Source organism: Empidonax traillii, unplaced genomic scaffold (genome assembly GCF_003031625.1).
Source record: "Empidonax traillii isolate 1590-97213 ecotype Southwest subspecies unplaced genomic scaffold, ASM303162v1 scaffold275:size1536655, whole genome shotgun sequence".
In the NCBI taxonomy this organism is placed as follows: Eukaryota; Metazoa; Chordata; class Aves; order Passeriformes; family Tyrannidae; genus Empidonax; species Empidonax traillii.
In genome coordinates, this window is record NW_020955468.1 from 851,751 (window position 1) to 923,839 (window position 72,089).

The following is a 72,089-nucleotide window of genomic DNA, read 5'->3' on the forward strand; positions in this document are numbered from 1 at the left end:
ATCTCCACCCAGGGATTTAGGAACACGATGCAAGAAGGAATCTGGCCATGATGCCTGGCTCCTCAAAGCAGAAACACTCAAACTCTCAGGTTCTTCTGTCACCAGTGTTCTTGAAGAACCAGATTCATACAACTATTCAGTTACCACCCTGGAAAAAGCTTTTTAGCTGAAATATTTTCCTAAAGAAACCACAATTTCTTCAGTGCCTGGGAAAGACTAGCAAAAATGCCCTGTGATTTATTTTTTATTCAGCACATGGTTACTAGGTCTCTCCCTGGGTAGAGACTGGCTAAGGTCTCAAACCTCTGAGACAGTTCAGCCATCGAAGGACTTGATTTTTTTCATCTGGCTGATTACCACTTAACATCAGTGCTGGAGACTGTGGAGACTGTGTCATGCTTAGTTTGAAAAAAAAAAAAAAAAAAAAAAAAAAAGAGAGGTTGCTGTTTGAAGCTGTAATTTCAGCCTTTAAGGATGCCCTTTGGCATCCTTGCAGCACTGCAGGGATTCTAGTGTCTGAGGAAGAAATTCCACTCCCTCTGACCTGGCAGTTAATTAATCTTTGAATAAATCTACCCTCTTACACACTGAGGAAGAGCCAAGAGTTGATGAGAAGAAAGCTTTGAAACCAGTGTGTTGCTGCTGGGTGAAGAAGTGCAAATTATTCCCAGGTGACAGGTATAGGAACAAGGCACAATTTTTATATGATGCCTGAGTCAAGGTTGGACAAAATACAAACCATTTATCTCATTTATCATTTACCTTTAGAGAGGTGAAGATTTGTGCATCTTCAATTAAAAAAAATAAAATAAAACATAGTTTGATAAGAGTATGTGCAGCCCCACCACAGCAAGTCTTGCAGTCATTTTGTACATCGAAAAAAATATCAGCCTTTTATTAAGTCTATTACATTTCCTAATTTGTTTTAGACTGTGTTCACTTCCTTGTTATTGTTTTAAATTCACAAGGGATAATTTTAAACTAATCTTCTCATCTTTTGCAGCAAACCCTCATCAATAAGCACTGAAAGGATGATTAAAATATCACTCCATGTAGAACAAACTAAGTCAAAATTACTGTGGGGAGTAAATTACCCTAACAGAGATGTAATGTCAATGCCTTAATTTTATGAAAGATTTATTATTGGAAAGAAAAAAAAAAAAGAATATGTAATCCCAGTACTGTAAGCAGGTCTTTGTCAAAATAGCTTTTTTTAACAGATAAATGGCATGGTTTGGTTTAATACTTCTTTATCCAGAGTGAAAAAAAAAACTCAACAGAGAAAAATTATAATAGCCTTAACATCATACTAGGGATATACATTCAAGTATTTGTAATGCCTGAATTTGTCTCTCCAGCCTGCAGGGATGTGGTGGTACCAGCTCCCTTCATCCCTTTATCTCACATCAAGTGCTTCTCCATCTCTGGAGCTGATGTCTCTATCCAGCAGTGCTCCCGTCCTGCAATCAGCCAAGCTCCCCCAGGGTACTCAATCCCACCTCGTCTGGCAGGAGCTGAAGCATCCTGGGCACGTTACACTCACCATGGCTTCTGTCCCTGGCATGGGCCAGAACTGCTTCCTGTTCAGCCATGGAAAGAGAGGGTTGGCTTGCACATGAAATTTCTTACATTATTTTAACACTGGTAAAAAAAGAGAGAGTAATGTGGTCCTAAAATATTCTGGCAACAAGTCTTTAAAGCTGAATGATTCCTGGGCTCATCTTCCATTAACATTCTTGCACTGTGTTTTCACTCCAACTACAGGCAGAAGCCTGTAAGGCTTGGAATTTTTGTTTTCTGGTTTGGGGTTTTTTGGGGGTTTTTTGTTTTTTTTGTTGGGGGGGGGGGTGTGTTCTGGTTTTGGGGGTTATATTTGAGGATTTTTTTCTCTTTCTTTTTATTCCCTCCCAACAAATGTTCATTTATTCTCTTGAAACACTTCCAGGATTGCCTGCTTAGTTATTTACCTTTGATTTATACAGAATCATAGATACTCCATTTGTATGCTTGCCAAAATAATTTTTGGAACTTGCTATATTAAGCTATAAGCTTTAGGGATATTTTTATTTCTTTAATCTAGGTATGAATATTTGAACTCTGCAGCTATTACATCATACTGTTCTTAGCTAAATTCTTTAAGGATGCCTCATGTTTTCATGTTTCCTTCTATTTCCAACTACGTGGCAAAAAGGAGTATGACAACATTTAGCAGTTCTTGACTGGTACAAAATAGCACACCTTGAAGTTTAGGACTGCAGTCTCCTTGAGTTAAATTGTTATACCCAATCAGATCTGATTCATCCTTTTTTATTCTGCTGCACTTAAGGTGTATTCATAACAAGAAAAAGCCAAATGACCAACATATTACTGAATCCTGCCTGCCACTGCGTTCATAAACTGACCAAGTGCTAATTTAAGCCATCAAAACAATTCTCAGCAGACCTTTTGCCATTATACAGTCAAACAGATTCCCATGATGGACAGTAGATAAATATCTAGGGCTGGACTGACTTAAACACTGTCAAATATCTATGATAGGAAATTATTCTACAGGATAAAAGCAAAAAGTGTAGCTGCCAAAAATTAAACTATTTTCTTTTGTACACATTTCCTGCCTTTTTAGTTATTCTAGCAGTGCAGAAATTATATTTATCTGGTAGTCTCTTGGTGGTGATCAGCAGCTGCAGTCCTGTAGATACTCAGACAGGTCCTGCCTCTGACCAAACTCCTAGACAAAAAGAACAGACCTTGTCCCAGGAGACCACCAGTAACCTGGCTGAAACAGAGAAATATGCAGGCCAATTACATATCTCAGAGAAAATTCCCAGGAGAACCAGAAAAGGAGCCAAGGTCTCCAGCACTTGTATCTTAGTGGTGGGCTTACTCTTGTTCTTCCCCTCCTTGCTCCACATGGATGTCCCTTCCCTGTCCCAGGAACATTCTCATTTCTGATACACTGAATTTTTCCCATGCTCCTCTACGAAAACAGACACATAATTCATTTACTTATTCAACAACATCTACTGCTTCTGTTGCAAAATTACCCTTTCCATTTTGCAGAATCTCTGTTGCCTCATTCACTTCTTATTCTTTATCCACTTGAAGTCTCTCTTATTTATTTATTTATTTTTACCTCTTGTCAAATTTTCATTTTGCCTTCTGTCTTTCCTACCCTTATGCTTCCTTTAAAATCTTCTAGTTTATCCTGTAATTTTTTTCAGATCACCTTTGAGTTTGATCTGTCATAATTCACGTGTCCTTTGCTGCCCCTCTTCCCACTTGAAAGTCCTTGCTAGCTGCATTATTTTAGTTTAACAGCAAAGTCTTGCTCTCGTCCCAGTTCAATGGCAAAACTCCTTATTGATTTCAGTGGAAATGGGGCTCCTGGAGTATTTATGGCTTTGCACAATACACATAAGCCCTGGGCGGGGGGAGACAATGTAATTAAGCAATATGGCATGACAGACTGCACTGCACCACCGATTAATGGGTGCATGGTGTGTGTAATAAACGTGAGCCTCTGGCACACCTGAGGTGCACATTAATCAGCCCTACGGTACAACCTGCAAACTCTGATCATTATGAAATGGGTATTTAAAACATTAAAATGCCCTTTTTTAAGTGATAGAAATCATTAATCAGAGTAGAAATCTACTCTTGTGTCCATGACTCCAGCAGACTGCAGTGACTTCATCACTGTTCCTCTTTATGTTGCAGAAATAAAGGTAGAACCCGGTATTTATTTCAAAAAAGGATAATCTGCCTCTTTACCTCTATGCCTTTGTCACTGTGGTGGGGGTAACATGTCACAGTAGTGATCAGGTAACCATCATCTTTCTTGGTGATGAGTATCACAAGGGAAGTGAGGGCAGACATTCAAAGGAGCCTCTACAGCCAGTGTGCTGTAAGTTTTTGGAAGCCCCATGCAGCACAGCACCTGCCTGCAGGCCACCCTCCACCTGCCTGAAAATATAATGGGACCTTTCTCTTGCAGCTGTGCAATCAAGCAGGTCTGTGTGACTCTTATCAAAAGACAGTAACCACCCTGATGATTGCAGCACTGGGCAAATAAACCCAATTTGCTCTTGAGTTTTGCTTCTCCTGACAGCCTTAGCCATAGCTCCTCCACTTCTGGTGGCCATGGGAAAAAGCTGAAGTAGAAGCTGTTGCCCACCTCACCTGAGAAGGGTTCTGCCTAAACCTAAGGAGGGCTGATTTGTCCTGTTAGCATCCCTCTGAGACCTACAGGAGCTCCTGCCTTGTACCACCATTCAAAGCAAACATGGTCATGTCACACCTGTTAGCTGCTCTGGTCACAGTGGGGTCACTCAGAGAGGTGCATCAAGTGCAACCACATTGCAGCCCAGGCACTGCCTGCACTGTTGTTTGCACAGGAGAGAACTGATAGCTGCTTTCAGAGTCAATCACTGTGGGTCTTAAACTCATTAAGCTGGAAATCGCAACCCTGCTGAAACAGCACTGACTGTTTTTTGTACCTCATCCCATTAGCAAAACCCAGCACTGCATCTCTGCTGACATCCCACTCACTCTTTCCCCACACAGCTCTGGGCTCACATGTAGCCTCTGGTGCTTTTCTGACCAGATGCCTTCAGGCACACAATCTAATATAATTTTCCTGTAGCCTTAGCCTCCCAGGTGCCTTTTGATGGCCAGACCTCCTACTGCCTGTGTTCTCTCCTGCAGTGATCTGCAGAGGAGGTGAAGAGGAGGGAATCCAATAATGGGTAGTGGTGAGACTGCAGGTGTAGCTCCTGCCATAACAGTTCTCTGCTCCAGGCTGCACTCTGTAACACTTCAGGACAAGCCCTCTCCCAGCTTTCTTCCATCTCCCACCAGACAAGATGCACTCGAACAGTAAGGGAGGCTGAAACCCATGCCCGCTCATCTGTGGGTTGCACTGTTCTCACTGATGTCCCAGATTATTCCACTTTCAGTTACCAGAGCTCCTCCTGTGAATCAACTTTTGAGTACTGAACAAGATAAACAACAAATAAGAACAGTAACATCAGAAATTAGTCGAGAAGCATATCTCATTCAACAAAGACTGAAGTTCTCTGTTGTCCAGTGCTTTTCCACAACACAGAGAGTGATGCAAAAGACCCAGCCCTCCAAATTCCACACTTCACTAAATAGCTTCTTTCTCTCCATTCCAGTTGAGAAGGGTAGCTTGATGCTATGTTTGTTTTCCAATTTAAGGCCCATGCCAACATGTTCCAAAAGTGTTGGCATTTTTGTTTTGTTCAGCTTAATGGAGGGTGACTCAAACCTTAAGCTGTTTGATTTTGGAAAGCAAATCAAACATACAGTGCAGCAGAGGGTGAGGCATGCTGCGCCTCTATACCAGATACATATTCAAAAGCAAATTTCTATGTTTCCTTTACAGAACAACTTGCATCCCTGTTCAGCTGTGTTGTATCTCTCCATTTCCTCTGTGAAGGGACCTACCACAAGTTCCAGGCATCTAATAGCTTCACATGCCTGCTATTCCTTTCTTTTTTCCTCTTTTTTTTTTTGCTTTGCTGAATCACTGGTACTTTTTTCCCACTCCCTCAAAGCCAAACCAGCACGAATCTCAATACACTTTCTTCAACTGCCATGTAAGCACAGTCAGAATGGCCACAGAGCACAGTGAGAGGTCTAAGGCTCTCACACACCCTGAGCTGTTCCTCCTCAGTGGGTCAAAAGGAGCACAAAACATCACTTGACCCCTGAGACATTTTGCACATACAGCAGGTTGCCTACAAGCTAGGCACTGATGTATCCCACTCCTTCAGTTCCTTTGCTGCCGTGCTATAGGATGTGGGCGGCACAACCACAGGTGCTGGTGTAAGTCAGAGATAACACTAATGAAATCACTGCAACAAAATGAATGCAAATCATCAGAAGGCCATAATTTATATGGCAGCATGGAAGCAAATAAAGGCTAGCTAGAATTAGATCTGGGGGGATTACAGGAGAAGCCCTCCTGAACAAGACAATTTCTGAGTGTCTCTTTGTTCAGCCTTTACTCATCTAATCTGAAATACTCAAACCTATTTCAAAGTATTCAATTTTGGTGGGTTTTTTTTTAAAAAAACATAAATTAATCACTCTTTTGGCTGTGACTCTCCGCTCCCCAGCTAGTAAGAAAATTTCAGAAGTTTTTGTAGTAAATAGCTTCCAGCAGAGAATGATTAGCATGAAGATTGATTATGTGATTTGCCATAGTATATGGTAAATGTTTTCTGCAACTAAATAAGAAGAGCATGATCCTACTCTGTGGGAGAGCTGGTTTTAACTGCTCAGAACATCCCCGGGAAAAATAGGTGCTGTTAAGAAACTATAAAAAAACCTATATAATGGTGTTTTCTCTTTCCACTTCAGAAGGTCAGAATGACCTTGCACTGTTGTGGTAATATTTTTAACTTAGATGATGATAATTACAGGTACATTTCCACCTTTAATGCTGAGAGAAAATACCGAACTTGGTATTAATCACACCTTCAGTACCAAACAGTTGGGTGTAGCCACCAGAGTCTTTCAGCTCCCAACAGGACCGGCTGATGGGACCCAGTGTAACTTGTGGCAGTGGTGAAGACAACCCTTTTCCTGAGCTCTCAGCCTGGTACAGCTGGGTTGTGCTTCCACGTTCACCAGAGCTACAACAGGCTTGTATTATAAAAATGCAGATATTCTCAAATGCACAATAAACTCCTACTTTTGTTCCAGACCATATTCCTCATATCTTTTCACCCAAAATTATATTTGCCTCCTTCCTACCAAACACACAGCTAGACACTCCCATCACATTTCTGCTCAGCCTGTTTGCTTTAATAAAAAGAAGACATTCTAGAGAAAAAACTCTCATTATTGTCATTTCGAAGAAATAAGCAAAATTAACAGCGTATTTCAAGATCTCTGCAGACATGATTCCATTTTCTGTGATGGAAAGAGCTATTTTGGAAGAAAGCAAGGAAGGCACCTGCCTGGGGCTCCAGGAAAATGTTAAAACCCCCCAGTGTCCCTGAGGGAAGAAAAGGACCCATCTGTCTCAGGTCTCCAGTTCTCAAAGTGCACAGACAACTCAATTTCAGCCACTTCTGCAAGCAGCCTTGAATTACCGGAGCTGCTTTTCTCCATCACTCACACTGCAGCACTGCTGCAGAGAGAAGTGGGGCAAGGCAGAACCCTCTGTAACTGAGCACCTTCAGAGCAGGGGAAAAAGTCGGGACAAAGAGCCCTTGAATTTCTCTCCCGTCTCCCTCCCATGCAAAAGAGAAGGGGAGGGGGCTCCTCAGACCTGGGAGATAAGAGGAGATGGGATGTGTGAGGATGCTGGAATTTAAGACAACTGTTTGGCAGCAGGCAGATTTTCGTGAAATACTCCTTGATTCAGTCTCATCTGGGGCTTTGCAAGAAGAGCTCCAGCCAGCAATGTGCTGGTGATACTGTGACTTCTTTGCCTGTGGTGAAGGCATTGAGGAGTGGGAGAGAAGGTTTAAAGGGTCAAAGCATAGACAGAAAATAAAGCTCATGTACAGGAATCCCCACACATGGGAGGAAGGGCATGAAGTCAGTCTCATCACACATTTTTAGTTGGGATGGATGATCTCAGCAGCACATCTCTTTGGCTGGCCACACAAACTTCAGCCCACTTTGGTATGCTGTAACACAAGCAGCAGAAATCAGATTTTGGGAAAGCAGACAAGAAGATGGCAGTGCTTGCTGATAAAACAGCACACACACAAATTACTACGTGAAACTGTATATGTCTTTAAACACACTATTACATTGTCCTCACTGAGAGAGAGCTTTGCAGTAAGCTTGACATACTTAACTGTAGTGGGGTATTTGCTCAGAATGGGGTTATCTGAGCCAAATTCTCTGTCCCAGAGTCCATACACAAAAAAAAAAAGGGTACTAGTTACTTACTGCATAGGCAATCATTTACCTGGAGAGGTCATGAAAAGCTCTGAATTAATTAGCAAAACCCAGACTTGAAAGATTAGGCTCAACTTCAATCATTACTTCAGACTCACTGACTTTCAGACAGATTTTCTACATATGCTCAAAACTCCAACAAAAAAAATCATAATCAGTGCCACAGAGACCCTATGGGGAATACTGAGGATGATTTCCATGTCTGGTTTTTCATTTCACTTACCCTTCTATGGCTGGTGGTATCTACACACTAACATTATTCTCCTCTCTGCTTTAATTTGGGCTGAGAGCCTTCTTAACCTGATTTTATGCTTACTTAAGAAACTGTGTTACATCCAGCAAGAGATGGCTTTAACTGAGAGCATTTCCCCCAATGACTTTTTAATCTTCCTACCCTTGACCTTTCAGTTCAAAATATTAAACAAATCACAAGTTATTACTTGTATTTATTATGCCACTAAAAGCCAAACCCACCTTTTTCCAAAAGTTATGTAGGAAAAGGGGAGCCCAAAGAGAGATGGACTAGATAATTATTCTACTAAAGACCAAACATGTTCTTGTGAATTATTCTTGTGACATTTTCCATTCTTGTTACCATCTTTGTAATGAAAATGAGGTGTCAGGAACTTCATTCCTTATACCCAAATTTTATGTGATCTCAGCTACATGCTACGGTACTCTGAGGTTTTTCAGTATTTGGAAGTTGGGCCGGCTAGCCATTCCCCTAAATTTCTAATTATAGATTTAACAACCTACGGAAGGGGAATGCATTTTAAGACTCCAGTCCTCGAGCTTTATAAATGTGCAGATATAGAAAATATTACGCTATAGTTCTTCTGTGCACTGCACCCATTAAAAGGTATCACACAGAGAAATGCAGTGGGTTGAAGATCTGGAAAGAATTTTTAGAGAAAAAGAAATTCTCAGGGAAAAAAACCAAAACCATAAACAAACTTTCAGGAGCAGGAGGTTTAAGAACAGCACCACGGCTGCAATATTTCACAGTGTTGATGTATTTTAAATGAAGAAGCTATTAGAACACTTTATGGTGATAGATAACACAGTGGTTTCTTCTCCTTCTTCCAATGACTGTATTTCAGGAAAAAAAAAACAAAAACATTACTTTACTTTGCCATTATACTTTTATAAGTTCAAGTAGTCTATGGAGAACTAGAAAGGGCCTTGTGTACTATGAGAAATACTTCCACGTTCAATACTGCTGAGTAGCAGCATTTATTCACATGATTCTGCTCAGCCCAAATCCTGTATGAGGAGCTGAAGCACATTAACTTGAAAGGCTGAATTTTGAGATGCTTTCCAAAGAGGCAAAAGCTCATATCAGAGGAAGATGTTCAGCTGTAAGACAAACATAATAAAGTCCATGACTTACAAGCACAGAATCAAAATAAGGTGATAATAAAAAGTATATGTAAGATCTTTCCTAGTATTTTAATTTACAGTGGAAGAACCATAAACTTTCTCAGAGCTCCTGCAACCTCCCGAGGTGATGAAGAATGGATGCACAGGCAGTGCTTGGGTGTTTCAGCCTTCCCTGGCAGCGGAAGGTCAGCTGGTGTCGTGGTAAGGCTAATGATACAGCAAGAAAGTGAAATGCATGATTCTCAGCCCAAAGTTTTATGAGTTTTGCTTTTATTGCTTGGGTTATTACTGCCAGTATCTAGACAAATGTATTAAAAGACAAGGAAAGGGCTGCAATGCTCACAGGCAAGGAGCTTCCAAGCAACACTTTCACCCAACCCTTGACTGTCTGCAACCATTCTTCTTAGGAGACCTATTCACATTTAGAGTTTACCAAGTTTTACAGCCAATCGCCTGTAATAAGGTGAGAACAATGAACATTTTGCTTCTAAAGCAGCAAACTTGATGTTACTTCCACACCACTCAGTTAAGAACACATTAACAGTGTTATCTTGGTCTCTGTTAACAATCATAGAGCTATCAGACATTTCATAAGAATCAGGTTACAAAAATGTAGCTGAGAGACATACAAGGACACAAAAATTCCAATGAGATAAAAGCATCCCTGTTTACATAGCAATTCTGCTTCATTAGACTCAATGTTGTTTCATTATATTCAATGTCATTTAGTTTTGATGTTCATTTCAAGGCTGCTTATTTATACTGAGGCAGAAAGAGAGAAAGACAGCAAAAACTCTGTGCTGAATGCAGTGTTAGAATGGGTGTTAATATGCAATAAAATTTATATATCGTGTTCTAGTTAAGAAAGCATCACTGTTTGCTTACATATGTTACCATACAAACATATCCTAAAATCAAATTGGCCTTCACTAAATCCCACAAGCAGAGAAACTCTTGATTGAAACTGCTCAGAGACTATTCAGAATAAAGATATCTTTTTCACCTATTTATGCATGCTTTCTGCTAGTTTACATCCACTCCTATTCAGGGCTTTAAAGAAAGTGCTTTCTTGGGGATGAATTTCACTTATTAGTATTGATACATCCATCCATCTGGAGTCTTTCGCCAATGGCAAAAATCCAAGGGACATGGGCTGGTACCTTTGAGGCAGGACAGACTACTTGGTACACTGTTAAATTGCCTACTTTCTTAAAATGCTTTTTATCAAATTTCTTATATGCAGCAGCTCAAACCCACTGAGGGTTTAATTTTTCATTTTATTGTATGCTACTTTGCACATCTTGCTATAGGGTTTCCCTGGAAGTGCATAAACTCGTTTTAATTGTTCCCAGTGCTGACTCCCATTTAATTAAACAGCAGTACTATTGCAAGATTTACTACACAGAAACTGAGACTTTTTAAAAGCTGTAACGGAACATATAATAGATGTGTCACATTTTAAAAGCCTAATTAAATCTATTGTTTCTCTATGTCCTCAGCATGTCTCTCTCAAGTGTAAGATATTATTTTAAATGCCTGAGATGTTTATTTCCACAATCATATTAGCTGGATCCACATTTAGGGTGGTTGCTCCTGACAAAGTGAAGAGTGTTTGGTAAGAGCATGTGTGGTATGGGGCACTGAGTATAACTCAGATAAAGTCAAAGGAGTGAAAACAAGAGGGTATGTTTTACTCTTTGCGGTTTTTGTCTGATGTCCTTGGATGAGAAAGGGAGCTGAGTCAGGCTTAGGGAGGCAGGTGGAAATCCAATCTTATTCCTTCCAAATGTGCACAGCTTTCCGGGCTTTCCCCACCCCATACAGAGCCTGACCCCTGCAGAGATGAACAGGGGGGAGCTGAAGGACCAGAATGCCTTCCCACCTCTCCAAAGAGCCTTCACAATTCAAACTCTGAGCCCTCAGAATTCAGACAAACCCAATCACTAGGGTGCTGCAGGGACTGGGCTTTACCTGCCTCCAGACTGGGAGCAGAGGTGACTCTTAAATCAACAAGGAGGACGGCAAGGGGTGCAACAATGCCAGCACCAGCAGGGGAGCAGAGCAGACACAGGAATGCTTTCCTTCAGGGATGCCTCCCAGGACAGGCTGTTCTGAACTGCCCCTTCCTCGGGGATGTGCCTCATAAATAAAAGCCATTTGTCTGGAGCTGGCTGGGATAGCAGCTCTGCATGAGGTTCTCTCCCAGCTCAGGGGTTTTGGTATTTTGTTTCCTTAACCACCTCACGTGCTAGCTTTCAGATGCTAAGAGGAAAAAAATTACAGTGATTATTAGGACAGAGCCAGGTAGGATTTTTCCGAAGCGCCCAACATTAAGCAGACTCCGCTCCCAAAATGGAAGCTCCCAGCACTTGCAGGGATAATTAGGCTACAGCCTGCTTTTCTAAGAGAAATTCCCCCTTGTCTGTAATCTCGAAAGAGAAGAGATGTGCAACATTTCAGAGACAAGCTGAACTCCAGCCGAGAGGAAGGATTTCAGCCCATAAGGCCGAACTGTGCTGCCCCAGAGGTGTTTCAGCAACGGAGCAGAGCGCAGGGCTCAGCTCAGAGCTGTTGCTGCCGTGATCAGAATCATTGCGCTTCATCCCTTCTGCACAGTTAATACAATCACGGCTGATGTTAAGGGCAATCAAATACAGCAAGTCCCCAAAAATGAGAATAATAAGAGTCACCAAGGGAGGCAAATTCCCTTAGAGATCATAGGAGATTATCTTAGAGAAGAAAATTCAGTACAAGCTAGATATCGAATGTAATAACTCCTGCAAAATAACCTTTTATGGAGAATCAGAAGCACAGTAGTTATTTAGTCTTTGGCATCTATAACCTCTTATAGTGAAGAATACATTGTAATTATTTAGTCTTAAATAAGTAATCACTTTTTTCCTGCTTTAATATTCTGAAAATAATTATATTACTTGGGGTTCATTAACTGTTTCCAGCAGAATAACCAGCTTTATTTAATTAGCTGGATGAAGCTTTTTAGTTACTTTTTTTCTTTCCATCACTGATTAAACATTAGTTTCAGAAGATTAGCAGCTATTTTCTTCCAGTCAATATGTTCTCTAGTTTATAATCTTTTCACGGGAGAAAAAAAATTACAGTAAATCAAACTGAAATGCTGTGATTACTTAGAAAAGGCATCAATGAGAAATAAGGTTTGCTGAACTCTTTCATCCACTATCCTGTCCTTAGCAGTAGAAATGGTAAAATGCTCAAAAGAAAAGTGAGTACTGCTTGTAAGGGACCAGGTTCTCTTGCTACATTTTTGTTATTGAGCACAAACTGTGCTCTGGATATCCTCAAAGGAATACTGGCATGAAATAAGCACAAACCTGATGTAATATTTCACTCGTGTATTCCACTCACCGAGATTTGATGCCAAAGCACATCACCTTACAGATTGAAATATGAACTGTTACTCTCCCAATCCAATTCAAGCATGTGGAAATGACCATCCTATTCAAGGCAGTGAGTATTCAGGATTTATTCTTTTTCTTAAATCTGACTTTAGGCAATTCCTGCAGCACTCAAATCTACATATTTTCTGTACAAGTGGTAAGTCAACCTTGCCCCTGCATGCTTCAGCTGACCAAAAAGGACAAAATATGTGAGTCTGTTCGTATGAGACCCTTTTGGCAAAGTACAACTCCTTGGATGCTACCCTGGAAGAAAAGGGTAGTGAATAGGAAGGAAACAGTGAAAGTAATGCAGAAAGTAGTTTGGAAACAGATGCTCCCTGTGTGTTTACCAGAACCATCATCCAGGACACAAACAGCCCCGCCATCCTCCATCCTGCCAAGTGGAGAGAGAGGAGGGTTGCAGGCTGTGGTCCTTGGGCACGACCTGGGCCACTGTGAAGCCAACACAGGGAAGCACCTTGCTCGCTCATCAGGTGAGGAATATTTTTATCAACAATTTACATTCCTATCTGACCAGTCACTGCATCAGTCAGTAGCCACCTTCTCTTACTGAAACACATCCAACCTCCACAGTGCCAAAGATCTGGACTACCAAAAACAAACGATCATGGGATGATAACGTAACTTCTATCACATTAAGAAAATCAACAACTTTGTAAAAAAGATCCAACCACATCAGCTGACAACTACTGTCTTATCATTTTTAAATTTTAGCAAACAGAACCTCCACATCTGTGAAGCATACAAACACAAGCACGAAATTTTGTATGCCTTCTTTTAGTAAGGAAAGAAATAGTGTCTCAGCTTCTTTGCCAGTTAATTTTTGTGCCCTTCACAAATTGTGTTTGCCTGCAGCAGTAAAACCAGAACTTTCTCACTGTCCCTGCAGCACATTCCCTTGGAAGCAAGCACAGCCAAGCAAATGCATTTGCCTGCTGCAGACTTCAAAATGGTGCAGTGTTTTGATGCGCCGTGGGTTTCAGGTAAGAGGGTATTAGTAAGGTGTGGGGAGGGTCACGATTGGTATAGTGAGGGCATAAACCTATCTATTTCATTATGAATAATAAAAGTTGGAAATTAAAATCCTATTTGTTTTAACTGAAAATTGCATATTTCTATAGATTGGGATTTTAAATTATTAGTCATTGTTACCTTTTCTGTGCTCAAGGCCTTTTCTTGCACATATCATACAAACACAGACCTAAACTGTCAGTTACATCAAAGATCTCTTTACATTTGTCAACATAAAACAACTTTACTGCAAACTGCAACTCCAGGATGTCTTTTATGACTCAGGTATAAGGAGTCAAATTTAAGGTAGACCTCTTTCTGCCTGTCCCTGTTCTTACAACAATACACTTGCCTTGCCAGAAAGCTGCAGCTGTGCCAAACAGCCAAAAGCAAACCAAGGAGAAAAATTCTAGCTACTGACACTTCTACTTCCAAGTCTTTATCTTTTTATGCTATTTCATCTTTTTATGCTATTTTTTGCTTGTTTTCTGAGCACAGGCATTCTACCAGCTAATGTAAAGGCCACCTCTGACCTGCTCTGGTGCATAAATGGATGAGGGCAAGCTCTGCTCAGAGCATCCAAGTAAAGAAAATCACTTCTAACAATACATTATTATATGTACTTTTATACAGATAAGGAAAAAAAATGTGATAGGAATTCAGTCTAAACACTCCTACATGTCATGCATGTTCACGTAAGGACCACTGCAGCAGAGGGAGCAGTGCACAACAGGTGACTGACAGGCAGATTTCAGAAAGAGCCTTCTGTTTATTTGCACAAAATCAATACACAACCAGCTGACAATCAGAATTCAGACACCATTTGACACTGTTGTCAGTATAGTTGTTTACATGATCTCTTTGAGCATTATATACATTTTCACAGTGGGTAAAATCTGCTCAGAACTCACCAAAACATGCCCATCTATTGTCTTGGAAAGGCAAGAAGAAGGATGAAAGAGAGATAGCAAAACATTTCTCTTTCTTTTTAGGCAAGCGATGGGGTCATGAAGCAAGGAAAGATTTCAGCCCCTCATTTCCTCTCTTGCATAAGCAGCTACTAAGTCAGAGAAAAACCTTTACAAAAGAAGGACTCAATGTGTGTTTGTACAATGGATGAGCGAAAACTGATAGCAGGTGGCACTTCAGTTCCTATATTCCCGGAGAAAATTCAAAGCTGGAAGATAACTTAAATTCAGCCTGTGAAGTAAAGTTTCTCCTTTAAACATAATACAGCTAGGCAGGCTACTGCAATTGCCCACAAGAACAATGGTACTAGGGTGATTTCACTGCTCAATAGTAAAATCCTTCAGTGCAGAACAGTAAAAACATAAATTATTCAGGATTAAAGGACAAAGAGATTTTCTTTTTCTTTTTTTAACCTGATTATGTTAAGCATGTTGTTCCATGTCCCTGTCCCTCAAAATCTGGCTTGCAACAAAACTGGAGGATGAAGCCAACAGGTCTGAGTCAGGTATTAGACACCAACTTCATTGACTCAAGTGAGTCACTCCAGATTACCACAATAAATTTGCACCAAGACCAAGTTACTGCTGTAGTAAGAGACACTCCTCATTAAACAAAGGGACTCCTAATTAAGGAGGAAAACTAAGATCTTGAACAAGCATTAACTGGCACAGCTTTACTGACTGGAAGTCTGGAGAGCTACAAAAATTTCTTTTGAAAACTTGTGGCTTTGACAGCCATTTCACAGATGCTTCTTCCCTCCAGCTCTGAGCCTCTCTGCCTGCTCTGCCTTGCTTTTCTGTTCTTTTTTGGCATATTACAGCTCTGAAAACTATCACTTGCTTTAAATTTTCTACTCCATTCTCATAGCCAGCTACTGTGGCTGTTGTTGTTCCTTTTCAATTCCGTGTTGTCATCTTGATTGACTAAATGGAAAATCTTTCAATAGGTGATGTGGTTTTCAACTCACCATTTACAAAATAAGCCTCTAGTGCTCATGGTCACAGAGGGGAGTTGAGATAGCAGAGAGAAAACAACCCCTAAAAGCCAAATAATGGGAACAAAAAAATTCCTGACATTTATTCTTTTTTCATGGTGGAGTTGTTCACAGGAAAGCTACATGTGATTATTAACTGCTTGGGACTATCAGAACACACAGTCCTCAGCCTGCAGATCTGTAGCAGATTTTGGTAGCACAAAAAGTCATTGCAGTCAGTCCCCATTCACTGTCCACCCAAAATTAACCACTCTGGCTCCAGAAGTTGGCCTGCTGGGGACAGGCCATCTGGGATTATTTAAAAAAGCTGGCCACCAAGAGGAGTTTTCATCTACTCTTTTAAAGAATCAATAAAAATTGTTTTCCAAAACAGGCATCTTGCAACAGAGTTTCATTGCATCTTGATAATTTAGGATTTTCTTTCCCTGCTGCCTGTAGTTAAGGACTTTTTTTTTTATCTGTTCCATCTGTGAAGTGCAATGAATTTCAGATAGACTTTATAGTGACTGTCCTTCCAGTTTAAATCTTCACAGAGAACTTGTTTACCTGTGCTTACTAACCAGGCTGGGGTGTAATAAATCATTTAAATGGACTTACAATTTGGTTGTAAAACATCAAGAGATGCTGACCGAGAACACTATTACATTATAAGCAAAAAACTCTTGTGCTATAAACATTGTTCTCATGCATTATACACAGAGGAAGGTTAGATATTTTATGCACTAATGGAGGCAATTGAGGAGGTTTTTTCTGATAGTATTGTCAGTGTACAGAATTATCTTGAATATGACAATATCTTGAACCTCACAGTGGATCTGATTCTGCCCTGAATAGATTGTTTTCATTATAATTCCTTTCAATTTTTACCAGAAAAGTAAACCTGAATACCTCTTGGGAGCTACAAACATGTGTGCATGTGCAAGTTATATATAATGACAGGATTCGAACACTATTACAAACATGGTATTTTTGTATGGAACAAGGTTACCACACATGGCACCCCTCCATGGCTCACAGGTGTCTCCTGGCACCCCTACACCCCCAGCCTTCCCCACTGCCCACAGGTGAAGTCCCTAGGCATACAGAAGCTGGTGGGCCTTATGAACAATATATGAAAGCCAAATTATTCTATTACAGCAGGACAAGCAGAGGCCAGAGCATCAGCGTGGTAGCTCCTTTAAAATCACAATATAAAAATCCTGAAGTTGATGGTAAAAAGGAAGAAGTATTACCATCATTTGACAAAGAGGAAGAGTTCAGATGACAGATTTAAAGATGACCACACCGGAGCATCTGGCAGAGCCACGCAACATGCCCGCACAATCTGGGTCATCTGCATTCACACCAGAATGTGTCTCCTTCTCCTTATTCAGCTACAAGTCATTCTTCACTTACATAAAAAACCACAGCAAACAAACATCAGTTCCTGAAACATCCATGAATGCATTTGCATTATCTGGGAAGATAGCGCTGTCACCTCTAAAGGATGATAGAGGGAGTAAGAAGTGTATCTGCATGTTATGGATGGGACCAGAGAGCCCGCTAAGTTACAGAGATGACAGAGCTGCACAATATTACTGTTCAGCCTAGAAAACCCATGTTTATGCTGTTTACCTACCGGCAACTTGGAATACTAGTGAATTATAGGGAAATAGAGAAATTATGGGAAAATGCTATCCTATAGGGAAGGCCTCCTGAGGCACTGGAAGGAGTGGCAGTGCACTGTGATACTGTGCAGGAATGGTTGCTCAGTTTAGTTAAATTTAGCCTTTTTCTCGTGGTTATCAAGAGACTTCACCAGCCATAACAGAGATAGGATTATAACCCACAGGCACTGCAAAACTTCGTGTTAAGGAGTCAAAGGAGAGAATTAGGTCAAAATGATCTGAACCAAAATCTAGAGATATGAGGGGAGGAGATTAAAATAAAAAGAAGGAAAAAAAATCCATACCACACACAACTTCAGAGAGTGGAAGGCAAGAGCTATGGAAGGATGAGACCCAGCACTGAAGTATAAAGGAGACATAATGAGGAGATGCAACGGTACATGAAGCAGGTAGTTTTGCACTTTCCATCTGCTTCTCTGCTCCAAACAACTACCATGTCTGAATCACCACATGCTTGTTGTTACCCTTCTGCTGCAAGTTTCCACAGTACCTTCTGAAGCAAGAAGGATTATTTAACCATTGTTTTTCCTTAGGCCACATAAGTAAAGATTACTACAGACTTGACAGCCAAGTGGATGAGGAAAGTTCACGTGATCTTTTACACTCTCTGACCAGCATGAGTTGTAGAGTCCAGCACATCAGCTACAACAGTCAGCTGGCCAAAGCTGGCGTGTTTATCAGACCCAGAAGAGGACATCTGCCATCCCCCAACGTTGTCTTCCTTCTTTATAAGTTCTGTGGACCCTCTATCCTCAGAAACAGTCTGAGAAAACTCATAGAGGAAAGCAACTCTTTCTTCTTGATGGATAAAACATTGGTTTGATATAAACTTCTTTTCCTAATTTACAGACAAAACATAAGAGTGTGCCACTGTGGGGTCAAAAGAAGATTCTTCAGGTCAAATTCTGCTCACAGCTGTATGAAAACAAATTTTTACATTCATTTAATTGGTATTTACATAAGTGTAACCAAGTGAAGAAATTGTCAACTCTGATCTGACTCTCACATTATGAAAATTCAAAGCACAAAAGACTTCCTGTTTAAATAGGCAATTTTATGCAGCAAACAGGACTGTAAAGTAAGAACCTAAAGGTCAGATTTACAGCCAAATTTGCAACATTTTTAAGTGCCATGAAACCTATTTAATTGGAGATAAAAATTCAATTTGCAGGTTGAGGTTAAACTCAGACTCCCAGAAATCTAAGAGACAGATTCTTTTTTCCATCTATGCCTTGCTACCTCATGCCCACAGGCACAATCCAGCCTACTGCACCAGAGCAGAAGAGTACGTGTGGCTCTGGGAGTCCCTGGATGGCACTAGGACAGGGAGCCTTGTCCCATCATCCCCAGCACCATCCACCGGGATGCAGTAGCTAACCCCAGAACACTGCCAAAGAGCTGCAGTTTCTCTAGAGACTGATTGAGCCTCCAGACAACAGCATGAGAACAGGTACTTCATCAGATGCCTCTATATGAGCCTCTCACTTTAAAAATGACATTGAGGTGCTAGAATGTGCCCAGAGAAGGGCAACAAGGCTTGTGAAGGATGTAGAAAAGCGTCTTTTGAGGAACAGCTGAGGGAGTGGGGTTTGTTTAGTCTGGAGAAGAGGAGGCTGAGGGGGGACCTCATTGCTCTCTCTACAACCATCTGAAAGGAGGGTGTAGTGAGGTGGGGGCTGGTCTCTTCTGCCGTGCCTGTAATGAGAGGACCAGAGGAAATGGCTTTAAGATGAGACTGGATATTCAGATTAGACATTAGAAAAAAGTTTTTTCACTGTTAGGGTGGGCAGTCATTGGAATGGGTTGCCCAGGATGTTTGGAGTCACCATCCCTGGAGGTATTCAAGAGGTGTCTGGGCCTGTTGCTGTGTGAAATGTTTCAGTGATATAGGGATTTACAGTGGTAATGCTGGGTGGAGGGTGGGACTGGATGATCTTAAAGGTCTCTTCAAACCATGATGGCTCTATGATACTGTGAGTCTATATCCTACCAAGTTCTAACTGCTCCTCTTTGCTTTTCATGTCCATTCCTTCCTACACTGTTATTTACCTGCTACCACTTTAGGTTAGTGATCAGCAAGCTCTGCATCCTTACAAATCAGTGGTATCACCTCTTAGCAACACAACCACTTAATTTTGAAGCACACACTTCCATTCTTTCTCCAATAGACATCTGATCTTAAAGCGTATTTTCCTATAGATCTCTGAAAGCCCCTCGATGGTCCTCATTGCGAGCCCATCCCAAAACTTCACTGAAATGCCTGCAGAACTAAATGAAAAAATGTCACAGTTACGATGAAGCTGCTGATGAACCAAGGTCCCTGCTGTCCATGCCCACAAGCAATGACCCACGAACCACCTCCTCCACCCATTACTTCCTTTCTATGCTGCCACAAGCTCACCAAGATCTGTTTGTACAGCACTTGGGTACGTCGGGTCCATGGCCCATACTGACTGTTCCCAGCCACAAGTGTAACACAGATCACAAAGAAATCATTATCAAATCAAAGGGAAGCTAAAAAGAAGTAGCTTTTCACCCGCTTCCAGCAGACAAGGGGGAACTCATGTTTTCTTAACTTCTGCTTGTACAATTAACACTCCTCGGTTCCACTTTATCATCATGGGGCATTTTCCCATTTGAAATTGTTTATTGACCTGAACCAATTTTTTTACTATGTGTTTACATTTAATCATCCACCAAGCCTGATTATCTTGAGTACTAATAATAATCAACACATTACTAACATCACTTTAGTTTTAAGCTTTATGACTAAACATTGCAAATTAATTCCAAGTTAATCAGTTTCATTAGCTATGCAAATATGTTTTTGGCTTAAAGCATTAAATCAGATTTAATTTGCTAAGACAATATTCACTGGGAGTTTATGCAATCCGTTCTTGCTTTCCATTAATTAAGGCATGTTACACTGTGGGGTCTCTATGCAAAAAAAAAAAAAAAAAAAAAAAAAAAAAAAAAAAAAAAAAAAAAAAAAAAAAAAAAAAAAAAAAAAAAAAAAAAAAGTAAGTCCAGGAGACACAAAACTTCCCCTTTAGCAGAAAATAGAATGGATTTAGATGCATTTAAATTTATATACATCATATATATTGTCTCACAAGATCACTGTATTGGGTTTCTCCTACTGCAAGAGTAGTAACATGACACCAGAGCATAGGAGAGTGATCACACTTGTGTTTTAACTCTGAAGTATGAAAGTGTGAAGCAAACTCACTTAAGAGAGCTGAGGATGCTGAGGTGCAAAATTAGTTCTTACAGAATGTGCAGATGTACTGACAGAGGATAGTTTCTAAGAAATTAGTCCTGTGGATAAACAGTCAGTTGGCTGATCCTTTGAACTTATTTGGGCATGTTTCCTTCACATTAGTGGATGCTTTGCTTGTGCAGAAACACAAATATCAATGTCATTGAGTAGGGAATTAAGCACTTGGCCTACTGGGCAGGAAATTTTTAGAGATTATCCAAACACCAGGTTCTTAATCCAAAAAGCAAACTGGAAAGTTAAGTAGTTGACAACCAGATGAATCAATGGGCTACTCTGGAGACTTAAATGAACTGCAACAAATTCAGCAGCGGATGTGCTCCTTGTTACATCAGATCTGGGCTTGCAGGTTGACAGCTGAGCACCCACAGTACCAGCTCACACAGAAATCACTATTTACCCCTGTAAAAGAAGGAAGGATCAGCAAATAAAATATAACTTGAACTCCCCAGGTGCCATTGATGAGTGGCTTGGCCTCTAGATGCCTCAGCTCTTAATTTTCAGCAACACTGTCCTATGAAGATGGATGTTTAAAGTACTGAAAAGTATGAGAAGTACTGAATGTAAAAGCACTATGTGAAAGTTTGCTATTGTTTTCCCATCTATTTAGGTATTGATGATGCTGGATTTATCCCAGTAGCATTGTGGAAACTGCAGATCCACACTTGGAAGTTCTGTTTTCAGGAACACCTTGATGTTAGAGCCATGGAAATGGAATCCTTACTGTCAGTCCTGTGAGTTCCAGTTTGAATGGCAACAGGATCACAAATACAATGCAGAGACATTAAATGGTGCTGGTTATGAAAAGTTAGTTATTTGCATTTTACATCATGTCTTCACATTTCTGCCATGTGCATTTCTCACTCTTTGAAAAGTTAAACATATCTAAAGACTGGCTCCAAGCACAGAGTATGTACATTTGTGTACAGCTTTAGTGTTAGTGAGCAAAGAACAGGGTAAATTAAGCATTGAACTTAGACCTAGTTTTCATTTGATGGACTAAAACTGTTACAGGACTTCAAAAGATTTCTCCATTTCAGATATGTCTTGGCTTACCCAGTGCTTTTGACTGCAGTGAGAATGAACCATGCCTCTCAACAGCATCACCACAGTCAGACCATGAGTGGCTATATGAGGATTTACAACCCGCAGTCAGCCCAGAATTTTGCCCATACTGCCATGTACAATGACCTGTCATCTATACTCATGATGCCCTTCCAAGAAATGGTCCTTTGGTGTGGGCTCTGGTTATACAGGTGCTGCAAAGCATCCTGGGAGTTGTAGTTCTAAGTACTCTGTCACACATACTCAGTTAAATGCTTGTATGGGATTGGCTGATAAGGTCATCTGTTGTGACGTGTCAGCATTTGAAACTGCTATATAAGTTGTGGCTCTTTGAATAAACCATGCTTTTGTTACACACCACATTGGTGTCCACGTGGTCCCCATGGGACCCTTCATTTATTATATTAATAACTGCTACACTTTGGGAAAGGGATCAGGTTATATCCACCCTACCTGAATTTGAGAGGTGGCAGAGGAGTCTTCCCTTGGCACCTTTGGTACGTGGAACAAGTGAAACAATACCACATTTGAACACCCTGTGTTGAGGTGCAGGTCTCCCGTGACATCCCAAGGCATTAGGCAGTGGACAGGAGAGCCTCAGACCTATCTTCCTCTCCCAAAACATCTTGTGCTTCTCTTATGGAACCCCACTTCTGAATCAAAACTTAGCCTTTACGAACCAGAGAAAACTTCCTGCTGTTCTTTTCCATTCTTGAAAGCCATTTGTCACAAGCCATCTGCCTCAACTTTGGCATGAGGACAATCTGGTTAGCTTTGGGTTGGCACCAAGCCTGTTGATTAAACCAGTGCTCTCTCAAAAATGTGACTGCTCAAAAGGAAGTTTCTTGGACCACCCATAGTTCAAACAGGTTTCTTTTGCATATCTAAATTGAATCAGTTATTAGGTAGAAGTAAAGTCACATCTAAAGATGATATATGTCTACACTCTGGGGCAAATACCACCCTGTCACAGCTTTGTGAACTTGGAGTAAACTGAACTTTGACAAATGGACCCGGTTATAAAAGTTGGGTTTGACTGTTCCATCTGGAAGGATGAAAGATGAATGATGAGAGATACACCCATCTCACATGGCAACTTCAGCAAGTAATTACTTCTTTAGCAGATCTTTGCAAGTCAGGAGCTATTACTCCATGGATCCACAGATCCACAAGTAGCTGTACCTACAACATTCTTCTCCTTAGACTCAGTGGGATTCATACTTCAGTCCTATGAGTATTCAACCTGTTTCTCATGAGATTGCTTACATCCATACAATTTCAATAACTGAAAGAAATCCCAGAAATCAGAGACAAATGAAAAAAGGCAATCACTCCTTGTTGTTATAGGACTTTATTCTTCACAAATACACATAGATTTAAACAGTATAGAATTAAATTCACTCTTCTCCTTTAGTTTTTATTCATCACTAATTAAAATATTTGCTTTTATTTTCATTCTGAGCCCCTTACTTACTTCAGCAGAATACAAATCTGTGAAGTTGTCATGGATACATAAGGAGTATTGAGTGCTTTCTCCTTCTTTTAGGATTTTGTCAATTGATCAATTCTTTATTTATTTATTTAATACATAGAAAAGCAACAAAACTTTTTTTTTTTGGTCTCTTGTATTTTTTTATTATTCAGTTTCTCAGTTACTCATCTAAACAACATGCAACTCAAAAAATAATGAGGAAAGGTGTGAAAAGGGACTATCTTGACCTCTATATTTTTCACAAACAAGAGATGTGCTGAACAAATTTCATCTGTGGAGCTGCAGCAATTACATACTAACTCATGAGCAGTGCATCCTGTTCCTTTTTATTTTAACAAAAAGAAGCCAAAGTAGAGGCTTAAAGCAACTGACATCCCACACTGATATCACCCAGCCCCATACTCAGCAGCTACACCAAGGAGTGCCCTCAGGACACCAATAAAAGATTAGAATCCTGCAGCCAGCCTGCCCTTGGGAAAGGGACATGGCACACCTGAGAAAAAGGAGAAAAAGAAAAGTTAAGGGAAGCTCCATGAAAAGTCTGTCTGATATTAATCCCACCAATATTCTTCTGCTTCATTTTATCTGGAAAACACTCTCCTCTGGCAGCCATGTGTCCATGCGTACAGTCCCACATTATTCTGAACCAAAAGGAACAAGGTGGAGGCAGGAGAATGGAGCTAAAGGGTGCTTGCTGTGTGATCTGGGCCTGCAGCAACAGCTGACTTCCTAAGCCAGAGCTCTTTCCAGTTCCCCTTCACATCCACACATGCTACATCTGTCCATAGGTGCCTCAGCAAGAGGCACGGCAGGACAGCATCAGACCTACAGCTGGTGATGCCTTTGGCTTTTGGGCTGCCATGTGAAGGTAGAGTAAGGTAGGTGAGTGGGGGAAACTACTAGCACAGAAAGGAAGAAGAAAGGATGCTGTGTGGGGGCTGGAAGTCGGGAGGAAAACCCACATCCCCTGCGTGCCAGAGTTCTGGCAGCTGGTCAGGCAGTGAATGTGCTAGGAGAGCCCCAGCAGCCTCAGAGAGCTGCTGCTCCAGGCACCTCGGGCTGGCAGGGCCAGGGGAGGAGTGATGGGACTGGAGTGAGCTGAGGTGTGCAGGCTTTGCTGGCACAAATGCAAGGATTGCCTTTGGAGGGAACAGTAACTTCTTAAAACTCGAAGGAGGCCAAGGGAGAGGATCTGGAGCACATCAGGGAATGCACAGCTGAGAGGTTTTACATGGGAGAGGGGAGCTCAAGAAGGGCAGTGGAACTTCCCAAATTAGCATACAAAAGTGCTCAATGATTCCAAAACCAACCAAATAAATAAATAATCAGAAGTGCTGCACCAGCATGTAAACTGTGACCCTTCCCCATTTCATTGGCCTTTGGTGGTGTGAGCTATTGCCCAAGAACTTGCTTTTATCCTCTTTTGGCTGGTATTTAAAGAAGACTCTGGCCCTGATTAGCCTGAAAAAAAATCTTTCTTTCACCCACAGTATGCTAAACTCTGTGGAAAAACTAGTAACAGTGTAGCCTGGTAAGAAAATAATAAGTCAAGTGCCTTGTGCCTATGTGGCACCTGCTGTGCCTGGAAGTGGGGTGTTAGGGGTGTTGTCTCCCACAGCCCAAACACCCTCAAGGGCATGTCGAGCCCCACATTCCCATCACCCCCTTCAAGTATCAGCAGCAAGGAGTTTGCCCAAGCTTTCTAACAGGTATCCAGTAAACAGAAATATTTTGGGAATAGTACCCATGCCAGTGAAGAGCTAATTAAGTAACTATTACCCTTACTCTACAACTACAGAAAGCCTGTACCAGGAAAGTTTTGCCATTGCCTTCCATGGGGCTGAGAACTGAAACCCCTTTGGACACACACAGAGCATCTACCCAGCACACTACCTCCCTGCTAATCAGGGGAGGAAATTATGTGAGGGTCATTTACAGAACATAGATCTGGAGCAAGAGATCAAGGTCTCACTTGATGCTAACCCAGAGGAATGAAGGAAAGTCCATACCAAAAGCCCTGAATTCCAAGCAGGCAAACTGAGAAACTAAAGGAAACAGTGAAGTCAGCTGGAGAACAGAGTACAGGGCTAGAAGTGGAAGTCTTTTTCATCCTTAAATCAACAAATACCTGGAATTTCATAGACATACACACAAAAAATTGTAGAAAAGTGTTCCAGTGGAATGCACATCTCTGGAGGACGTTAGCCATAGTAATACATTCAGAGAAAGGCAATAATGCCACAACAGCAAAGACCTCTCAGCTAATCTGAATCAGAAATTATAGAGGAAAAAATAGGGGCAGGCAAAACTTATAGCAAACTAAAAAACATAAGAAAAACTACCTCTTAACTCTCCTTTTTTTGCAAGGCAGCAATTTAGAGGTGCTCAGGCCCCAGCCAAGAGCTGCATCACTCATCTGGAAAGGTGGAAGGCACAAATCCAAAATCCCCTTAGAATAAGAAAGGCACAAAACTCAGGCTCCCTTTCCCTTACAGAAGGCAGCCTTTTTTCCCTTTGTGGAAGCTCTTTAAAAGATAAGAATGAGTTTTCAAGAGTTTCCCCTTCCCAAATGATAGGCATAGGGATTTGCAACTCTGGATTCTGAACAGATGCAGCTGTTTGCCTCCAGGAACCCAGCTCTAATGTGAGCTGGGCTTCATATTCATGCCTGTTCCCAGAGCGCCTCGGCTTACTCTGGGTGGCTCTTTAAACAATTTGCAGGATTTGGGATCCCTTTTCTGGAGGTGTCTAATTCCCTCCATGAGCTTTACACGAAGCTTACAGACCAAATTCTGGGGACAGGGGCTGCTGCTGCAGTGGTTGGATAGGTAAAGCTAGGCAGCAGATTTTGGTACCAGCCCCGGTTCTTCAATCTCGGGTGATACTATTGACTTTCACAAACACACATCACAGCTGAGCCCAGGTAAGACATGAAGAATTGGGGTCAGTCATCTTCTGTTCCCAAGCATTACACTAACTCCTTATACACAGCAGAAAAGCACTACTGAAAGAGAAAAAAAAAGGAAAAAAGAAAAAAAAGATACATAGGAGGTTAATCACAGATAAACCAAAAGTGCTTGTCATTTAGAACTTGATTCTGATCTCACTTCATGTTGGTGTAAATCAAAATGTCTTTCATTTTTCTTGTATTTCTGCCAGCAATCATTAAAAGGTTTTACAAAATGGTCTTTCTTTAAGGCTACTAGGCACTGTATATTCAGGGCGATAATCCTCTTGTCAAGATGGTTGAAAACATTCATCTTTCTGTATTTTGGCCTCACAATACAACACACACATCTCCTCCAAAAACACAATTTATGCTCTAGCTCATTACCTAAACAGCTGACAAACTCCATTATTTTGACATTGAGTTGGGGAAAAAAAAAAAAAAAAAAAAAAAAAGTTCTATACTTTGTAAGTCTTATGAGGGCAAGCAGAAATCATTCCTCCATGCTTAATCATTATTAATGCATTTTCTGACTGATGGCCAATTATACAACGTCCTGCACCCTTGGAGAGGATCACCCTTGGAATTATTGGCCTTGAAATAATGTAACCCTACTGGGTGTCAGTAGAAGAGGTAAAAAAGTGAACATGTTGAAGATGGCTAGCACTATTTCTTTTTGAAATGAACAGCAAGACTTGAAATTATTTCCCCTTTTAAGACTACATATATTTGTCTAATTCAAGAACGAGTACTTTAATGAACCCCCAGAAAAAACAAATATTAACTACTTTCCAAACCACTTCATAATATTTATCAAAAAATTAGTATCTTATTAATCAGTATAGTATGGGCAGTTATGATTTTTTATCAACAGACTGTGAGATATTATTTTTATATCATGAACTTGTATTAACTATTAAGACAATATTTAATTATTGAAATTACTACAGTCAGTCTTTTTAGGCTCTCCCCTATCCATTGTCAGAATAACACAAGCTGGCCTGCATTATGTAGCAAGTGAAGTTCAGTGTAACTGCAGCCCTTTTGAACCCAAAAGTCCATGAAATACTTGAACCAAAATCTCGGGATCTAGGCAGCATGCCATTATTTTCTCATGCAGCATCCAAATTTCATGGGAATGGCAAAGGGTAGAAACTCAGTGGAATTTTACTAATCTGGCCACATCTACTGTTAGAATAAAGCATTCCCATTCTGACTAGGACCACTAAAAAGAGATCAAATGTGCCATGGGTATTTTTGTCCAGGGTGACATGCCACATCACAGAGTTGGTAAGAGCATACACATAGAAAAAATTAACAAGATTGGGCGCAAAACTGCTCCTTACCTTATGAACTTCGGAAGTCACATTTTGGTCTCATTTGCAGCAATGTTAATCCAGAGTTCAATCAAATTCAAATTTATGCCATTATAAACGTGAGCAGAATTTGGCTCTTAAATTACAGCAGCTAAGCACAACAGATTTTGTTTCCCTTGGAGTGTTTTTAAGCTCCTGATACAGAGACAGCTTTTATGTCTTTAATAATCCCTTCTTCCTGAATTCAATGAGGTAAGCATCAAACACAATTCAGAAGTGCAGGGCTTCCTTCATTTCTCATGATGGCTTTAAATTATTATAAAATAGTCTTTAAATCAGTGCATAATGCATACTAAAAGTGACAGAGGAATCAGGCTCAGACCTCATTGCGAATGGCTCAGACCTGATTGCAAATGGCTGTACCACCCTCTTTTGACATTTTGAGATAACAGACAATAAATAAATAAGAATGTGAAAGAAAGTCTTCGGAAGGGGGAGAGAAAAACTACACTGTACTTAATTATTGGATTTATCATCCAACTGACATACAGATTACTGGATCAAAGACCAGGGGTTTTGTCATCTAGTGAATAAAGCTTACAACTCATCCCACTTCAAAGCATATCTAGCCTTTAGGCTTTGCTGTGTAACTTCACATGTATAAATTCACAGCCTGCCTTTTCAGTTCTGTGCCCCTTTCAGGCACTCAGACATTCTTACAAACAAGGTGCCCCACTAGCCTCACTTCACACCTGCAAGTGTGCACTCACGCAGAGTTATAAATAAGTTAGACTTAACTGATGGATCAGTCAGTGAACTAGTACTAGTCCAAGTGAAAAAAACCTCACTCCCTTGACTCGCCTAATTTACCCTCCACTGCAGCACTGGTCCCATGCCTGAGACCCCAGGGTTAACTCCCCGTGGCACTCACAGCCCCCACATAAGAATGTATAATGCTCAAAAGACAGTCACAGTCCCCTAATTCATAAAGGCACGAGCACTAACCATATGACATCACATTCATGAAGAACCAACAGCTCTAGCACTTCACTGAAAGCACAAACAGTAAAGTGCTGGGGCACAGTTACAATTGTACAGAGACCTGACCAGAGCCAGTCTTTTCCAGCTGCTTATGGAGGAGCCATGGCCTTCTTTCCCTCTCAGCAGCCTTTCTTCAGGTCTTGCAGGAGGTAAATCACAGGTTTAAATGACCTGGCCAAAGCCCTTCCCAAAAATTTAATTCTTTTCTTTTTTTTTTTTTGTCAGGAGCTGCCACAAATCATAGTGCAAGGCTGCCAGATGAACTGGGAAGGAAGAATAGATCATTAAGTAATTGTCTAAATAACAGAGACACACTTCCCTTAAACAAACTCTCCTATTAATCAGAACACTGGAGGATGGATGTGATCCAAAGTTACTTACTACTTTCTGCTTTGCAACTATAGTGACATATTTTTAATAGTGTCTTTACAAATTAATTTCTTTTTGAAATTCTGGGACTGGTTAATGCAAATATAGTGAAATGTTAAAAATGTCATGATAAAAAAATAAAATAATGGAAAGGAGCTGAAGGTTTGTTGTAAATTTGAAGCAGTATTTGACTAAGCTGGCTCAATCTCGAATTCAGCTGTAATTAACACAGCTCAGCATGTTGAGCAGCACACTAGCAGGGCTATATCAACTATTCTGGGATGTTTTGGACAAGGCCAAGTTAATTTATAGGATAGAAAATAATGAGCCACTTTAGATTTAGCTCACTAAACAGTACACAGAAAAGCACTTCATCTTTCCAATAACACAGTGAAAAAAAAACCTCACTCAGAAAGCAGCAGTTCTTCTGGTTTATGTGGTAATTTAGTGAACAAGAAGAAACACCTCATAGCTGAGCACAAACTCTTGCGATGCCACACTGCCTGTTACTTCTGCTCTGTTCTTGGTATGGCACCTACCCTTAGGATGAAGTGCGCACTCAGGAACGATGGGATCTGAATTTCCAGTGCATCATTTTAAGTCCGTCTGCATGAAGGAGTCTGAAGCCAAAAAAAAAAGCATAATTCCTCATGACAGATGTATGCAGCATCAGACATTTCTTACGGAGTTTGGGTGGAAGAAATACTGGAGCATCTGCGGGCTGCTCTGCTCTTCAGGCAGAAAGCACAATCCATGGCAGTGTACACGCTCACTGTTATCTTCTAGAAACTAGAAAAGCATATGTTACAGCAGATGCTGCAGCATGATTTCCCCCCTTGGACTCTGTTAAGGGCATTCAGCTAATTGTAGCACTGTAATTAGCCGTGTTCTGTATCTCAAAAGCAATTTTTTTCTGCACATGAGTATTCCACTGGCACTACTTCTCTGTGGAACTGTAAAAAGGCATGTTAAGGTTAATAAATGGGGAAAGAGAAGAAAAGATAGTAAATTAGAAGAACTGGCCTAAACCGGGTCTACAACGACTGCAGGTTCTGAGTTGCCCCCAAGGATAGCAGGTCAACAAGTTGCAGCCCTGAGTGAGAAACCTTGTACCAGCTCCTCCAGGCCAGATCTCTCAGTCCTTGCTCCGTCAACCCCACATTTCAGATCAGTGGAAGATCCAACAGAATCAGGACTGTGGGGTTTTCCTGTTTGCATTTTTCTCCTGTGCAGAGCAAACCTACAATCCACAGCTGCAGCCCCAGCAGCTGTTATCACTCCTGCCATTTCTGTGTGCAGAGGGGCTCTCGTACACTTCTGCACAGTGGCCTTGAGGCAAGGATTCAGGAAAGCACTCCAACATGTGTAAAGTAATCCCTGCCTCTGCCAGCGCTTGAGCAGAAGAGTAACATCAGGCATATCTTTGATTCCCTGTGACTTCAGTGAAACTTCAACCCATCAGAGTTAAGCTCCTGCTTAAGTACTGACAAAAAAGAGATGGTTCCCTGAAGTGTTAAATATATGTGTTGCCATTCATTATGATTATATAGCCAGGTACGAATGTAGGTGTAAGACTCTGTATGTGCAGTTACAAAGCCATGTAAGGTTCCTCCATGTATAAACTGCAGTTACTCTTGAATCTGTTAATTTAGGCTAAACACCATGTGTTTATATGCCTCTACTTATGGATAACTAGTGCTTCATTTTGGATAGATATTAACTCAGGACCAGATGTGCAAAACAGCATGACTAATAACTGTGGCTTTTCCATCAGAAATATAGTTTTTTGCTTACAATTCTAATTTAGGTATCTTAAAAATAATAGGGCATTAAAACATTTTTAAATATATGGCTAACATTTCTCAATTTCAGGGGACGTGTTTAGAGATAGGCACAGTTTCAGGGGGGAGAGGAGGGTTACATTTTCTTCTCCCTGCGTGTACAAGATTCCCTGTGACCTTAGATGAATTAGTGGGCTGAATGCAACTCAGTGGGCTGAATGCAATTAAGGGTATATGCTTATTACAGACCATTAAATAGCTTTTGCAGTTGATCACAAGATGTATATACTCTGTACACACATGAGCATAAAAATGCATGAATAACAAACTGATTTATAATTACACGGCCAATCGCAATGCTCTGCCAAACTTGCAGAAAGAGGGAAGGGGAGGCTCAGAGATATGATATGTCTTTATATCTGCACAAATCCATCCCTCAGGGAGCCTTAAGTCACAAAACACCTCACAGCCACTGGCACTTTACTTAGAGGTCAAAATGCTCACGGCAAAAGTCAAGCAGGGAAGGAAAGATAAATGCCTGTGCTGTGTAGACTGCAGCTCGAACCCAAACAAGCTTGAGCTAGCTGGCTCTCATACGACTGCAGCACAGGGCAGGCTGAATGATGCCTTGCAACCACCACTGCCTAGAAAACCCCCTTTAACCAAAATGGCTAGATCTAAGCTAGTTCAGTCTGTCCCTACAATTCACCATCACAGCCTGACTGTTGTGATGGTCCCAAAGGCCACAGTGCCATGTCTCCCAATCGTGGCACAGGCAGAGCAGTGCCACCATTCCTGTGCTCCTGGCAGGGTCTGTGATGAGAAAAGTAGTCACGTCCTCAAACACCACGCACTGCTCTAACACCCTCGTTAAAAATATCCTCAAAGGCATCTGAGCATCAGTGAAATCCTGCAAATCCACAAATGTGGCAGATAATGCGAGCAACCCACGACACCTGCCAGGAAAAGAGTGACAGCAGGTGTCACTCAGCAGCGCTGCTCCCCATGCTCCTCCAAGATGGCTTGTCAAAGAAATTTTCTTTTCCTTTTTTTTTTTTTTTTTTTTTTTTTTTTTTTTTTTTTTTTTTTTTTTTTTTTTTTTTTTTTTTTTTTTTTTTTGTACGATGCACTGTTTTGCCTGATTTGGGGAGTACAGGCAGCTTTGTGGACAGACAAGCTATCTGGCAGCAGGGAATTTGCTTCTTGGCATCAAGTGCACATGCAGACAATTCAGAAACCAGGTTGCTCCTTGGGACCTAGTGACTTGGCAGAAGGAGTCTGGAGAAGGGACTTTCCTGCTTGCCCTCTGACTGTTTCCTTCCCAAATCAATGTATAGGAGCACATGGAAATAAGGTAAAAATATAACCAGACTTTCCCTCACTGATTGCTCCTCTTGTAGGAAACCAAGTTGCAGGATCCCAGAAACCTGTTACTGCTTAACACTGGCAGCTGAGTATCAGAAAAGGGTCCAACAAAAAGCAGTACCATATGGACAGATTTCTAGGAAATAGGAGGTCCTCACAACGGCTCAGTGTTATCCCACGTTTGTCAGCTGACATGATTCAGTTGCTCCCTCAGTTTCATAACCCCATCACTTTTCTTGATTTGAAAGGTGATGGGGAGGTGGAGAGGAGGAGAACAGATCAATTTAAAGTCACATGCTAGCTGGAATTAGGTAGGCCATCCATCAGATTAACAGTGATGTACTGGTGGATAAAAGGGTATGCCAAGCATAGCGGAATAAAGTGACGGAGCACACCTCATAACCACTGCAAGGTCAGAATAAAATCTCACATCACTATCAGTTACAGGGGAGCAGATGATGCTGAAGGAAGGCCAGTCCAGAGGAGGTGCTTAACAGTTGCTAACTATCTCCAGCATTCAGTGCCTGCTGAGAATACCAGGATGCCTCTGGGTCACACACATCTCATGCCTCATTCCTGTCTGACATTTTATTCCTAACCAAAAAAACTCCTATAAGGCTACATTACTTGTTTCCATGATTTCAAAGTAACAACTGAAAGTATTGTGTCAAGCAAATCCCATGTTATGTTGTGCCATTCCCTCGACTTTGATTTTTTTCCTGCGCACACTTGAAGAAAGGGATAGCTTTTGATGATATACCCATACCCTTATACTTTTTTAACAAAGCCTACTTTGGGGAGCAATTATCTTTTTGGTGGCTTGCTCCATCACTCACCATAAAAAAGGTCTGTATTTCTTACTATAGCTTCTAGAAGCTATAGCTGTAGTAATAAACAATAATAACAACAACAACAGCAATAATTATAGTTACATGGAAACAGCTCCCTACAAAATGAATGGACCTTTGTGAAGACAAATAGTCTTTAGAACATGATTACTGCTTTCACACAAAGGGTATAATTGATCATAAAGTAACAAGTTACACACTCTGAAATGCCTGTCTGATCACGCAGTAAACAAATTATAATCCTTCATCAGCAATACAGTGACGGTGCATGGAACCTTAAGAGAGTGTTTGACACAGACATTTGTATCCCAACCATTTCCATCCTCTAATGAGGCTGCTATATCTGCGCAATAAGCATTTACCCCCGTTAAGGGAGATGGAACACATATTCCCCCAGACACAAACTCTCAAAGCAGTTAACAGCCAAATGAATGAGTGTTTACAGGGCCCACAGCTCCGTACCACCAGCTTTCACAGTAGGAATGGGGAGCGTTGAGGAGCTTTCCTGTAGCAACGGGAACCAGAACTTCCGAAAATCCAAGGAAACCTGCTGCCGGCCGGCCGGCCAGCCAGCCAGCCAGCCAGCCAGCCACCTGCATGTCGGCTTTGCTTGCCAACTTCACCCGTAAGAACACGCCACTGCAGGATGCTCCCCGGGGCAGCCCTGGGGGCCGGGGTGGAGGGGGGAGGTGGAGGGCAGCGAGCCCGCCCCGGGGCGGGGGGCGGGCGGAGGCGGAGGCGGGGGCGGCGGGCTCGTCCCGCGGGCTGCGGGCGGGCAGAGGCGAGCAGAGGCGGCGGAGGGGAGCGGCGACCGGCCATGGTGCCGCCGCTGGTGCTGCTGCTGCCGGTGCTGCCGCTGGTGCTGCTCCCGCTCCCCGCGGGTGCGGGCGGGCGCTGCCCGTCCCTCTGCGCCTGCAGCCAGGGCGCGCTGCGCTGCCCGGCTCCGCCGCACGGGGCGCTGCCCGCGCCCGCCCGCGCGTAAGTACCGCGGCACCCGCGGCGGGGGGGACCGGGAGGGGCAGCGGTGCCTTGGAGCATCCCTCACCCCGCGGACGTGGTGGCTTGGGGCTGAAGTTTTCAAACTTTCAAACTTCAAGCAGAACCCGGACGCAGAGTTTGGTTTTTGCGCTTAGGAAGGAGGCGCGCATCCTCCCGGGACTTTTGCTCAGTGGGCAGAATGTCTCGCTCTCCACTGGCCTCAGTGACGGGGGAAGGGGTGCGGATGTCAGGGCTTTCTGTGTTCTCACGCTGTGGCAGGAGGCATAAGCTGCCTTTCCTACTCCAAAATCAGCACCTTGTAGGGTCACGGTTACCTTTGAAGAAACCTGATTAAAAGGTTGAGATACGGTCTTAAACCTTCCGGCAGTTCTGGGGTTTGTTTTTTCTTTCACAAATCTGTTGGACTTCTTGCAGCCTCTTCTCCCAAAGTTTGTGCAGTTAATTGTCCCGCTTATACTGAAGCATGAAAATCCTCCTCAGTGTGTTCATTGCCTCTTTTTGAAGTCCAGCTCATTGACAAGTTGTTGACTAATTTCTTTTCCCGCTCTGTTAGTAAAAAAGCTGCTGTGAGTTTTGACAGCTGTTTGGATTTCTGTAGGGTGGTCCGTTATATCTTTCTGCCGAATTCTTCTCTAGGAGTTAGTATTACATTGTAAGAACAAGGATTCACAGGCTTTCCCCACTCCCACACCACACTTCAAGCTCATGATAGAATAGACCGGACCAAATCATTGATATATGTAGGTATTCAAGTGTTGTTTTGTTGTTTATAGGCTCAGTTACAGCACTGATCTAAACAATCATGGCGTCAAAATATGGGATTAGAGGAGCAGCAGATAGGATAGTTGCCATTTCCAGGGTCCCTTGGTTATCTGTACATTAATTGAGCTGCGGTTTTCTTATTGTGCCCCTTTTGGTAACAAAGCCTGTGTTTTCCATTTTCATCTGATTTGTTTGTAAATTTAACATGCTCTTGAAATTCCTCAGGGATGATACTAGCCCTGATCTTCTTTTTCTTTTCTCCCTAGCTTGAGAATTGATTGGAGGAAGAAAAGCTAATTTGTATTAATCCAGAGACATTCCTCCAAAGTCAGAGATTTTAGAAAAATCTCTGTCCTGAATTTGTTTTCTCCATATTACCCTGTGTTACCTTAGTGTCAGAGAAAGCAGAGCCCCTAGCAGAAGCTGGATACACTCTCCATAGTTATTGTAACATGTACTTTTCTTCACCAATATTCGAACCACATACAGAGCAATCAGTGGATCAGTCAAATCTATCCAGGATGCCTGCTGCAGCAGAAACAAATGAGGAGGATAGTTTTTGCAGGGGTTTCACATGTTTATTAGGACAATGTAGGTCACAGCCCAGAGAGGTTATCAAAATCTCTAAACTTATATGATTTTATTTTCTTTTTTTTGGTTTACTCTTTTATTTCTCCTTTTTCCATCTGCCACCCCAAGAAGGAACCAGATCTCAACCTCAGTGATCCGATTAAGACAGATAATGGATTTATGGTCACTGCCAGTTATGTTTTACCCAGAACCACAGGGCTATGGAATGGATAAAAAGGAAGAGAAGAATTTTTCCTTTCAACCTTTAATATCACATTTAATCTTCATGATTGTGCACAAATTCCAGCTATTAGGCTGAATGTAGAAACCAACTTTATAGTCAGAAAAGAGTTCAACCAAAATTCTGCTCAGTACTCCTACAGAGGAAATTTTTACACTTGGTGAAAAGGTCCCTGTCTTTCAGTCTGCGTTCACAGACATACCCAGCTCCTTCTACTTCCAGATGACATTTAACCTGATTTATATTGAACCAGAAACTATACTACTAAATATCCATTTCTTTATATTTTTTTTAATAGAAAGCTTATGTTCATCATGCAATTATGAAGCTGTAAAGGTGAATGTATTCACTAACACTACAGGTGTACATGTATTCTTGTTCTTTTTTTTAGTTCTTATTCAACCTCTTTTACTTTCCTTTCATCTCTTCCTTTGATTTTCATACTAGTGTCTTCTTGTCCATTTAGCTGTTGTCTTCCCCTCTCTCTCACTTCTTCCCCTCTCTCTTATTCATATCCCTTTGTGAGCTTTGTTAGTGCTGACTCCCTCTCTTTCTATACTTTACTAATCTTTCTAACTCTCTTCTCCCCTGCACAGCTCTGTGTATGAGACAAGAGAACATTAATTTTTCCCCTCACAGTCCTGTGTCCCTGTGTGCACCAGGGGAATTGCAGTGTGGTGCTTGCAAGTGCACTGATAATTTGGGGAAAAAATGATATTGCAGGTTGTTCCAGCACAGTTCTTGGGGTGCCCATGTTCTTTTCCTGGTGCAACAATAACACAGAAACCAGGCCTTAGAAAAGTCCTTCTTAAATGTATGGTCAGTAAAGAGAATAAACTCTAATATGTAACTCCAGTTATATCTGAGCAATTCAAGCTCTGGTGCTGTAATGAGCTGTGCTTCCAAATGTACTTTTGATAATTTGTTATATCCCAAGTATCTATCCTGTAGGGAAATTTCAGCTATTTTTCTTTACCCGAGTTCTTCTTGCCATGTTATATTATTGCTGAAAAGGGCTTTCAAAATTATTAGACCTCTGTCAGGTTTCAGAATTATTTGTTTTATACAGTCCTGAATTGACCATATTTTTCTCAAGCTCCTGTTTATTGTTTGGACATTACACAAACACTGTAGAACCTCCATTATTCAAACGCTTTTGTATGCCATTTTGGCTATAGTAGCTATGCGTCTTCATAGTCTCAGCAGAAAAATAATCTTTAATACACCAATACATTTTGAAACAAAATATGATTTTCTTTCTTTTGAAATCTCATATGTACTTTTGTGTTTTTAAGCAAAGTCTAGAGGGAGAGGCACCAAACTCCAGCTCTACAGCAATGGGCATTGGATACCAAAGACCTTTTTGCCCCTTCAAAAACTTGATTTCATAGTGAGATTCACTTTCCTGTGCCTGTGTGTGCCCCTCTGTGCAGAGCTTCTGCAGTAGGGTGAGTGGCACATGATTAGGCATCAAATTATGAGACATCAAGTTCAAAACTTTATAGCAAAAGCTGAAAGAACTCAGCAGTTCTACCACATCTGCTTTGGGTGCATATTTGGGTTTTTGGGATTGTCAGAAGAATTCAGTTTCAGGGCCAGAGTGTCTTTCATAGGAGATATTATATCACCCATCATCACCTCTAGAAGGTACTCTTTGGGTGGTTGTGTGATATATCCAGTTCACATTTCAGGTAGGTAGTGCCCAATATACAGGGCTTTAAAAGCCAATACCAACCCTTTACTTTGCCCCCCAGAAACTAATGAAAATCCTAGGAAAATAGCGCATTTCTAGTTGTGGTTTCAATCACAGTCCTCCCAAGTTAAGTCTAAGGTCACTACAGAATAAAATGCAACGAGAGTCTACCCTATGCATTCACCTTTTGAGCATTAAAAATATAAGTAATCCTATAAAATAGAGACATTAAAATATAGCAGCCAACGCAGCTACAATAACTCATTCATACCTATTGTTATTGGGCCTGTGTTTTTTATAACTATTTTTTTTATTATTTGTTATCAGTTCAACTAAACACTTTTTGCAAAAGGCAAATTCTGTAATACAGAGATTTCCTCCAGTGGTGTGAGTGGGCTTGGGCTTTGATTCCTTCTCAACAGGACTGGAAATAGTCCTGAGCTTTTGGGGCATCTAGGACTCTCAAAAGCTTCTCTTGGAGCTTGAGTCTATGTGGTAGCATAGGAACAGAGGCTTATCTTTTAGCAGATGAAAATTGTTTTCAGGTTGAATCAAGTTGCCTCTGCTATATCCCAGAAGCAAAAAATTTACAAGAGTGGTTTTATGCCACTGCTTCCTTGGGATAGATTGCCCCATGAATATTTTTTAAAGAGCTCTTACTGCTCCTTCTATACATTCCCAACAAGGAAGGCTGAAGGTGGTTTGCTAATGTGTTCCCTACTGGCCCTGGTATTCCTAGTGACAGGGAGATAACTATCCCTGTAAAAAATCTACTCTAAATTTATGATTTCAAAACAAAACCACAAGAATCATGCTAGCTGAAGAGAGGACAGTATTTTAGCTACCAGGCAAGGACAGGATTTGGTCAATCTGCATGCTGTTCCTGTCTTTCCTGATGCTCTTGGATAGCCTTACATGTATTTAGCTTGCCCTGATGGAATTAAGGAAAGGGGAAACATAACCCCCATTTTTACCAAGGGAAATGAGGAAGACCCAGAGACGTGCCACTCTGTCTCACCTTCATGCCTGCCAAGATCATAGAGCAGCAGATCCTTCTGGAAACCATGCTGAGGCACATGGAAACAGAGGAGGTGATTGGTGACAGCCAGCATGGCTTCAGTAAGGGCAAATCATCTGCTTGACTAACTGGCCTTCTAGGATGGGGGTTACGGTAGTGGTGAATGAGGGAAAAGGTACTGACATCATCCGCTTTGACTTGTGCAAAGCCTTTGACACTGTCCTGCGTGACATCCTTGTCTTTAAATTGGAGAGATTTAGGGATTGGATTGGGTTTGATGGGTGGACCACTGGGTGCATAAGGAATTCGCTAGGTGGTTGCACTCAGAGATGCAGTCAATGACTTGATGTCTGAGTAGAGACCAGTGACAATCCTCAGGAGTCAGTACTGGGATCAGCTCTGATTTACATCTTGGTCGGCAACGTGGACAGTGGGATCAAGGGCACCCTCAGCAGGTTTGGTGATGACACCAAGCTGTGTGGTGCAGTCGACACGATGAAGGGAGGGAATAATGAAGCAAGAGGAATAATGGAAGGACTGTTCTGGGTGCACGGACAGGGGAATCTGCTGAAGCTGCAATGCTGCGGCCTTGTAGCTGGTTCCCAGGCAGTTCTGCACAGCTGAAGTTGCTAGAAGTCTTCTAGAGAGATCTCTTCCTCTAAGCCTTCCTTCCTTCCATTTCTTTTGCATCTCTCTCCACTCTCTGTAGGCCTCTTCTGGTCCACCCCTGACACCTAATTATTTCCAAAGTGTCAAGTAAAGCAAGGCCTTATCTCACGTGTTAAAGTCCCTACTATTGAACATGTCTGATGTCTTGGATAGCACAATGAAACTCAAGCAGGTACTGGCAGGAAGTAAATATTCATAGAATCATAGAATGGTTTGGGTTGGAAAGGACCTTAAAGATCATCTGCCATGAGTGATGACATCGTCCACTAGACCAGGTTGCTCTAAGCCCCATTCAGCCTGGCCTTGAACACTTCCAGGGATGGGGTATCCACAGCTTCTCTGGGCAACCTGTGCTGGAGTTTTACCATACTCACTGCAAAAAACTTCTTCCTTAAACCTAATCTAAATCTGCCCTCTGTCAAGCCATTCCCTCCTGTCTTATCAATAAATGCCTTTGTAAAAAATCCCTCTCCAGCTTTCCATTTAGGGAATAGGCTCCATTTAGCTACTGGAAGATGCCTGGAGTCTTCTATTCTCCAAGCTGAACAAACCCAGCCCTCTCTGCCTGTCCTCTCAGGAGAGGTGCTCCAGTCCCCTGAGTATCTTCATGGCTTCCTCTGGACTTGCTTCTACAGGCCCATGTTCTTATGTTGGAGGCCTCAGAAATGGGTGCAGCACTTGAGATGGGATTTCACAAGAATGGAGTAGAGGGGCAGAATCCCATCCCTGAACCTGCTGGCCATGCTTCTTTTGATGCAGCCCAGGATACCATTGGTTTCCTGGACTGCAAGGGCACATTGCTGGGTCACGTTGAGCTTCTCAACCACCAACACCCCCAAGTTTTTCTCCTCAGAGCTGCTCTCAATCCATTCTCTTCCCAGCCTGTATTTATGCTTGGGATTGCCCTGGCCCACATTCAGGACCTTGTACTTAGCCTTGTTGAAGTACGTGAGATCTCTATAGTCTCAAGGCCTCAAGCCTCTCCCACCTCTCAAGCCTGTCAAAGTCCCTCCCTCCATCCAGCTGTGTTGACCGCACCACACAGCTTGGTGTCATCACCAAACCTGCTGAGGGTGCCCTTGATCCCACTGTCCACGTTGCTGACTGTCAGGGGTGGACCAGAAGAGGCCTACAGAGAGTGGAGAGAAATGCAAAAGAAATGGAAGGAAGGCTTAGAGGAAGAGATCTCTCTAGAAGACTTCTAGCAACTTCAGCTGTGCAGAACTGCCTGGGAACCAGCTACAAGGCCGCAGCATTGCAGCTTCAGCAGATTCCCCTGTCCGTGCACCCAGAACAGTCCTTCCATTATTCCCCTAGCTCTCCCTTCCCCCTGAGTGACCTGATATATCCCTTTAGCCTATCCCTCCAAGTTCCCATATCAGTAGCTCTCAGGATTTGATGTTCCTAGCCGGGGTCCTACCTCTATTCCTGAACCTTCTGTATTCCCCTGTATAAAGGCTGTCTTCTTGTTTTAATAAACTGCCATTTTGTGGGTCATCCTCTGCGTGACTCGTCTCCCATGCAAAATGTGCCACTGGGTGTTGTCGCGGAACCCCCGTAACCCGCGATAATTAGGCGTGCAACAAGCAGTTCAAAATTCTATTAACCTAAATGCTTTCACATATACACAGGCTGTATTGTGCTTAGCAAGATAAAGGATCTTCTTCAAAATGCTGTAAGCATAGAAAGAGACACCTAAATAAATATCTTTAACACAGGCAGATTTTGAGATACAAACCACAGAGCTGAAGTGGACAAGAATAGGTATGAGAACATTCACCTTTTGACTGTAAGATGCCTTTGTCAATGTGGAGGTGTCTATCTGTGTTACACCAGTATTTTGAGGACTAGGAGAGAAAACTGATGAATTGCCTTTTTCCTTTGTTCTTGCTGTTTTGTGAGATGCTTAATGGGATGAGGTAATGTCTATGCAGATAGTTTCAGCTATTAAGGTGAAATCACAAGAATTAAAAAATGAAAACCAGTGAAGTTGAAATACAGAATGGATTAAGTGCCAATATGGAGTTCAACTGCCTTACATATTAAAAGGACTGGGTCATCACACTTAAATTTAACCACATAGCTGAGGTGGTAAGCTCAGATCACTATTGCCAGAGGTTTTCTGCAGGCAGGGAGAGGGGACAGGCACTCTGGGGAACCAGGTCACTCCCGAGCCATGCACACTACTCACCAATGCATCACAGGGAGGTAGGAGGCTCATGGGCTGATGTAATTAAAAGCCAAGACTTGGGGTTTCTTTGCACACTTTCAGTCACATTTCTATTTCTTTTTTAAACGATAATACCTTTGCAAGCAGTTTCACAAAAGGTATGCTTTGTTTTCCAAGGAGCCTGAGCTGATGGAGCAGTTATGAGAGGTTCCTGCTGCCGGGGTTATAGAGCAAGAATTTCTCAGCTTCTACTTTTTAATTCTTCCTGAAGTTCTTTTCCTTTCAGCTCCAAGTGTCAAGCCCTACTGCAGGTTCTCTCTACCTGTCTCTCCCCTCAGGCAAAAATACCTTTTTCAAGCTGCGTGACAGTTTCATTTCTGATTTAACCAAACCTCACACACAACAAAACATGCCAGCATCAATCTAGACCCAATCACAATGGTGTGAAAAACATGTATATCCTTACAACACTCCTTTTGGGTAGGGAAGCATTGTTATTCCCAGTTTACTGACAAGAAGACAAGGTGCAAGGGAACTAAATTACTTGCCTGAAATCATACAGTCTGTTTGGAACATAGGTAGGAAGTGACTGCCAGACTCATTAGTACATCTAGAGTTGTAACCCCTGGACATATGTGAGTGTGACAGCCTGCTATTATAATGTGTGGTATGAACATCTATGTACATATAAAAAAAAAATACATACATACATATATATATAACTCAATAAACATCTAACATAAACTTTGATCTACATAAACATATGTCTTCATATAAAGGATTATGACAAGAACAACAAAAAAAGCAAATTATATGAATAGCATGGAAACACTTCAGTCAAAAAGCCTTGAGGAGGATTTTTAAGGATGGGAAAAAATGTCTCTAACTACATATTTATAATTATAATGCAAAATGGAGCAATTATCTGTTTGCACTGAGATAATGCCTTGAAATATGTTAAATATTTTCCTATGGCCATTATCAGGGAAAGTGTGGTCATGGCTAGATAAATTGGCTGGTAAAAGTACTGTGGTTCAGATGTGGACTAGGGTGGTAAAATGCAAATCTGTCTCCCATATCATTATTAACTTCTCAGTCAGAGTAACTAAAAATTAAGAAGTATTCACTTGCTTTGAATCAACTAATCACACTGATGCAATTTATTTAAAAAAAAAATTAAAAAATGCACTGTATCAGGCCTGAGTTGGAGTTCTTCTACACCTTGTACACAGCCAGAGCTTTGCCAGTGAATTCAGGATGCCGTGCTGCAACATTACAGAGATGCTGCTGGACAGAGAACATGGTCCGACAAATCCAAAGATGCTGTTTTATAGAGAAATCTTTACATGAAACCCACTGCTAACCTTAAATAGCCTATAGCTTCCTTTGACTGTGAATGTAGCAGCTCGTTTTCATCAGGCTATAAATTTCCTTAATAGGTTATGATTATTATTGATTTGATGGTGATTAGTCTCAAATTTATGCTGTTGAGGAACTGACCCAGTATCCTTTGAATTCCATTTAACTGAGATCAATGACAAATGGATCAGGCCCCAGAGGTAAAGAGAACTGCCGGAAAAATGAAATGGCATTATGCTTTATTGGTTTTCTCCCTACCCTAATGGTACAATCTATAAACAAGGAAACCCCATGCCTTACAGTCCTTTCCTGCATCTCTTCTTTTTTTCAGATCCTTTACTCATCTCCCTGTAAAAGTAATCCCATCACATGCGTTTGAAGGACTTAGAGATGCCTTCATCATGTAAGTTGTCAATATTTTCTGTAAGTTTTTCCTCAATTTCTTGCTAAAAATTCTATTGTAAACCCCCATCCCAAACAACATTCTTTTATAATAATATGAAATTTGTCTGACTAAAAGGTACTATCGATTAAAAAAACAAAAAAAAAGCACTGGTGAAAGATAAATGTAGCATTTATTTTCTTATAAACATTATGTAAAAGGTCCTTCAAAAAGGTGTGATTTTTGACAGTTGTTTAACAAATCACAGTTGTTTAACAATCTCTTGTCAGAGAGAACTGGATATAGCTTAATAACTGATGAGAGGAACTTTTGATTAGCAGAGGGGATAGATTTCTGTCATCAAACATTACCACTGCAATGATAGCTTTGGCATTATAAAATACCCAAATAAGATACTTCTTTGACATTTTGCAATGAGAGATAAGCTTGGCAGGGGATCAGTTGGACTGCACTTTTTCTTTGATCTTCCAGTTTGCAAGTGCTGTAATTTTGCACACTGGGTCACTGTTGCTTCCCGACCCTTGGCTTTGTACCTATTTATAACAGGGACTCAGACGTGAGGCTCGTCTTACCCCTCTTGCCCATATTTCTGTTGTTACCCCAGCTGAAAGATGGCATGTTTAAGACTCCATTATTTATTATTTTTTATTTTGTCTTCACTGAATGGCCTCTAAAGGACAAAGTTGATGATGCACCATTGCAGTGAAGAACAGTGGAATGACCTCCCCCAGAACCTAAGCAGCAGCACAACTGCTGCTGCTTTCTTTTTGAGGTGCACTTTTTGTGCTTCTCTGCTGCATGTATTCCACTGCAATACAGTGTTATAGTAGAATCCAGTGGCACTGTATTCTTGCATTCTCTTACCTCTGAATAATTAATGAGAACTTAACAATTTTCATGCAGAAGACGAAACTAAACCTACAAAATTTCCTGTACCTGTATGACTCGAGGCTAAACTTTCCCAAAACTTATGCATGTCCTATTCTCCACAGAGAATGGCTTGTTCATTGACACTTTCCCTTCCACAAAGGGAATTTAATTTGATTTATTTGTGTCCTTTTAATGAATATGTCCAAATTAACAGCGTAGAAATCAATGTATTTTTATGAAGTAAATCAATAGAACACTTCATAATTTTATTGAAATTTAGTATTACTTTTTAGAATGCATATTTTTAAATTACAAACCTCTAAATCATCTATTTGGCAGCACATCACCCTCTGCAAATGAGATGATAAATTATTCTCACTGCCATAAGTCATTTCAACATATGTGAATGGAAAACCAGTGGAAGACAGGGGGAGATCCCATGGAAGAAACATATTTCAGACCCTAAACCTGAGTCTTCAAGTTCTGTGAGCAGGCACTGCTCCTTCCCGGCCTATGAGTCTTTGAGGATCAGGTGCCCAGCAGGCCACTTATTCTACATCTCTCTTTCACTTATAAGTAGCTAGTGCAATACCAAAAATAACACTCTCACTGAATTGTGATGATGAAAAAAATGATTAATATTTCTGTAAGAAATACTTACATATTTACTATATGAGTTCTAGTGTGCATCCTCCTTTGCCACTACAAATGAAATATAGAGAACTCATTCTGATCTAAGGGGTTTTATATCAACAGCAAAAGAAGTTGTTTTCTCATAATTGCAGTTGAAATAAGCTAACTCTCAGGACCGTGGCAATACTGACTGATTTTGTAGATGTGTCCCAGTTGTTCAGAAAATATATTCAGAAAATTTTCTTGACAGTGTATAATCTTAGGTTTACTTTGTGTGCCCTTCTAGTCAATTCTGTCCCAAAAAAAACCACTGTTTTGAGGATCTTTACCATATATATGCATCAATATATACTACTTACTTTCAGGCTCAATTTTGCATGGCCCCATAAGTCTTAATCTAACCAACATTTAACAAGCGTTTAATAATAAGTGGATTATTTTTCTCTACGTTCAGTATTGGTTATTCTTGAGTACACATGGGAAATAGGAGAATGTCTACATCAAAATCCAATAGTACCAACAAAAGCAGTCATATTGGTCACTATAATGATGAAAGAGAGCCACTTCCTATCAGTTTGCATGCACATAATGAAAATGGCATTCAAATCCAAAAATTATTCATAAAATGTGCTCAATCCATATTTGTGCATTTCTACATCTGTGGAATAAATGACCATAATTCTGACTTGATAATAGCACATGGGCACCGTGAACATTATCTATATCCCTACCCATGCAAATAAATTCACTAAGCAGGACCTAAAGGCTCACAGGCTTGGACTCAGTGTATTTACATTAGTTCTGGCTCTTAGTCTCTACCTTACCCACAATTTACTGAGAAAATGGAGATTGGCTGTTACAGAGACACTTATTCCAAAGGATTGGCATTCCCTTTTGCCAAGGCAACAAAAGGTTGGTCTGTCTCAAACCCCACTGGCATGAGCTCCCAAGAGGTCTGAGTGGAAGCACTGTTGCCAAACAAGACTTGTATGAGTGGTTGAGTAACTGTTACAAAAAAAAAAGGAAATAAAGAGTGGAAAGCCCATTGCTGGTGGTTTTCTGTTAATGTGTTGTTTTGTATCGCCCGTTTTCATTGTAGTGAAATCTCTCAGAGCGACTCCCTGGAGAGAATAGAATCGAGCGCATTTGACAGCCTTCCCACCTTGTCTGAAATGTAAGCATCACTTAACAAAAGGCATCCATATCATAATTTAGGATCATCAAGGAGTAAACAGTCTGCAGAGAGGCATTCTTGGACCAAATCTGTCTTTATTACTTTAGCTGGCTTTAGTTGAGATCTACGACAAGAAACATTTCTCTCCAAAGTACCATATAAAATAGGGAACACTCTTTAAGGCCTGGCCTTGGAGATCTAACACATGCAAAGACATCCGTGCCCAGAAAATCACACTGCTTTTCAGTGAGCTCAGTGACAGGAGCGCAGCTCTGCGTCTATTTCTGCTGGCATTGTCAAGCTTTCAAAGCGGGGAAACAATTCGAGATGGCAACAGATGAGAAAAATCTTTCTTTTTGAAGATGCAGTTTTCAAAGCCCTACAGTATTTAAATTCAGCTGCTTAGTATTCATAGCTGTTCTTTTGAGCACTAAAATATTACTCAAACAGAACATGTACTGATTTTAAACTTGACCTGCATAGCACAGGCATATGAGAGAGAGAGAGAGAGTTAAAAGCAATGACTAGGAGTAATGCTCTGAAATATTTAGTGGAATTGGAAACTATAAATCCGATTCAATATCACATTACTGCCTTTTTTGCACAGCATGACCAGTGAGTGGCTTAAAATTGTGCAACTGAGGATAAATCCATCTCCTTTTTTCTTTTTTTTTAATCTTGTATGTGAACGTCACTGAAGCCAGTTACTCACATAAGCAAGAGATACATATTTGTCCACCTCTGATTGGGTCCAACTTCCACAAGAATCAATGGTGGGTTTAGGGAAGGAATAAAAGTTTACGGTTAGCTTGCCATATGCCTGTCTTCCAAAACCAAAAAGCTAAGAAAGACCATTAAAGAGCTTAAGGAGGCTAAAGAGAAAACCTGTTTGAATCTTGAATGGTCTGCAAGCCTCACATGGCAAAGGCTTGGTGTCCCAAGCTGCACTCAAGTTAAAATTCAATGAGCGCTCTGGGTAGGTGAGTTCAATGGAATTCTTGAACTTCAACTTTTCTTGCAATTTCTTGTGCTAAAACCTTTGAATTTTGTAAGTCACGCATAGGGAGGGAGTTGAACTGCAGTTACTGGACTTTAAGGCAAACATAGATTTACCAGACAGTGTAGGTGCAGAAAGTGCTCCTTGTTAAAAGAGATCTGCCTGGGTTTTGAGTGACCACTGGCAAACAGGATTTCTCACACACTTCTCTCCAACTCCCAGTTTCTGAAGATCCATGCAGGCACCTGGTACTACCAATGACTGCTCTAAGGAAGTCTGTGGTCCACTTCCACCAGTGACCAGGGTATCCAAACCAGATCATCTCAGCTCAGTCAACTGCAAGAATTCAGGCAGTGTCTTTTTTTGACTGCCTGACAATTACAGGCCATTTTTATTACCAACAGTGCTTCAAAATGCACCCGGTAGCATATTTGCAGACTGTTTTCCGAGAAAGCAAATCACAAGCAAAATTCAGGACCCTCCCAAATCTATAGTAACACTGAAATATTTTTCCCTCATTACAGATTAATCCTGAACACGAAAAATCTGCTGCACATTGAGGATGGAGCATTCAGAAATCTTTCAAGGCTAAAATACTTGTAAGAAAGAGTTCTATTCCTTTGCTCTTTGCTTTATTTATTCTTTTCTCTGAAGTGGACAAATCACTTAAGGAAGTGTAAGGAAAAAAGAAGCATTATAGTATGCTAGAAGTACATACATCATTTACAATAGCTTTAATGTGTAGTTAACCCATAGTGATGTCTTTCAATAGGCAAGAAAGTAAAGCCAGGGCAGGGCAGTGATGGACAAAACAGAAGTCTGCAAAGTAGTTCTGGTAAGTGCTTATTTCTAGAATAGAGCTTTCAGACTGACAGGATACTATAGAAAGGGGTAACTAAAATCTGTTTCTCATGCTTAATGTAGAGAGAAAGTACTTCTTCAGGATAGTGCTTGAGAATTCTACAAAACTTAGTTTTTGTAGGTCTTGCTAACACATTTGAAGCCTAATTAAAAATTATGATGTTTGTCACTCACAGTTTAACGCCCTGTTAAACCTACCAGGTCAGCTTCTTGTTGCACGCACTCTGGTAATATTTTCTCCTATAAACAGGAATTATGCTTTTCTCTAGGAGCATTTGTAACACTGGAATAAGACAATTTCCAGACCTGACACAGATCTTCTCATTGGAAGCTCATTTTATTTTGTAAGTAGAGACACAGCCTAGCCCAGCTGTGAGTCTTTTCCTTCTTCTTCCTGGATTGCTGACAAAGATACCTCTTTTTCTTTTCTTCCAAAGGGAACTCTGTGATAACTTGCGTATGACAATTATACCACAAAATGCTTTCCAGGGGATGAGCAATGAATCACTGACACTGTGAGTAAAATAATCCTAGCTCCAGTTCCTTCTGCAAGAATAACACTTCTCTTGAGAAAACTTCATAAAAATCTTGATATTAAGCCCCATAAAATATATATCTCTACTGTGAATTAAATTTGAAATGTTCAAGAAACATAGAGGTCTTCTTCAAGCTGAAGAACGGAGCTTTATCTGGAAGATAACTTCATGTAGGAAAGAAAAATAGAACAAGTAATCTAAGTCTTCATCTTTGATGCCATGTTGCTCTTAGAAATACCATCAACAGGATATAAACTCCAAAAGCTGCACTGGAGGCCAAAGTCTCTCTTCTTCCCTCAGGGATGCAGTTTCATGAAATGGTGCTTTCAGGGACCAAGCAGACTGAGACAGCTGATCAAATGCTGCTGAGCTTCAGCTGCACGGGCTCCCTCTGAAGAGGAGGCACAGAGGGAGAGAAGAAATTGGCTCAAAGTACCGATGCTTCTTCTTACCCTGATTTTTCTGACTCGGCTTACATTGATTCCTATAACTCTCCACACCCAAGATTTTCCTTTCAGCCAACTGTGGATTCATTCCTACAACTACTTGTGAGATAGGTGGGGTTGATGCTGTGAGATGCCCCACCTGAGGAATGCAGAAAGCAGCAGAAAGCCAAGGTGAGATGTCCTCTGTCAGCACAGCATGAGCCATGTATGAATTTCACAGTGCTCTTATCCTCACAAAAACTTCCACAAATTAGTGTTGAAATAGAAAAAATCACAGACTGAGCCTCTTTTCAGGAAGTGGCCAAAATTTGGGTCTCCCAAAGAAGGACCACTGAGCAATAGAGGGCAGCAACAGGCCACCTTCTTCATGCTGTGCCACAAACACCAGTGTGGAGCCCAGTAAAGCCAACCTTTGTGGACCTGACTGCAGTACACATCCAAAATGGGAGCTTTGCTTTGAGGCAAACATGCACCGAAAGCCCTGCACAAATCTCCGTGAATATTTGTACCTGCAAATGAGCTGTGCACACCAGCCAGAACTGCAGTTGATGGACCAGGCTCTTCATCAAGCTGATGTGTCGGCATGACAGTAATTTCAACACAGATTTTATGTATTGACCAATACCTTCTGAAACCAATAGAGGAACTGGGCATAAATGTGACTGAGTGCTACTCCTACACGATGCTAAAGAGGAGCAATTGCTTAGATTAGTGCATCATTTCATCTTATGACCGTCTTTCCTCTCAACAAGTTCTCAAAATAACTTCAGCAAAATTATGATTCTGCTAATGGTGCAAGGAAGTGAACATAAAAGAGATGGAGAAAGGTGCTTAAAATTTTTACTGTAATCCTAAAGTGTATTAAGTGGGAGTGAGTCTAAGCCAGGGAAGAGTCAACAATCCTTTTTTTCTCTCATCCTTTTGTGATAGGGAGCTCACCAGAAGAAGAAAAAGAATTATCTTAGCAGTGGCTTCCTAATTGTAGAGCTACAAGTTAACTCCACCCCATGCAGTTAACTGTAATTAGCTGAAGTAATTTCTCTTGTTACAGCAGGGGCTGGTGAAACACAAGTAATCTATGAAGGTGTAAAGTCAGCCTGCAGTAATACTTTGCACTACAAATAGCTAAATTAGCCTTTTCAACAGTTAATGTTTCATGTGGATGGGGAAATCAATCCTACATACCGTTGTGGCTTTTAAGGGAATCACTAATTTCAGCAATGTGCTTAGACACCTTCTCCTATCGAATGTAGCCAGGTGCTCCACACACTTAGTTATTCTTGGGAGCAGGTTCCATAGGCCCACTTTGTGGTCTCCCAAAAGCAGGTGGAAAAGTAATAACAGAAATATTGCTTAATTTAGAAACTGTGCCAAGTTTTCTATTATGACTCAATAATAAATAAAAAATTCTTATATGCAAGTGACTATATTGAATTTGTATTGGAAATATGAACTTAATATCACAAATGCATATTGATAGACTCATAGGTTTGATCTCCTAGTGAAGGAAAAGAGCTGGACTTCAGGTGTAGTGGAGCCCAGCCTTTAGGTATCTGGCCCCAGGGTGGGGAATCAAGAATCCAGAATGGCATCAAGGGTCCCAGTGCAGTGCAGGGGACAGCAAGGTTTCCAGTGCACAAATCAATCCTGGCATCACAAATCAATCCTGGCATCAGCACTTTGGAGAAGCTGGTAACTCACTGACTGCTGGATGATGCACAACTTGTCCCTGCCTCTCTGCAAAGCTGCCTCTTGGGCTGCTGGAGGATTTGTGTGTCAACAGAGGATCTAAAATCCAGCAGAACCCTCCAGGCTTTGCAGTTGCTTTCTACCTGACACTTCTCTAGCCCTTGATTTGCTCTTGCTGATACCACAAAATCCTGGTCTTCTGCCTCCAGATTGTTGTCTGTGTGCCAGGAACAGCTTACCTGGAGAAATGTCTTATTTCTGGATCTCAGTCCCAGGAAGGCACAGGCAAACCCCTCAGAGGGGGGAGGATCTGAACGTCAGCAGAAGTTCTCTTCAGCAGCTAAACAGGAAGGTGCTTAGGGAATTTTAACTGCAACTTTCTTAGAGTCAGCCTAAGTTGTGCTATAGTTACCCTTGTTCTTTATAAGCAAACCCTCTAGACGTTAAAATGAATGCAGCATTGAAGTTTGAAACTTGCAGTGCATACCATAATCTCGCCTTTACCAAATCCTTTTTCCTTATACATTTTTTTTAATCCCCAGCAAATTGTATAAAAATGGGTTTGAAGATATCCACAGCCATGCCTTCAATGGGACAAAGCTGAATCAACTGTGAGTATGTTTTCCCTCCTCAGTAATAAATAATTCAGTTCAGTAAATAATACTTCAAACACAACCAAAGACTCTTCCTTCAGCTTAACTGGCTGTGTCGTGCATTTCCCGATACTCATGAGAAAAATACTTCTTTTGGTGTTAATCCTGCAACTCTTACTGCTTTTCCTGAAACACCATCCCTTAGAGTATAGCAGTTTTTATGAGAAAAGCTCGTAATTTTTAATAAAATTTTATAGATTCTGAAACTTAGCAGTAATAGTGGATAACTTGAAACCATAGCCAAAACTGAGGAACATACAGTTTAGGTCTGGAAACATGAATAGTTTTTAAATCCCTTTCACATGCTCTGGGACTAGCCTCTTGGTTTGGGCAAAACTTTTGCTGCATTTTTGTATACTGCCACCACAATGAAAGAACCAGCCTGATCGTCCCTGCTTTAAGTGAGAAAAATTTGGAATTTATCAGATTTAATTGCAGATGATAACAGTCTGATGGCATCAGCAGAGTGAGAGGTCACATGGGAATTACACGTACTCCCCAGCCAGGTATTGCAAAAACCACCTATGTGATGGGAGGAGGAATCAAAATAGGTGTGAGGAGGAAACCAAAAAAAGGATATTTTAAAATATAGATGTAAAGAGAGCTCATGTTTGAATCCACAGAATTCTGAAGGACAATAAGAACCTCAGGCGGATACACAACGATGCTCTGAGAGGGGCCACAGGGCCAGATGTCCTGTAAGTATCCACAACTCTGTTACCTGAGTGTCCCATGGGAACTGTGCTGTGCCACACAAGCTGTGTCACCACAGCAAACACAAGCTTTGAGTCTGGAGGGAGATTTGATCTCTTACCCTCTGTTTATGAAGTGGCAATATGTTAATGAGATGCCATGAAATTACAGGGCAAAAGGCTCAATTTGCACTGTGGCAGTCACCTATCAGCCAGTTCTACTGTTAGCACTGACCTCTACCTCTTAGATATTTTGGCCTTTGCTTTATTTGTGTCAGATCCTTGTGATCCTTTTCATGTGTCTTATATTCTGACATTGCAAGCTAACTTGTTCTTTGGTAGCATGGATATGTTTTTACAGTACATTATTTTAGAATTTAGTTACAAAAGTGAACTAGCTGATTGCATGCTATAAGGTTGTGCTGAACAAAACACGTTTTTATCATCCTCATGATTTATTAATCAAGTACTTACTGGAGGGCTACACTGGCTGTAACTCCATACAATAAAACATAGCATGTTGCTCTGTTAATAGCACTCTGTGCTGCACGTGCCTTTTTTGTTCCTTTTATTAGTACTTTACAGTACACAGCATTACTAATATCACTTTCACAACTGTATCCTTTTTTGCCCTGTTTAGTGGCCTGACTCTGAAAATCCTTAGTCATGTTGATGGCCTTTCTTCACAGAAAGAGCCCCTCTGAAGTTACTCTAAGCCAAGTTGCTTAAGTTTGTGTTGGCAAGAATGATGGATTCTATTGGAGCTTTAATTGGTAGCCATTTAATTAAAACACCTAGAACAGCCCTTTAGAGCCAAGCAGAGAGCCAGGAGGGTGTCCTACCTGTTAGCTGGCTGGAGAGTCACATTCTCCCACTTTCTTCTCTCCCTGTCCCTGGCTTAAAGAGCCATCCCTCACTCCATGCGCAGTGGATTTCAAGAGAGAGGTCAGGACACAGCACCTGGAGCAGTGGGCTTCAATTTTTCCAGGACAAAGTGAGCTCCTTGCCTCACTGGGGCTCCTGAGCTATAGGCATACTCTTAGCCCACTGCGCTGTAGTTTCATAGGCCATGTTTCTGAGCTGGGTATCAGGTGCTGAAGTGGCTTTGTAGATTTAGACCTTTGTGAAAAACTTAGTTGCTGTTACCTACTGTCATTTAGTGCTTTGGTGCCATTTTTATAGGTATGAAAAGAAAAGAGAACGCTCTCTTTGTTCCACAGGGATATTTCTTCAACAGCGCTGGAGTCCCTGCCTAGCTACGGGCTTGAGGCCATTCAAGTCTTAAATGCAACATCATCTTACTCGTTAAAGAGACTGCCACCACTGGATAAATTCAGCAGTCTACTGGAAGCTGTTCTAACATATCCCAGCCACTGCTGTGCTTTTCGAAATCTAAGGACAGAAAAGTAAGTCTGAATAGCACATTATTGTACTGGGGTACTTCAGAAGCTCAAAAATGCCAATTCTTCCTTATTCAGCTCACAAGGTTTGATTACCTTTATTCCAGTAACAGCGCAGCTGTGGTATGTCGCAAAGCCTTACATGAAACAACAGATCTCTGCTAAAGCCAGGAAAATGATGTCCATTTATTTTAGAGCAGAAATAGATCCCATCCTGTGCCCTGAATCTGCCAGCAGGAACATTATTCTAAGTGTGCTTAAAGCTTAAATATTTTTCTTGGTATCTCAACTGAAAAGCCTACTGGCACACAGAAGGTAGATCTTCATCAACAGCATGTTGCCTTAAAAAAAAAAAAAAAGAAACCCTTTAGCCTTTAGCTATGGAGCTTAATTAATACAGGTGATATGATGACATAGTAGAAAAGGCAGGCTTTCGATTACCCACCAAAATTAGGGCCTGACACAAGTCTACAGAAAGATATTACTTGGTTTAGTTCCAATCATTTCAGATACTAGACAGTATTGTTCTCCCCACAATCAGAAACCATGGCACAGTGAGAGCTTTGCATCCGCTAATTTGAAACAGCCAATCTGAGACAACTGGAGCTAATTTTTCAGCACTTATGTTTCAAAGAAACCAACCCTCTGTTGGCTTTAGGCAGCCAAAGCAACCCCAAATCAATTTACTTTGAGCTGTGAGGATGCCTTGCTTCTCATCTGCCTCAAATGGAGGCTACATTAAAAATGTACTGTGCAGTCAACTGCGAGCAGCCTGATCTGTGTCTCTTTGCATGCCTTCACTTCAGGGACTGCCTTGCAAGAGCAGGGTAGAATACAATTCTTTAGGGTAAAATTAGGGGTGATGCTATGCTTTCTCTGCCTACCTCATTTTACTAGGGGTTCTTGATTCTGCAAGAATAGAGCAAAGGTTCTCCTGTCAAGGGCTTCCATTGCTACTGAACTCTGATTCAGGCCCAGATCAAGATTCTGAGGGTAACAAATGCAAAAGTAACTCTGAGACAGAAAAAACAAACAAACAAAAAAACCCCAACAACAACAACAAAAAAACCCTACATTTCTGAAGAATTTTCAGGTACCTGATTTTGCAACATGACCATGCTCTGTAAGAACAGGTGTGCTGTAGAAAGTCACTTTCTTGTATTAACTGTTTTCTTAGAAAGTGGGGGGAAACCCCATGCATATCAGGAAAGAGCTGATCTCCTACTTGCAGCATCAGCAGGGTTCAGATCAGTGCTAATGCACTACCTGTCTGCACAGCCCTGCCTGCTGGAAAAACCTGTACAAGCAAGAGGCTCTTATCTCTTATATGACCAGCTACTTCAAAGGAATAAGAGGCCAATCTCTGGCTGCCTTGTCACTATTGATGACAACAGAAGACCATGGAGACTGAGACCTCCCAAGACCTTCTCAGGTTACTCAGGGAAGAATCTGTGTGGTTTTGTATAATTGTGGTCACAGAGCTGCAGCCTGTTTCTATCTCCTTTTACCTCCTTCTGTCGCCATGCACTCTGCATACAATCAATCCGCCCAATTTTTACTCCCTGTGTCCCATAAAGATGTATATATATAGCACTTATAGACTGCACTCTCTAATCAGTGAAATATGGTCATGAGAGGAGAATAAAATCCTCAGACAAAATATTTTTGAGATTTGTGGGGCTCAATTGTGATGTACTTATTCCCTAAGCCATGTAAGGGAGGTGAAAGGTATCATTCAGTTCCCTAGACTTTCTTACACTTGCCTGAACGAGGCAGGGGGAGGGGAGGTAGCAGGTGTACCACATCTTCAAGAAATTACAAGAAAAAATAACTTCTGTTGCTATCCTGTTGTTATAACCATCACATGGGGGCTTAGATTGGTACCTTATTTCTCTCATTATACATAAAACTTCTTATAAGTTTCCAGGTGTCTGATTCTCATAAGAGTACAAAAATGAGCTTAGTGCTGGTTCTTTCTACTGATGTTGCAGCAGTGAGGTGAGACAAAGCCATTTCCATTCATACTGGTAGAATACCTGGCCCACACTTCCAAAGCCTCAAAATCAGAGATTTTGCCAAATATGTCGTCTTTCAACTTGTTCTTTTCAAACTGCTTTACTTCAAGCACGTAAAGTCTACATCCAGATCCCATACAGTTTTTAAAATACTCACCTGGGGAAAAATAACCCCATGCACCAGTATGGGCTTGGGGCTGACCTACTGGAAAGCAGCTCTGCAGAGAAGGGCCTGGGGATTCTGATGGACAACAGGCTGTCTATGAGCCAGCAGTGTGTCCTTGCGGCCAAGGAGTCCAATGGGATCCTGGGGTACATTAGGAAGAGCATTGCCAGCAGGTCGAGATAGGTAATCCTGCCCCTCTACTCAGCCCTGGTGAGGTGCATCTGGAGTGCTGTGTCCAGTTCTGGGCTCTTCAGTACAAGAGGGAGATGGAGCTCCTGGAGTGGGTCCAGCAGAAGGTGAAAAAGATGACTAAGGACATCTCTGTTACCAGGAAAGGCTGAGGGAGCTGGGCCTGTTCAGCCTAAAGAAGAGACAGCTCCGACCCTATCAATGCCTATCAGTATCTGAAGGGAGGGTGTCAAGAGGATGGAGCCAGGCTCTTCTCAATGGTGGTGAGCAACAGAACAAGAGGCAATGGGCAGAAACTGATGCACAGGAAGTTCCACCTGAATATGAGGAAGAACTTCTTTCCTGTGCAGGGCACCATGCACTGAAACAGATTGACCAGAGAGGGTGTGGAGTCTCCCTCACTGGAAATGGTTTAAGAACTGGATGCAATCCTGTGCCATGTGCTCTAGGAGGACCCTGCTTGAGCAGGGAGGTTGTGATTCTGTATCGGGCCGGTTTCCCCGTAGCTGTTAACAAAAACCAATGTAACTGCTACCCTTCTTACTGGGGGAGAATCTGGCCCACTTTAATACAATATTTCAAAACATACCTTTTAATTTCAGCTTGAGTTATTTCACTATAAAAGAATATATCACAAACAATAAACAAGCTGAAAGACCATCCTTACACCCATCCATGAGGTCCTACCTATTGTCACAGTATTTGAAGCCTTCTCCTTTCTGCTTCCAGACATCAATGGGAAAGTTTGTGCTGCCATAAGGCCAAACTCTAGCTTGCCTTACAAATCTGTGAAGATCACTTGCAGAAAAGACAAGATTTTGGCCAAAATGCAGCCTGAAACTTAACTTTCTTTTCACCCTTCTTGCAGACAAAATTCATTGCTTTCCATTTTTGACAACTTCTCCAAAGTGTGTGAAAGCACCATGAGGAAACCAACTAACGAAATACTGTGAGTACCTCTCTGCATACAGATGCTGGAAGCAGCAAATACATACCTCCCCCTCCTGCTGTTCACATGTTTTTTCTCAAACAGCATGTCTTTGGCTGCCAACTCAGTCACTCTTACAAGTTGCACAGTGCTAATTTTACTATCATTAAACCAAGACTTGTGATTTTGATGCTCAAAAGAAAAGTGAAAAAAAACCTTTGCGATTTCTTGAGCTTTACTCACTCCACTTTCTCTTCTGAATTCTTGAAAGGCTTTCAAAACAGTTATTAAATATTTACAAGAATTAATAGCCTACATGGAGACTTTCCGTGCCCCAAGATAATTTAGTTGGTGTGATTCAAAGAAGAGCTGCTACTGTTAATGTTTTTATTTTTGCATATGGAAAGTATAATTAGAAGTCTGTATATCAATAGTTTTACATGGTAGAAATAGAGTCCCTGAGTTAGAAGTGTGATGACCCCATGCCAGTGGTTTACTCATTTTCCTCGGTCTAAACATGTCTTTTCATATCATAAGAGTTTTGTCTGACAGTGTTCAGTGTGACAATGAGAAGGGCTAATATCAAAACTGCTGTGTTGACCATGCTGGATTACACAGGCTCTAATCCAGTATTCAAGGGAGAAGTTTAAGGATTTGCTATTATTCACCCCTCTACAGCTAAATGGGAGACCTTGGGACTTCTCAGCAGCCCTGATGTGGCGTCAAAGCATTGTAAAGTCTAGAAAAACAAGGTTATGGTCACAAAATTCCAATGGCTAAATACAGCTGAAATGTGATTGATTCATTGGAGTAATGACTTTGTTGGACATTATCTTGTTTGCTGGTTGGTGAGGCCTCCTACACTTGCCATTTGGTTTTATCTGTCTGTTTGCTTGGCATCTGTTGCACTCCTGCTGTGCATTAAATAGTCTGCCCAGCCTATTGGGTCCTGAAGCCTTTTTGCTTTGGTAAATCCCAATCCCAACAATTCTCTGAGCAGACATCATGCTAAGCAGATGGAAGTAAGCTCATGGTTTGTGGTCTGAATGGCTGCAGAACCACAGCAGAAATCATCTGAAAGTCCCGAATTCTTATTATTAAACAAACAAACAAACAAAAAACACAGACAAAAACACCTTGCTCATGGCAGCATGTTTACACCGCCTCTCAGAAAATCACAATCATTTTTTATTCATAAATAGAGTCAAATGTATTCCCTGCTCTTCCAGTTTAAACAAGGCAAGTAAATGCAAGAGTTGGCCAGTTTTTCATATACAAAGAGTTAGGATGACAAGATTGGGAAGTTATTTGCTTAACAGGAATAGCTGAAAAGCAGCTTCACTTCATTTGCCAGTTAAGACCCTACCCCAGAACTGTCATTTAATGTACATGCTTCAGTAGATGTGGAAGCTTAAGCATGTGTTTAAGTTATCCCAAAGCTACCCGTTTTCTCTGGAGTTGTCCCTCAGAGATGCTTTCCATGTCTCGTGCTGCTGACTGAGTGTTTGCCTGCCAAACACTCACAGTCAGGATGATTGGGAAGTTGTGAAATAGGCACCTTTTATGGCAGGGAAATGCCATAAAAGACTGTTTCATTTAAAATATTGCTTCTTTGGTAGCCTTATCACCACATTGTGATGACCCAGAGATTAAGGAGGTCTATTTTAAACACTTAAAACATTTATAATTAGGCACTGGGTCCAGTCTAGACTTAATAAACTTCTAGCCATCAAAATTATTTAGTTAACCATGCACTTCTACTCCTTGCTTTATAATACTGCAAATATCAAATTTCTCAGTACTTCCATGTCATACATAGTCTCAGGAATTTGTTTGCTGAGTGCCTTTCCTAAGGGAGGTAACTGTGTACAGTTATCTTAGATTATTTTATTGTGGCTTCTATAACTGTCTGATAAACCTATATGCTTCAAACCTGTAATCCATCAATTCAAGTGTAACTGTAGTTTGGACTGCAGTCAACTGGCAGCATGAGAACGATGGCTCGCTCACAAAGCAGTCACAATAAAGTACTTACAAATAAGTGAGTTGTGTAAGAAAGCATTCCCATGAGTATGACTGTGACCTCTACTGCTCTGCAAGGCTGCTACCCAAACACAAAGCATCCTTACAAGGCTTCACTATTTGTAAACACCGTGTACACATGTAGGAATTCATTATTTTAAAACAATTGTTATCTGCTTTACTTTACGAAAGAGTGTAAGCAGCTAGAAATAAATAATTCACTTCCATTTGGGGGGGTTGTGTTTTCTTTGATGTTTACAGATATGATTCTAACAACACATTGCTGTGGTCAGCAGAAAAGAACATGCATTCCTTCACAGATGAGGAAAACTCTCCTTACAGCTACTCAGCCATTTTTGATGACAGCGATATGACCGGCTTTGACTTTGAGTATGACTTTTGTCAGCCGAAAGTATTCACGTGCACTCCAGAACCAGATGCATTTAATCCCTGCGAGGACATCCTGGGGTACAGCTTTCTCAGAGTCCTGATCTGGTTTATAAACATCCTCGCCATCGCCGGCAATTTCACCGTCCTGCTCGTTCTCATAACCAGCCATTATAAACTCACGGTTCCCCGCTTCCTCATGTGCAACCTCTCCTTCGCAGATTTCTGCATGGGTCTGTACCTGTTGCTCATCGCCTCCGTGGACGCCCAGACAAGCGGCCAGTACTACAACCACGCCATAGACTGGCAGACGGGCAGCGGCTGCAGCACCGCCGGCTTCTTCACGGTGTTTGCCAGCGAGCTGTCGGTGTACACGCTCACGGTGATCACCGTGGAACGCTGGCACACCATCACCTACGCCATGCAGCTGGATCGGAAGCTACGGCTGCGGCACGCCGTGCCCATCATGCTCGCTGGCTGGGTGTTCTCCATTTTGATAGCGGTGCTGCCTCTCCTAGGGGTCAGCAGTTACATGAAGGTCAGCATTTGTCTGCCCATGGATATCGAGACGGGTCTTTCCCAAGCCTACATACTGCTGATCCTGGTGCTGAACGTTGTTGCCTTCGTTGTCATTTGCGCTTGCTACATCAAGATTTACATCGCCGTCCAGAATCCGGAGCTGGTAGCTGCCAATAAAGATACCAAGGTGGCCAAGAGAATGGCAATACTGATATTCACGGATTTTACCTGCATGGCCCCCATCTCCTTTTTTGCCATATCCGCCGCCTTTAAAGTTCCTCTCATCACAGTGACCAACTCCAAGATCCTGCTGGTTTTATTTTACCCCGTCAACTCCTGTGCAAACCCTTTTCTCTACGCAATTTTCACCAAAGCATTTCAAAGGGATTTCTTTCTGCTGATGAGCAAGCTCGGTTGCTGCAAGAGCCGAGCGGAGCTTTACAGGATGAACTATTTCTCTGCTTATGCCTCCAACTGCAAGAACGGCGGCTCCGCCACAGCCCCCAGCAAAGCCTCGCAAGCGCTGCTGCTCCTGTCGGCGTTGGAGAAGCCATATCCTGCAGTGCGAGACAAGATGTCTTACAAGGAAAATTAAACCAGAGTGCCAATAGATGCAGCACTTTGCAAGGCCAGTTGTAATTATTCTAGTAACTAGGGATTATTTTATAATATCTTGAGCATTTCACAATAAATAAAAATGCCGGTCAATAAGTCTTAAGCAATGTAACTGTTCTGATGTTCAAAGTGGTATTTTCCGTTTTTTTCCTTTGTCATGATAGGTGTAGAAGGTGACTGTTAGGTAAAACTCTTCTTTAGGGGTGACCAGAGGAGCCCAGGAGTCATCAGGTTCCTCTTCATGATAACAGCTTACTGCAGTGATTGCAGTCTGGCTTCTTTTTCTCCAGATCTGCTTCATTGAAGTATTTAAAGCCTGTCTGCTACCTTTCATGCCTTCTTTTTCCATTCCTGTCAGCTGTGCTGGCATTGTTGGATTAAAGAAAGGGGCACTAAACTAGATGCCTCCCTTCATTTCATCAACAGAAGCTTCCAATTACACAGCCACCTACACCCAGTTAAAGGAAAGTGTTCAAGCGGTGGGTTGTAAAGATGTCACCAAGGAGAAAAGTTGATCTATTGAACCTTTGTTACTAGCAATTTTGCAGTTTATATTAGATCTCAGTCTGAGCTGGTAGGTAACTTACTTAAAATATTAACCTATACACAGCTGTGTATGATCTGGAAATCACAGGAGATCAAATTGCTGTAAAACCTCACCTGCTGCACACAGGACTCTATTCTGGGTATCGTATGTGCACACACACAAATCAGGTAAGCTGTAAAGGCTCTCTCTGAGCAGCAGGATAACTGCCCTGTGCATAGGCAAGTAAATGCTGCTTTGTTTTCTTTACAGGACAGTCTCATGAACCATTTTCATCTGTCCGCTCTCTGACATCACCTGTGCCAGTGGCATTCGGGAATGCACTGGGCTCTTCAGCACCTACAGTCCAACTCCATTCCCACCTGATGAAACAGAGTAGTTACTTTTTAGTGACTGTCTTTTCCCACTAAACTCTCTCTTTTCTTTCACCAAGCATTGCCTGATGTTAGGTGATCATGCTAAATGCCTGATCCAGATTTGTGGCTACATTCCTAGTTTGAGTAAGAACTGAGCATTCCTTCGTTAGTGCAGCATATTTACTCTCTTATCAGCGAATAAGCTGTCACCCTTAGGCAGTTCACTTACCATGGGCCAACACCACACTGCACTGAAGCTGAAGATTCATATGTATGAGCTCTTACCTGCATTGTATGGGCCAAACAGTCTGTACTGGGCAAGAAGCTGCAGATTGCCAGGCAGAATTCCTGGGGGGAGTCTGCCCCAGGCACATCCAAAGAGGTCACATTCTACACTGAAAATGAGGTGCTTAGTTACTAGAAAGTCCTGCAAGCAAAAAGATCCAAAAACTGCAGTCTCCAGATCAAGCCTCTTCTTATGTTGTTTATTCTTGACAGGTGGTTTCCATTGCCTCTGATGGGATGAACACACGACTGCTTACATTTCATCAAACAATACAGTAGCATGAGACCTACATGTGACAGTTTATGATTCACAGAAGGTAAAGCAAATGTATTTTACATGGACATGTAGTTACAGTTTTAGCATCTTAGATCACATTCTGTAAATGATATTTGCAGTATCTGAAGACAGGTCTTCAGCTGGTATAATACTCACCTACCCTGAACTGAGCGGAACAGTCCAGCTGCCTAAGGTCTGTGCTGCCTCCAGAACGGGCACAGCCCAACTGTTCTTGATGGTCACCAAAAGTGCAGACTCTGATACATATGAAAATGGTATTATTTGCAATCACTTGAAACTTTTTACATTATCCTTTTCAACTGAGTCCATTGCTTTCAAGTCTGTGGCAGCAATAGAATTCCAAAGCACAGCTGTTGTTGCCCAAACACTGCACTGCAAGATAAATTTGCTTCACATTAGTGAAAGCAATTCTTTGTGCTAGTGACTGGTCTATCATTAGTTCATAATTGTAATAATTAGCAATAACATCTCTGACCCACTCTTACCTTCAGCTTAATGCCATTATTTCAATCACCTCAAAAGCCCTGTATGTAAGCACAGCTGTACTCCCAAGCACTTTGCACAGGTGGGGAACAAAAAAGCAGGTTTGAGAATAGAGGAGACTGTTAAAACTCTCAGGTTTAGCAACCAGTAAAAATTCCATATGATGCACTGCTGCTTTATGCACACCAGCTCCTAAGCAAACAGGACTACAAAAGTATATTTAGCTATAGTACAAACTAAAGACAGATATGTAAAAAAAAAAAAAAAAAAGCAAGCTACCTGGCCTATAGAGTCTCTGTCACCTATCTCAAAACTGATGTTTGAGACTTTTTTCTTCCGACATCCCATGGAAGAGTCCTGCAAACTGTTTAGGGCATGAGAAAACAATGTCTTGAGTGGGCAATAAATGATTTACTTGCATTATGTTTCAACAGGACAGGAGCTTGCAAGCACACCTTCTCTACCACATAACATAGTCAGAAAACTACATAGAAGAGAAATTAGTTGGAATTAGCAACAACTGATTGTACCTACACAGCACTGTAGGGTCGGTAACAGCAAAGCAGTGGGCATTTTTCTTTTTGTACCTACTGTAAGTTAAGTGAAATCCACCTCTTACAAAATTGATGATTTAAGAAAAAAAAAATTAAAAAAAACCACAGACAAACAACAAAAGTAATTTATATACTTAAAATCTTCCTACACACAAAACTAAGCAAATAAGTAAAAGCAGCACTTTAATAAGAGATTTAGATTCATATTAGAGTTTCTCATACAAGTTACACTTTTTATTCTGTCTCATTATTTTTGGTTAACTTACCTTCTTTCTGTTGTAAAGTTTTAGACAGCCATTTACTGAAGTATCTCATCCTGTCACATCTGCAGCAATATGTTTGCTAAACTGTAAGTAGCAGCAATCAAAAACATTAATTCATAAACTATTCAGATCAAAAGCACTGATTACTACTCAAGTCACAGGCTACAGAAAATAGCTACATGAGCTTACATTTTAATAAGAAACTTTTTTTTCAGTATAAAAATTCCTGACTTCAGTTGTATATGGTTGTAAAGGTCTCATTCCAAGCTGTAGTTCTTTACCAATGTTCATTCAAGAACACTGGAGGCAAAATGTAGGGGAATTCTTGTATGCTTAGAGAGAAGAAAATGAAAGTCAGTCCTACTGCAGGAGTCCAAATAGACATTTCATAGCTCTGGACTGAGAAACCCATTGCAAGCACTCCCGAGGAATATCTGCAGTGTTATGAATTTAGTAGCCATTTTCTCAAATATAAGAAGGGTTGTGATAGTGAGAGCAAAACCCTATTCTAACCCTTAAAGTTTCTATATATGCTCAGGAAGGCACTGGATGGAGCCCACTTTAAAGTTCCTTCATATCGAGAAGGAACTGGGTTAGAAACTGTGATTAAATAAAAATGTGGGAAATGCTTGATGACGTAGCAAAGTCATCGTCAGGATCCCTTTTGAGGTAGGTCAGCTTTGATCAGCTGTGCATACTGCCAGCAAAGTTGCATGAGGAAAGGTGGCAAACAGTCCTTCTTTGAGATTTTAATTGCTGACAGTACACATGATTTATGAAAAAGCAACAGCGGATGGAAAATATCACCAATGCCCAACCCATAAAACTTACGAGAGGCTTGGGAAGTACAATGCCAGTGTTTCAAAAATAGTTCCAAACCCTGATGTGCAGCCTATGTAGCCAATATTGTACCTGGACTGCACAGAGGTTGCAGCAAGCTATCATAAAAACCATGCTGCAAAACTTCAAAGCATAAGAAGCATTTCAAGAAGGGAACAAAAAAAGGCAGATGCAGCTAACAGGCAGAAGGCATGTGATGACATGATGAATTGGTGAGGCTAAGAAGAGATGGGGTAAGAATTCCTACTGTAATACCTTTATCACACAAATCTCAGCATCCATTCACAGAGGAACATGTTTTAGAAAGGGACAGGGATGGGCAGTTACAACAAAGCTTAGAGCATGGACTCCTCACCTTCATGTAGAGGCAGTCTTTTAACACCACAAGATGCAACAAAAAAAAAAAAACAAAAAAACAAAAAAACAAAAAAAAAAAAAAGCTGCTCATCTTAAAAAACAGCTACAAATTAAGTACTCTTTAGCCACTTTATTTTATAGTGACTAGCAAAAACAGGTCAAATTCAGAAGCAACATTCAGAGACTGAGTGTTGTTTAGTGAATGGTGCATATCTGACCCTGTCCCATGGATTCCTGTGCCACACTACCTCTGCTTCCATTCTTTTATGAAGTTGAAAATGGTCCCACAGTTCATAATGGGCACATTTATAGAGCATGAACACCTGTGAGAGAGTGCTGAAATCTAAAAGCATCTATCATGTGGTAAGAGCTGCATTTCCTGTGCATTTATGGATCTGAAGCATAGCACCAAGTGCAGCTACAAGTCATCTGAATGAGGAAGAAGAAATCACACACTGCAATATTTTAACTGTCTCTGAATACAGATTCTTCACATCCCAGCAGCAGTATCTATAAAAGACAAAAGAAATGCCACACTCAGATCAGGTGCTCTAGTTCAGTGTCCTGTCTTTGATACTGGAGAGCAGCAGGTATGTCAGCAAAAGCATGGAATAAATAGTTCTTTAAAACCTACCTCCTAAGGAAAGCATATCTTTTCTTTATGCCATCAGCACAAGGGTCAGCACCCTTATAAATAAGGGCTGTTTCTTTTCCTTCCCTTCTCAAAGCCTCTGCATCCTTTCAGAGAGTAAAGATAGCTGAAATGTCTCACAAGGTCTTCTCTCAGCAGACATGGGAGGAGCAGCCAGGAGAGAGGGGTGCCATATGGCACTGCCCTTGCAGCAGAATTATCCTGTTCTGAATCAGCCTGGCTGAGGGCTTTACCATTTAGTTCCCAATACTGCCCTACAAGAAACAGCAGCTAGCCAGGCAAAAGCTGCAGCTCTGCAGGGCTAGGACCCAGAACCTCTTCTTGACCTCTGTTTCTAGACAAACTAACAAAAATCAATGTTGAGGACTGGACCAGTTCTCACGGCAGGGTGAGCTACTGCCACATGCATGGCTTGTAGACATTTCACTAAGCAAAGTTTATATTTAGGGAACACAAAAACAACTCTCTGCTAGAAATGTATATGAGATGACATTTTATTATTATGCCCAGTTTGTATCATTCACAGCTTACTGGTCTGTAGTCCTGGAATGAAGTGGATGTGTACAGTAGCAAACTTAAATGATTTTCCATTGACAATGAAAATAAATCACATTTTAGTGTTACATCACACTATTCATTGCATCTCAGTAGACATAGATGGTATAGAAGAAGCAATAATAATTCTCATATATTGAGAGCTCCAGGATCTTCCACCCACATTTCCCTTTCTTAGATCTAAAGTGCCTGCCTTTAAACTGACGTCAAAAACCACAAAGCAACAAAAGAAGCAAGAGAGGAAGAAAAGACAAGAGGTTTCAGACTTGCACAGATGTCTTTCCTTTTTTTTTTTTTTACTCAGCAGTCTTTGAAAAGAAATACACAGTATCAACAACTGTGTAGTTTTTTATTTCAAGTCATACTTTAGCTCTTAAGAAGTTGAAAAAAAAAACACAACAGAACTAAAATTTACTTTGTAATTCAAGAAAGTAAAGAAATACTAACATATTCAACATTCAAACTTTAAAGGTAATCATCCCAGTGATGTTTCTTGGTTGGAAAAGTGATGAAATAGTCAGAAAAGAACAACAAAGACAGCTGAGTAGCTAACAATACAGTGTTTTAGTGTGCATGTATTAACAACAAAGATTTTGCATATTTTTTATCACAGCTTCATTGCTTTATGGCAAACTCCTTAGAAACTCCAGTTGTTTCACAGCAGAAGGTTCCTAAGGGAATAATGCCACAGTCTGAAAGTACATGCTTCAGTGAGGTTTCACCACTCTGCATCTCCAATGGCTTTTGCAAAAACATGGTCTTTACCCTCAAAGGACATCACTCCATCTTTTAAGAAGAACTTCCATTTGTTCTTAGTTCGATGTATCTGATAAAAAATAAAAAATCAAAATCAATGCCCCCACAAATATATATTAGACCATCCATTAAAAAAAAAAAATAGCACAACCTGGTTTACACAACCTGTTTTTATTTTAAAATCCTGATAGCCAAAAATATTCAGTGGAAGCAGTGTATTTCATTTGTCTATAAAGATTTCTCTGCCCACTCAAGAGAGCAACCTCATGAATCTTAGCACACCTTCTCCCACACTCCCTCCCCACCCTCCCAAAAAAATGTAAGCTGTGTGACAGTGTAACACCAGCAGAACAAGACAACAGTAATGGAGCAATTTCATGAGAGATCAGTCTGCCCTAAAATAAACTGCACCTTGCAAACAAGTACAGCTTAACTGAAATGCAGTGTTTTCCTTTTTCCACACACATGGCAAAGCAACGTTGCATGCACAGCAGTGTAAGAATAAGGCTGAAAGCATGAAAACTTTGCTTAAGAGCAAATGCTGCCATAAAACAAACAAACAAACAACTTATATTCTGTTTCTTTTTAAAGGCCTGCAAAATAATCAATACTGCAGAAAGCTTTGCTTGATACTAAAAGAAGGAATTTTAAACAGCTCTAGAAAATTCCTTGGATTTTCAGCAGTCTAGTTTCACCTCTGAAAAGAAAAAGAAACAAGACAGTAATTTTGCCAACAGCATTCTTTTATAGGTAACAAGGTAACTTAATAGAAAAATGTTTTTATCTGCTTTTCACTATGCCTGGTCACTCTTCACTTTTGAAAGAATAAAACTCAAGGCACATTCTCAAGCAAACTATAACCATATTGTTCCATATTTGTTTTAAAATAAAATATGCAGTTTGTTTTGTTATCTTTTGAATTACAGACATATAAGCATCCAAAACCATACCAGAGTTAGTACTTAATCTAATCTTTGGAAGTTCCAAACAAGGTTGAATTTTAAACACTAAAATGAAGGACAAAATGGCCCTTGACAACCACATTGTTTCTCAGCCACAACAGAATTCTGGTAGGAAAGTCTCCCATTGAGCACTTCAAAGACAAGAATGTTAAAGTTCACATACTTCTCTCTCTGTTATCCATTTCAAAATCTTAATTCATGGCTGAATATGCCTGTGTACATCCATGGAGATGTTGCTATTACTTAAAAGTTAAGGAAATGCGTAGGCATTTGCAGCTTTACACATTTTAATTTTGCAAGACTTGTTCTCTTTTTCCTTTAATAGGCTATTCTGATTATCCTCATTTCAGAAAACAGCAGGAAAGTTTTCAGACTATTGTCAGCTAGACACAATTTAAACACTCGGTTATTACAGCATTAGATTTTCTTTAAAAGGCATTGACAGTAGAACAGACGTGGATTTGCTGAAGATATTATTTGGAGCGATTAAGGAACAAAGAAAAAAGTATATACTGTACCTTGTCATACTGACAAACTATCACATTGTCGGTGTCAAATAAGTCTGGAGTGTCCTGTTCACTGACGTCATCACCAGAGTTTAAGGGGTCCTAGAAATTAAAATTCTATTTTATTCACTCTTTCAGAATGGCATTGAATATACTTGGCATCAAACACACCTAGAACAATAAGGGTTACCACTGGGGAAAAAAAAAAATCAAGACCTCGAGGCTGTGAAGACCACGGTGCACAAACTTCATTTATAAGCTTCTTTACTTGTTTGCATTCTCAAAAACAAGAACACCCTAAACAACAGGTCAGAAAGCAAGACTGCTAAATGATAAACTGATCCCAGTAACTGGAACACTGATCAACCTGTATTTATTTGAAATCCAAATGCTACAAGTTGATTCTCTTGTGAACAAATCTCCAGGATACAAAATTACACACCTTTAAGAAAAAGGAAAACCTAGGAAACATATGTACTTGTGTCATATTGCTCTCTGTCGAATCCCCTGTGGCCCTTCAGAAGGTATGGAAATCTAGATTTGTATCTTGATCTTATTTAAATATATAATTAAAAAATTTAGATTTTAAATAAGATATTTTATTTACATAAAAAGCAGAACTCCATTCCACTGAGGCCAGGCTTTTACAATACATCTTTAATTAAAATATTAAATTATCAGAATTAATCCAATAAACAAATGACTTTTCAACATTTCTTTCATTTGTCCACACTCTTCATAATGAGTTTTGAGTAATTCTCAGCAGTACCTCCTATCTCCAGAGGCATGTAACTTCACTGTGCATCCTCTGCATTAAACTAACCAGGAATTGTTCTAGGTCCAACAATTCAAGACACACCTACAATTATTATGTGCTTCACAAGGCTAAAAAGTAAATTACCTCCTCAACTATATCTATTTGGAGGTCTTCATTATCACCACCACTGCAGCTAGACTCCATATTTGAAGTGCTGTCACATTCTTCATCGTAGTCTTCCTCATCATCTAGACCTTTTAGATCCTCTGATTCAATAATTCCAATTAATTCATTCTCTTCCTTCTCTTTTGTATGTGCTATTTCTTCCTTGGAAGAAACATCACCAGTACCATCTAGCTGGATTATGCCTTCAATGTCACTGCAGATATCCTTCTCCGATCGGAAGTTACATCCCATCTGCTCAGAAGGTTCCATGTGACAGGAATAAAAGAGACCAGGGACAGCTCGTGAATTAACGCCACAATGAAAGCTATGTTCAGTACAAAGCCTGAGATTTGTGTTCATAAACTAGCACATTTGGGGCACTAAAATGAGAATTTCAAGTTCTACTACTTATAAACCCTGAGTACGTTTGCAAACTGGGATTACATCTAACCTTAAATTAAACCTATGTCAAATATTCCTCACCAATACAGAGAAAAAGAATTCTTTGACTTTTCTTTAAACACTCTTGTACTCAAACTTTAAGAAAAAGGCAGTTAAGTGGGCCTTTAGTATTGCTGTTGCAAAAAAACCTTCAAATAATAAAAAAAAAGCTACTCCTCTGCCCCCAAAAATAGCATTTTCCATTTTTTAAGTAAATGTCAGGATGAACTGATTCCTCTCCTTCAACTCAATCAAAATGCTTTGTTTAAATAAGATATAAAAAGCAGGGAGAAACAGTAAACATTTCACTACTTCAAGTTACTGTTCATAAAAGTGCTAGAATTCCTAAACAGAGCATTCACATAAAAAGGCTTTAAGGTTTTGGCCATCTTCAGTTTCTCATTAAATCTTTAGTGTAGCACTTAATTCCCATCTACAAACACTTTGTAGTTCAACAAAATAACACTTTTCTTTGACCTTCCATTCTTACTGCGGACAGTCTTCATCATCCTGCCATCAAAGTTCAGATGAGCAGCATAACATGCTTTCTATTTTCAGACATTTGGCATTACTGTCATTAAATATGCATTTAATAAATTTGCCTCAATCACACATAAGCACTACAACTCAAAGTCAGCTAGCCAGATCTTCAAACATCCGCAAATAATTTCGGGAACAAAAATTGGATGAGGTCAGGAAAGTGGCTTGTTAATAAAAGTCATTCAAGTTTTCCACACAGCTGTAGCTGAGTTCTAGTTGTTCAGGACTTTTTCCCAAGGAAACACATTTTCTTCCAGCAGATTTTCACTTATCAAATCTGATTTTTCATCCTCAATGCAACTTAAGTGCTCTTCATACGTTATAAGCTCAAACTAATCCTAACTGATTTTGCAAAAGCTCTTTGCCCACAGCTGACCAGTATCCATATGCTCATCAGTGTTAGAATGATATGGAACTTCTCAAGGGGTCATTCATGTCTGTTTAGTCACCCCAAAAAAAAAAAAAAATCCCCTAAAGTAATCAGGAAGTCTAATACATTATATCTATCCATTATACATTACACTTCACATTTTTAGATTGACATTCTAATCCACCACAGTATTTTAGCAGTATTTTTGACAAACTCTTAATGTAAAAATAAGCAGTTAGCTACTGCTCTTCTAAACAAGCTCAAGAAAGAATTTTTTCGATGAAAATAATTTTTATTCTTACAATTTAGAGGTGCTATTTGTCATTTGTGGATGTGTTCAAACCACCACCTCCAACAGATGTATTTTCACCAGCAGAGAAACAAAAGACATTACCTTGTCAGAAGAAGCAATGCTGCCCTGACCGTTCAGGAATGCGCTGTCATCCAAATTTTCACTCGCAATAATCAGGTCAATGATATCATCAGACACCTGCTGCTGCACCAGCTCGGGAGGTTCCATGTCCAACTGCCCCTCCACATCCAGCAGCACACTGCTCGAGTTGTTTGCCAGGGATTCATCGAGAAAAAGTCCTACGGAGGATTCTGGAGTAAACACAGCTGTGTGAAGATTGTCGTGCTGGGAGTTTTCTGTGGAGTCTGCACACTGATTCAACACCGCATTAGTTGCAAGTTCCTGCTGACTCGCAGGAGGCTGCTGGACCAACGTAGCAGAGTTCCCCAGGGGTTTTTTTTCCACAATGTTTGGTTTAAATACCATAGTCTGTTGGACAGCAGCCTCCTGGGGTTGCAATGTTTCACCAGCTGCCTGGAAAGAAGGTGCATTCATCTGTGCAACACTGGCAACGCTGGCTTGCAGAACTGAAGGTTGCCCAAGGGGATGAATTATCTGCTGCACAGGAGGGTGTAGAATGCTGCTGTCTCCTGAGGCCTGTGTAACCATCACAGGCACATTTACTTTATAAAGTTGCCCTACAGAGAGAAGAGTTAAAAACTGCTTCAGCACTTTAACCTACAGGTTCATTCAGGCCACTGACCACTAAAAACCAATAGCAAACACTCAGGCAAACTATGAGAAAAGGGATGTTTACAAAGTAAAACTTTCCTCAAGCACAATTTCAGTCCTTGAAAATTAAGCATTCAGAAGCTTTCTGAATCATGGCTTCCATCCAGTCCATCATGTTTTCCACCCATTTTTTAGTCTTGGCCTACACAATACCCTGTAACAGTAAGTTCAATAATTTAATTACATACTAAATTTAAAACAATAAATTAAATAAAAACACTGTTTTGAATGTTTTTCTATGTTATTTCAGAAACTAAGAAATTCGAGATGAAACAATAAACTGTTCTATATCTACAGGGAAAGTTCAGGACCTTTAGGTACCCCCTCTAAAAAAATTGCCAAGTTTAGTTTAAAAAAAACAAAAAAACAAAACAAAAATAAACAAATTTTTAAAAAAAAACACTCCTACATTCTGTATCTTCTCGTTGTGTGAAAACCACTCCAAATACTGAATCCTTAAAGTTATTATTATCAGTGTTAGAATTACAATGCCAGAGCTGAGTTCTAAATTCCTTTTGATTTTTCTCCTCCACACACACACAGAGCCACTGGTACCAATCTATAGGTCTCAAAACCTCAGGAATTATACCTGAAATAGATAACTAGTGACATTAGTTCATGAAGAACAGCTGTTTCAGGAAAGATTTAATGACTGAAATAAGCCTTCCACTGATCACACTTAAGCAGCAGAAGCACATTTTTGTACAAGCAGCATAGGCAATTTCATCAGCAAATGAATGTGGGCAAAAAGGTTAATGCTTGATTTTATTTTATTTGAATAAGAAATCAATTTGTTTCTGAACCACTGGAGTGTCTTTAACTCTTTAAAACATGGAAGATTGTCCCTTATATAAGAGGAGGAGATACCTTTTTGATCATGCAAGTGTACACAACTGACACACTAACTAATTAGTGCAATTACTTCCCCCATGCAGCAATCATGGGCACAAAGGAAAAGAAACGTAACTGACTCCACCCCCCTTTATTTTAACTTCACATCTGTTTTATCTACTGCATTTGAGACTATCTTTCAATATCCACAGAGCACCGTAACATCTCACATGTCCTCTCTAACCTTACCTGGCGCTGCCTGTAGTGTCACTCCAGCTGGCAGGTGTATGGGATAAGCAACAGCCGAAGGGAGAGTAAGAGTTGTCCCTGCTTGTGAGGGCCCCTGGATACACAAGAGCTGGCTTTAGTAAGAAATAGTGCACAACCTCATCCCCCGGGCCCTGACTGCCCCACCTAACACATCCATATAGAACACCAATAAGGGTCCTCTTTACTGCTAAGTTGCTTCATGCTTTTGAGATTCGGACAGATGAAGAGTATTCTGCATTAACAGGGTAATGACTTACCCTAAGCATTTTCTCCTTCCCAGCTATCACATTCCCTTTTTGTTAACTGAACACTTTCTCATACCCCTTCGATGTACCCAGCATCCCAAAAGGTATTTATCCACTCAGAGTCACCTTTCCCTAAGTTCAGGCATTACTTCACACAGCACAGACTCCTTTCCTAGGCCTATGAAGTCATTTCACATTCTCTTTTCCCCCTTGAACTCCTCCAAGAGTTGGATATGTGGTTCCATTTCAAACTAGCTGTTTCAGGGAAATCCAAATTTTAAATCAAGAAACTCATACATTGCAGAAACATCTTCCCAATATTATACTCAACTTTACACACTAATTAGCTTGAGTGTCAGGAGGTGCTCAATAAGTTCATCGAGCTCTGACAATCAGAAG

At 40.9% G+C, this 72,089-nt stretch overlaps 2 protein-coding genes and 1 long non-coding RNA gene across 6 annotated transcripts in view; 1 reads left to right on the plus strand and 2 right to left on the minus strand.

Annotated features, from left to right (window-relative positions):
* Positions 1 to 33,717: 33,717 nt before the first annotated feature.
* Positions 33,718 to 59,657, plus strand: LHCGR (luteinizing hormone/choriogonadotropin receptor). Its single transcript, XM_027889899.1, has 11 exons — positions 33,718 to 33,878; positions 42,713 to 42,784; positions 45,387 to 45,461; positions 46,983 to 47,057; positions 47,589 to 47,663; positions 47,757 to 47,834; positions 50,533 to 50,601; positions 51,267 to 51,341; positions 52,556 to 52,741; positions 55,974 to 56,054; positions 58,317 to 59,657. Exons 1-11 carry the CDS (start codon positions 33,718 to 33,720, stop codon positions 59,554 to 59,556), a joined length of 2,187 nt encoding a protein of 728 aa, XP_027745700.1. The 3' UTR covers positions 59,557 to 59,657.
* LOC114060412 lies at positions 47,812 to 51,331 on the minus strand. The gene is made up of 3 exons (XR_003571879.1): positions 51,302 to 51,331; positions 50,230 to 50,330; positions 47,812 to 48,246 (listed from the first exon to the last, which is right to left on the minus strand). It is a non-coding gene; the product is annotated as an uncharacterized LOC114060412 (long non-coding RNA).
* A 5,731-nt stretch (positions 59,658 to 65,388) lies between the features above and the next one.
* Positions 65,389 to 72,089, minus strand: part of LOC114060421 (stonin-1-like) — a 45,544-nt gene continuing 38,843 nt past the window's right edge. For all 4 annotated transcript variants that reach the window (XM_027889930.1, XM_027889929.1, XM_027889927.1 and 1 more), the window contains 5 exons: positions 71,425 to 71,518; positions 69,655 to 70,250; positions 67,889 to 68,161; positions 67,000 to 67,089; positions 65,389 to 65,589 (listed from right to left, as the gene is read on the minus strand). In XM_027889930.1, coding sequence (XP_027745731.1) covers positions 65,482 to 65,589; positions 67,000 to 67,089; positions 67,889 to 68,161; positions 69,655 to 70,250; positions 71,425 to 71,518 — 1,161 coding nt within the window. In that variant the 3' untranslated portion in view covers positions 65,389 to 65,481. The remainder of the gene's footprint in view (positions 65,590 to 66,999; positions 67,090 to 67,888; positions 68,162 to 69,654; positions 70,251 to 71,424; positions 71,519 to 72,089) is intronic.

Excerpts from the sequence above, each read along its gene's own strand:
- LHCGR (XM_027889899.1), top strand. The coding sequence starts at position 33,718 with ATGGTGCCGCCGCTGGTGCTGCTGCTGCCGGTGCTGCCGCTGGTGCTG. Across the intron at positions 33,879-42,712 it reads CTGCCCGCGCCCGCCCGCGC|ATCCTTTACTCATCTCCCTG; the intron begins GTAAGTACCGCG and ends TCTTTTTTTCAG. Across the intron at positions 42,785-45,386 it reads CTTAGAGATGCCTTCATCAT|TGAAATCTCTCAGAGCGACT; the intron begins GTAAGTTGTCAA and ends TTTTCATTGTAG.